Below are 72089 nucleotides of genomic sequence, written 5' to 3'. Positions count from 1 at the left end.
ACCGCCTATGGTTAGACTTAAGCGTAGCACACAAAATGATCTGCTACAATGTCCTACCAGTCAATGACTACTTCAGCTTCAACCACAACTATACAAGAGCACACAACAGATACAAACTCAATGTAAACTGCTTCAAACTTTATTGCAGAAACTATGACTTCAGCAACAGAGTGGTCAATACCTGGAATGCATACCTGATTCTGTTGTTACATCCTCTAATCCCCACTCCTTTAACCTCAAACTATCCACTACTGACCTCACTCCATTCCTAAGAGGGTGTGTGCATAAGTGCACCATCGTGTACACCATAAGTAAGGGGTGTGTATAAGTGCACCATCGTGCCTACGATTCCTGTCCTATAGTCCCCATTTATTCATGCCTATTTCCTGTATTCTTACTCATGTTCATACTTATACCTATTATCTTGTAAACAATTGACAAATCAAATAAATAAAAAATAAAAATAAAAAATCATGCCAAGCAATACTCATTTGAGATGTTAACAAATGAGTATTGCAATAGTGGCCAATATCTGTAGCTCAGGTGTAGGATGAGAGTGGAGGTTCATTCTCCGCGCTCGTGGGCTGGTTTCTGAACATTTTGTTACCAAGCTAGGTAACATCTTCAGAGGAATTTGGAGAATGTCAATGTTGGTGTTCTTATAAGAACTTTATGTGCCCTATACGAAGTCCTTATAAGCAGAAGAATACCAACACTGACGTTCTCTAAATTCCACTAAAGATGTTACCTAGCCTGATAATGGAATAATTGGAAACCAACCCACAAGCTCAGAGAATGAACCTCCACTCTCATCCTATACCTGAGCTACAGATATTGGCCACTATTGCAATACTCATTTGTTAACACCTGGTTTAGTGAAGCAACCATTTTGGAAACCATTTTTCAAAAGTGTCGACTTCAACTTCCCTAATTCCTTACTTTGTGGTTTATTAAATGTTAAAAAGGATAAACGGCAATATACCGTATATACTGAGTATAAGTCGACCGAATATAAGCCGAGGCACCTAATTTTACACAAAAAAACTGGGAAAACTTATTGACTCGAGTATAAGCCGAGGGTGGGAAATGCAGCAGCTACTGATAAATTTCAAAAATAAAAATAATTAATTTGGGAAACGATCTCACTATCATGAAAGGTTTAATTGATTCACTAACCCAAAAGAAGAAGATGATGATGACAGCGGAGGCAGGAGTCACTCTCTTCCCTCCCTCGGAGGCCCCCTGAGTCAGGAGTCACTACCGCCGGCGCGCCCCAGTCCCGCCGCCTCGGGAAGGAAAGGCAAAGCGCTTTTGCCTTTCCCTTCCCGGCTGGGGCTGTTGGGAGTCGCTGCCCCGGAGGCCGCGACTCCACACCATTTTTTTCAGAGGGAATCTGACTCAGTATAAGCCGAGGGGATTTTTCAGCACAAAAATGGGCTGAAAAACTAGGCTTATACTCAGTATATACAGTAACCATACAAGCCAATATAACCACAGAATGCTTATCCTGATAAGGACAAGTAAAAGATATGGTTATTTTCTCCTTGGAAAGATATGGCTCTTACTTAGAGTTATACATTAAGAATAATAGAATTTTTATTAATTTTAAAGATAAAAAATTAAAATATAAAATTACAAAAAGAAAAAAGAAAACGCAAGAAGGAGGTACAATGGGAAAAGTTCAAAAGCAGCACATAAAATGAACTAAAACAATATAAAGAAAACTTCTAACTTCTCTCTTCGATACAGATACAATATAATAAAATAATATCTTGTTCCAGTTTGACAATAAAAGCTAAAATATATGAGATATATATCAAATAACAACACCAATGTATAATAGTATCCTACTCTAATAAAACATACAGCCTAAAATGCATCATAAAAACAATCCAAAAAAGATGTGTATATTTTTTTAAAGATTAAGGTATAAAATAAATAGGCTAGTTGTTCAGTTTTGTTACTGAATTTTACCTCCATGCAGAGAAACAACATTCAACACTACATAAAATCCAGACTACAGTTTGGCATCAGCTATAAATTGCTTCAAAGTTAATATTTCAAAAAAAAAAAAAACATTTTTGTTTTAACGGTACCTTAAATCATAATCATACTTATTTAGAATTACATTTTTTAAAAAAATAAAAACTTACCAATAAGAGCAAAGACAACCTTGATTATGCCTTCAATAAATTCTAAGCGTTGAAATCCTGCCTTGGAACCAAGATAAATATTTTTCCTCTTTTGACAGAGGTACCTGAATGGGTATTTCACAGACCACCACAAGCCAAACAAAAGGAAAAAACTTCCAGGAAGAGCATGACCTTTAAAATTGGCCATCTTTTTCTACTGTGGAAAAAGCAGTTCAAAAAATAAAGTAAATTTCAGAAGAATCTCATATTCATAGACAAAATCTAAGATGTAGCTTATTATAGTTGTATCTAGTAGTAAATTATATTTTGTTGCAGGAATGAAACACAATTCCTAATATTCTGAACTGTATTTGACAGGAAAAGCATCTGTGCCAGATTTCAAAACCTGCTTGTATAAGAGATATTTATCAGAAATTTATTTTATTGTTTTTGTCATAGATATTTCCCAAGGTTTTGATCTTCCTCATTGCCTTCACATTTATTTTCATCACAATGCTCACTGCAGGTGTAGGGAACTGAGACAGCCATGAAGGAACCACTGAAGTTCTTTTATGCTGACATATCAAAGCCCTGTAATACAGGGCCTTGTATTCAGAAATGGGTAAGGATTTATAATTCTATTCGTATGACTGCATAGTTAGAATATGTACCATATATCCATCGCTCCTCTTAGTAGTCAGTTTGCTTTGTTTCCCCATAAGATTCCAATAATAGGCTCAATACTTAAAAAATATGCTACAATAAAATACTTGTGTGTTGTTTTCTGACCATCCCAGAAAGTCTGGATTATTGATAGAGCTACAGATTATATATTGTAAGTAAGGGACAGTGGAAAATTGTTCTGGGATGAGAAGTACAGAGAAAGATAAACATGGCAGTTGTTAAGTGGGTCATGCCCACGACCCTTATCTTTTTTTTGCCATGACTGTTAAGTGAAGCATTGCAGTTGTTCAGTGAATCATACGGTCATTAAGGAAATCCAGATTCCCTCACTGACTTCGTTTGTCAGGAGCCAGTGAGGACTCTGGAATGCTGCAGCTGACATGTAAAATACCTGTCAGTTGCCAAGCGCCCAAAGTTTGTTCATGTGACCATGGGGCTGCTGCAATAGTCGTAAGTATGAGGACTCGTTTTAAGTCACTTTTTTCAGTGGTATTGTAACTTTGAATAATCTCTAAATGAATGGGTTGTAAATTGAGGGCTACCTCTGTTTGTATGCATACTGTATAGATTAAGATTTATTTTTTAAAAGGACAAACTACCTAATGTGATGACTCCCCCAGATGCTTCCCCCCGATACCTCTCCAAATGTCAGATCAGAGGAGGAGGAATCAGTTCTGGGCACCTCTGGAGCCAGCTGAGGGATTTTACCTGAAGCACAGCTGCAGCAGGACAACACTGATGCTTCTAGTGGGGAAATCATGCAGCTGCAGCCAGTCAGCAATGAAAAAGAAGAATTGCCTTCTTGTGGATTAATTGGCCGTTGTTCTGTGTTCTAGCATTAGTCTGCTTTTGGCTGGACTTCATTGTGATAGTTCTGGGGTTTTGGTGGAATATTAATAAACCCATTAAACGGCTGTTGCATATGCGATGGCACATGTTCTTTGTTTTGGTTGTTTACTGTTAATGTATTTGAGTTGATAGTTCCTTGATTGGGGTATTGTTTGCTTCTTGATTGTTGGTCTAAGGTTAATCTTGATATTAATCTTGGTTTATTTGGATGTTGATTGCTCATGAGGTGATGTTTGGGTCTTTTTGTTTCCTTTTTGGCTTTTTTGATTGAAATTAAGCATAGAAGACACAGGGGTGGGATTCACATTTTTTAACAACCGGTTCTGTGGGTTAGGTGGTGGGCGTGGCTTGGTGGTCATGTGACTGGGTGGACATGGCTTGGTAGTCATGTTACTGGCTGGGAGTGGCCAACTCAACATCACTCACATCGAGGCATGCCTCTCCATGCCTGGCCTCTCGTGACTGTGGGGATGCTGCAAAAGTCATAAGTGTGAAAAATGGTCATAAGTCACTTTTTTCAGTGCCATTGTAACTTTGAATGGTCACTCCACACAAGCAAAGTTCCAGCAAAGGAGGGAAAAATAACTCCAGAGAAGTTCCTGAGACAGGAAGTCTAGTCCTGCCTAGAATGTAATAACGGTTAATGGAGAGGCAGTTTCTGTAAGCAACACCAGAATGTTTCCTTCCTGTCTTCCTTTCAGGATTAGGCCAGTAATTTCTTCTAACAAACAGTTCTCGGGACTGCTTAGAATGTTAACAACCGGTTCTAGCGAATAGGCGCAAACCTGTAGAATCCCACCCCTGAGAACACATGTAAACCACAAATGTACCTACAATGAAACCCAAAGACCAAAACTTAACTGACAGCCTGGACCCTGAACAACTGGCAATGTTACAGCCTTAACCACTTTTGGTAACAACCCAACCTTCCCCAACTTGGTGCCTTTTAGGACTACATTTTTATTGAGCATGATCTTTCTGAAAGTTGTTAGTGGGGATAGAGATTCCAGTACTCATCATTGTTATATTTCTGTTTAGCAAATTCCTGACAAAAAAATAGAAGGGCTTTTCCACTGTGGACTCAGCAATAGCTACAGCCCACTATTTCCTAATATGGGTTCTTCATCCATTACTTCTTCTTAATTTTGACACTGTGCCTTGACTTGGATTATGCCTTGTGAACTCTGGATTTTTATTGCCTGGTGAACCCCCTTGGATTTAATTTTGCCTGGTGGGTTTATCTTGTTTGGAAAACTTTCAAGTGCCTTGTGGAGTCATTGGCCATTGCCCTGTGGACTAGCATCAGTCTAGTTTTGGCTGGACTTACTCAGGACAGTTCTGGGCTTTTGGTGAAGGGAATTGCTGGAGCATATTAATAAATCCACTAAACTGCTGTTATATGTGTGAGTGAGCAGGACAACACACCTGATAGAAATTGAACAAGTTTGCTAATGTGTTGTTCATAATAGTTAAATTATTTTAACTATTAACAGCCTTGAGGAATATCCCTCTCTGTAATAAAGAAACAAGCAAACTACAGAACTGTTTTTAAGAACTTTCAATGCAGAGCAACTGGCATTGTTAGATATTTACCTACTGTTAATTACAGCTGACTTCTTCCATCTTCCTGCACTAAGTGCTTTCAGCTTTACTAACTGGCTGCCTCTATTATTACTGGGAAACCTATTTTTGTGTGTGAAATAAGACACTGGAAGTTCCATGTTTAGTTAACACCCTTTGTTATTAGCTTTATTTGTTTTTATTGACTGAGAATCTCTACAGACATTACTAGCATACCTGTGCTGTCCAGACAGTTTAGAGTTAATGGAATTTGGAATAATTAGTTAGGAATTGAGATCTGTCCCCTTAAGGAATGCATCCTTATGCATCATGAATGCATAAGGATGCCCGATGAACCAATAAAAAAGACTTTGTATGGTTGCTTTGTGGAGTTGCTGTCTGCTTTATACCCATCCAAAGAGTAATAAGCAGAACTGTACCACATTTCTGCAAAAAAAACTTATACTCATACCACTGCTAATACTAATGCTGAGTGTTTCATTAAAACAACACCACTCCCAATATTTATGGTATAAAATTTAAAATTGTCCAGTGGTGCTCACAATCTCATAGGTCACCATGTCTGTTACAAATTACTTTGAACTTGGGTATAATGCTGCCAAAAATTGTAAATGTTCTGAAAAGTTATTAGATCCACTATTCCATTAAAAAAAGAAATAGCTGCATGCAAAATAGAAATAAAACACACTACTTTTACAAGAATTGCTTTTTGTTTCTCTCTTCTAGCCCATATTTTTTTAAAAAAACCTCTCATACTAAAAAACAACAACCCCACAATAATATTACAAAGCAGAATCCTGTATTTCTAGTCTTGCATGGTCCTTCTTTTCATTGCTTCCCACTTTTTCCATTTCCCATTTATCAAGGGGCAGTTATTTCTGGATTACCACACAGCCTCCATTCCCCTCACATCTCTTCTTCTTCACTCTCTGTTGAAATAACAATAATTGCCCAAGGAGTCTGTAGTATTTTAATCGAACTGGTTCAAGAATAATTTCCTAACAAGGGAAGGTGAACGTTGCTCAAAAGGTTTAACTTCATGAGCCCAAGCTTAATACTATTGACAAAGTACCATTCTTAACGGATAAAATGAAGACCCAGATTGTTGGGGGCAACATGCTGTCTAAACAGCTTAGAGAGGGGCTGTAAAGAATTGTGAAGCATAAGTCTAAGTGCTTCGTTGCTATATTTCTCCGTTATGTTGTAATTAAGTAATTGATGTTAAGATTGTAATTATATTGGTATGTTCCACACACTCCGGGAAACTATCTAATCCGGGAATCAGAACTCCGCTTTGCAATTCCCCTTTCGTGCAGAAGCCAGTGAAAACGCAGAGAGGAACATTTCATTAAGGCTTACCGAACTTGCGCTGCTTCTTGGCAACTTAAAGCACCTCCAGTCTCTTTGGAATTTCACGTGGAATTCGAGGCGCGGGATCCTGCATCGTCCATAGTCAAATGTGCGGACGTGCCGGAGCGCACTTCTTTTCTCCGTGACGCGCGGAGAATTCGGCTGCTCCTCGCCAAGATGCTCCCGTTACAGTCCTGCCTTCTCCATCCCGCCTTCTTCGACAGCCATCCAGAGGCGCCCTGCTGGCTCCCCCGCCGGGGCACTCACGCCCTCCGCCCGTCCCGCTCTCATCTCTTCTCGCCCTCCGGTTGGACTTTGGCAGAAATCCCTCCTCTTGATGATGCCCCTCCCTGCCCCCCCCCTCCGGAACAGCTGCCCTCTGCCGGAGGCGAGAAACACTATCAATAGGGCTGTAGTGATGTGGCAAGTAACCGGGAGGCGGAGTGGTCGGATGTGGAAGATCCTCCAGGGACACAGCAGCGCCCACAGATCTGCTTGAAAGCCTCGGATTTCAGCTACCTCTCCCGTCGCAGATTCCGAAGCACAAACGAAGGATCCCAATGCTGCGAAACTCAGGGAACATCTGTGAGAGGTTACAACCAGTTGTTTCAGAGCTTACACACAGAGAGAGACACAAACCCTCCTGCTCCCCCCCCCCCATTTAGGACTGTTTTTAGCTCTTCCCTGAGAAACCACACATTCCTGTTTGCATTAATAGACACTTCAATACAATCACCATTGGGCAGAGAGCATTAGTCAAATTTAGTTTCATAGACAATTCTTCTACAGTGCTAAGTCACCAAAAGCCTTTAATTTGGGCAAGCTGGTTCCATAATGTCATAAAAGGGGTAGGGGGGAAGAAGCAGGCAGATATACAGAAGATGCTGCTAAAATTAGATGAAGTTAGTCAGCAAGGAGAAACAAATGACCCATTCTTATTTCTCAGATCAATAATCTGCAGGCACTTCATGGACATACCGTATATTTGCAATGACTCCCTGAAATTCCATTGCTGTAGACAGAACAATGTTCCTATTAGTAACTTGGAATAATTTTAAAATCATCCAATCACTATTGTGCTTTTTGTCACAGTAATGACAATTATCTTTATATCATCTCAAAGATGGCAGAGAGATGCCACGAAGACATTGTAAGCCACCATTGGGAAAATGGTACAAGAGTGTCCTATTCTTGATCAATTATTTTTGCAAATGTAATTCAATCCCTTATGTTTTATATGTAAATCTTTAAGAACACCGACAGAGAATCAATGCACAAAGCAACTTTCAGAAAATACTAAAAGTATTTGCAAATTTGCAGAGATGTCTTAGACAAAAGTCTCCACATCATAGTGCTTTTAAAAAACCTTTTTTCTCTTTTTGCCCGGAGTTAATTTAAAGGTTAATTTTCTTCTGGTTTTTGTATTTCATTAATAACATACAACATACAGAGTACTTTCAGATGAACTGTGTAATCCTCAATTATAAATTTTACAAGGAGTCCAAATATAATCATTTTCCAATTATAACCCTTTCTCGTGTTTTCTATTAAAAAAATCTTTTTCCTACCCAGTGAATCCCCCAAGGGGAAAAAAAGAGGTAAGAAACTACCAGGAAGCCTACCTAATGAGCATCAAAATCACTATTATATCTTTTGTAAAAAAAAAACATGTCAGTAGAAATAAGAAAAGGATGGGACTTGTGACAAAGTATTCTAGAATGAAATATTTCTGTTCAGGATTTGAGTGACTTAACTATTGCTTTCTTCTAAAATTTCGTTCAGTTTGTCTGGTTTCCTGTTTTTTTCAGAGCTGCAGTTACATGAGTGATGCCTGTTTGCTTGCATAAGCAATAACAATTATGCTTAATATGTGGAAATAAAAGAAACATAGTTACCCTTCAAAAATGTTGCAGTGTAAAATTGTTCTGTTAGGATTGCTGTATATTCTCAGTTTTTCCTTCCTTCTTTTTTTCTCCCTCCCTCCCTCCTTCCTTCCTCCTTCCCTCTCTCCCTCCCTCCCTCTCTCTGCAGCATTCAGTGCCCTAACATACTTTCCTCTCAAGGTCAGTTCTTTTGCTCTGTCTCTTCAACTATTTTTTCCACTATAGTTAAAGACAGGTACCAGTGTCCATGCATTATTTCCCTGGGTTAGCTTTCACTTTAATCTTATGATTCATTTAATGATTTGGTTTGTTTTCATTATGAACCAAAAATAACTTATCCAGATAATTAGAAGAGGTGTGGAAGCTACATTATGCAATGAATGGCTGAAGGAGCTAGGTATGTTTAGCCTAACAAAGAGAAAACTTGGGGAGGAGGGTGACATTCTACCAACAGTTAAAGGGGCTGTCACAGGGAAGAGGATCTCAATTTATTCTCCATAGCACTTGAGGACAGAACAAGAAGCAATGGGTGGAAGTTCATCAGGGGGAGACTCAAACTGGAAATAAGGAGGAATTTCCTGACAGAACAATTAAACAATGGAACAGCTTGGAGTTATAGGTGCTCTATCACTGGAGGTTTTCAAGAAAGATTGGGCAACCATTTGTCTGGGATAGTATAAGGACTGTTGCCTTCGGCAGGGGGTTGTACTAGAAAAGTTTCCCTTCCAGCCCTGTATGATTCTAAGGTTCACTCTTCCCTTTTAATATTTATATATTCCCCAATCATTTTTCAATCACTCCTTGCTCATTCTATTTTCATTTCTCATCCTATCCTAGTCCATACACACACACACCACACACAAAATCTCATTAGTTTCCAAGATTATTGATAATCGCTCAGTTGTGTAGAAAGTTAGCACCCAACCCTCTCCTAGAAGAAATAGGAAATATTTAAAAAGGCAGAATATTATATTTCACTGGACGAGAAAAGGAGAAACATGTTTTTAAAGACAAAGAGCAGCTCCCTGCCCCCTAGCAGATATTTGGTGCACTTTAAGACTGTGCCAGCCTATCTACAATACAAAAGGCTTCAGCTCCGGGATGATGGGATTATTCTTCAGAGCAAAGCTATTCAGCCACAATAGGAACTACATTACATCAGCCCAAGGTTCCACCAAACTTGATTCAGACAAACATGATTGAACATGGAAATCTTACTACAGCAACCAATAGAATACATGCTCTTGCCACAGGACAGGAAGCTCAAGGGCAAGGCCCAAGAGAAGGTATAAATAACCCTCACTCTCCATTCCATATGGTCAGCTACCCAAAATCACACATGCTTGGTGGGTTTGCTTCACCATTAAACCATATTTCCAATCAGCATCCATATTTCCAGTGTCTTTCCCCCACTTGGAACTGAACCCAGATGGACATTTCTTTGAACAGTTGGTTGTGTTATCTTTTTGAGTATATAAACATGAGTAATCAAATAGAATTATAGTGATAACAATAATATTTTTAACTCAGGATGCTTTCTTTTAAAACTATACAAGAACATTGTATGCACTGATCTATTTTTGCAGAATTAGAAAAAAGTAGTCCCATTTATTTAAAATTATTTGGGTAGGAAGAAAAATCAATGCCACTTTGCAGTAAAGTCATGTTCTGCTGCCTATTGTACCAATTGAAGAGAGTTATATTTGGCAGAGGAAAAAAATGCTTATCTAGGATTATGCAAAAATTGTCTCCAAAATGATACAAAGCCCTACAAATGCTTGTAAACCTTAGGAGCAATGGAATTGATGTGCAAATGAAAAGACACATTCTGGCAAAATTAATGTCTGGCATTAGCTAATATTTTTCAAACATCTACGTAAATAAATCCCATTTCACCATTTTACATGATTGTCCTAAAATATATGTTTATTGATCAAATTTCTATAGCTGTCCATCTTCATACAAGACACTGGGTGCTCATAAACAATTAAAAAGTAGTATAAAAACTGCAGATCAATATTAGTAAAAACATATAAAATCATAACATGAAATTAATAGTTGAGGTAACCATCTCCAAACATACTAGTCAATGTAGCCACTCCACTGGCTCTACCATATTCCTATTACCAAACTCATTGACAACACCATGTTTTAAGGCCTTGAGAAAAACCAGTAAGAATGGGGCCAATCTGATCCTCAGGGGAATATATTCCACAGGATGGTATCCATGAGAGAAAAAGCTCTCTTCCTGGGCTCCACAGGATGGTAACTCGAGCATGGCTGTACTTGTCAAACCTGATGGAACAGGTAAGTATGATTGGAGAGATGGCCCTTCAAATAATTTGATCCCATGCTGTAGAATTCACCATCTTGAATTGCATCCAGAATCATGGCAACCAATGCAACCAACGGAGCAGAGACATAGCATGCACCAATTGTGGGAGGTATATAACTGCCTGCACAGCTGCATTTTAAACCACTTGAAGTTTCAAATTCTCAAAAATAGCCCCCTGTGCAGCATATTGAAGTAATCCATAAGACAAGTAATAAAGGTGTGAATGACTGTGAGTAGAGCTCCCAGTTCAGGAATAGATGTAATTGATGTACAATACATATTGTAGTTGTGGAAATATCTTTCCAGTGGCTGCCATCTATTCCTCAAATAGGAGCCATTAAAAGGGCCCCCCAAATTGTGCACAGGTTGTGTTTGGGGCAGTACAATGTCATTCAAGAGATGGAAAATTGTTAGCACCAGAGCATCCAAAGCCATTAATTCTTGCTTGGGTTCAGATGAAAACCAGTTGTTTCCCACCCAAACCCCCAGAGCTGACAGATATAGAATCTTCACAGCATCACATACTGTAATTGGGAATGCGTAGAAATGTAAAAGTTGAGTATCATTAGCATACTGATACTTTACTCTGTACCATTAGATAACACCCAGTAGATTCATTTAGATGCTAAACAGGAGTGAAGAAACTACTAAACCCTGAGGCAAAGCAAGGTCTTGGGATAGGACCCTTTCCCCTATTCCAGTGTTGACTGAGACAAGCCCTGGAGAAAGGAAGAAAATCACCACAGCAAAAAAATTACCCACTCTCAGATCCTGAAGTCAAACTAGTATACTATGGTTGATGGTATTTGAAGTAAGCAAGAAATCAAGAAGAGCAAGGATGGTAATTACCTTCATCCTATTTCTGCCGGAAAAATCCAAAAGAATGACGAATGCTTTTTCAGTCCCATGCTGAGACCTGGATCCTGATAAATCCATAAGAAATTGTGTGAGTACCATCTCACTAACCTAAAAAGGGGAGGTTGGAGACTGGAGAGAATTATTGGGTCTAGTGAATTATTGGCTTTTTTTGGAGGTGAACTGCTGCCTCTAATTTTTTATCCAGCTTATTAAAAGACAGTATACAGTGCATTATGCAGTATATATCAGAACATGACTGATTCCAGTCTCGTCTTTCAGAAATAGATGAGCATATTTTGTTGCTAGAAAATCCTAGTATGATTTGTAAATTATTGTTGAGAGAAATATCCTTCTGGGTTCAGTTCCAAGTGAGGAAAAAGGCACTGGAAACATGGAGGCTGCTTGGAAGGTTTAATGGTGGACAGGACCACATGGCCTGGAGCTCCAGAGAAGGGTGATCACATGCTTCAAGGTGAGATCAAGAAAAAAGGGTGAGAAGAGAAGGTCTAGAAGGGCTGAGTTGCTGAGAGTGCTTGGGTTTTATAACCTTTGTTGGGCCCCACCTTAGTGTTTCCTGTTCCTGTGTAAGAAATGTATCCCATTGGTTGTCAGACTCCCAGGGGCAACTCTGTAGGCTGTCCTGAGTTCCAGGCTTGGTCTAGCCTTGCTGGATGATTTATGCCCTTAAAAGGGCTTTTGGCAATTGCTATAGCTTTACCTGGAGTTCCTTGTAATTGTAAAGTATTCTGGCCCAGGCCTTCATGGCCCACCCATTAACAAAGGTGGGGGTGGGCTTCTGCTTCTGAGGTGAGTTTCTGCTTCTTGAGTTTCTACTCTTTTTAGAGGGAATATTTTGCCTTTTTAATATTTCCTAGGCTATTTCAATTTTCTAGGAGAGGGGTGGGTGCTAACTTCCTACATTATATAGCAACAAATTAGATGATAAAGTATATTATTCTACTCTTAACTGACAGAAATGCTGTGTTGTTCTAAAACCAACTGGGATAAATATTAAAGATAACATATTTATTGGTGACTGCCAAACCTACAGCACTTCAGTAATGGCCATTGTTAATACTTTTTTCTAATACATCAGTTGATGCTAATAAATTGGAACTTCCATTTAAACAGTTTTTCAAAATACCACTCTGTTGGAGATATTCTGATTTTAAGATCTAACTTGCACTTCCAAATTGGTATAGTACTGGTGGGAACATAAATTCTGCCTGTTATGTCTAAATAAATCTACTAAAAGATTGGGGATAGCACTAATATAGAACAGTTCTACGAGAGAACCTTAGTGAAGCAAAGAAAAAAAATCATATCTGAAGCTGGCCATGTTTGTTATTTATGTTGTACAACTCTTTAGTTTGATCAGTCTATCTTGAACAGAATTAGTGGGGGGAGGGTTTTATATAAATTTTAAAAATAGACAATGATTTTTATTCTATGGAGAAGAATCAAAATAAAGGAATTAATCTTACTCAAAACTAAACAGTCTGAGCAACTATCTTGAGGACTTTCCAGCATCTAAGACTACGTTCAATGTTTTACTTGTTCCTTCCATACAAATCAGTAAATGGAATGCTTATAATTGAAATGAATCTGGATATATTCTCTGCTCTAAAATAAAATGGATATTATTGATCTATTGATCTGTTTTGATATTTTAATCAACCAAAATCAAATTAGAAAATACTGTAAAAACACAATAATAAAGAGAAACAGTGCTAACCAACAAAATGTTCTTATTAGATTTCTATGGCACCCATTTCACCAGGCAATTCTAGGAGGTTTATAGTCATACATAAGCCAATAACCATATAAAACATGAAAATAATAACTAAGAACCACACAGTTAAAAAATCAGATAAAATCTGTACTTAAACAAAACATTCATTTGCAGATGTATAAACATAACTTTTAAGTGGTTCTTGATTAACTGATAAATATTAGGTTTTTTCCTACAATATCAAGTATCAAATGTAGTATATGCTGGTTAATATCCTAAAGAGATTATATTGTCTTTTCTAAAAATATTTTTATCTCACCTTTTTCATATTCAATTCCAGGCAGCAAACATACCAATATTCCTGTTTTTCCCACAATCACCTGGTGAGGTGATTTGGGCTGAAAGTGACTGGCCCAAAGTCACCAGCCAGTTTTCAACACAATCTCCTGATTTTTAGGCTATTAATCACAATACTAAACTGCTTCTTAAAATATAGGATGTTCCTATCTTATTTAGTTTATTATATTTATATCCCAGCTTTCTTGTGAAGGTGGTATATACAGCATCACCACCTTCACTTTCATTTGGGGCAGGTTAGGTTGAGAAATAGTTCCCAAAGTTCACATAGTGAAGTTAGGGGCAACTGGAGATTTGAAACTGTGATTCCACAGTCCTGGTTTAGCAACTTTAATTAAAAGTACACATTGCCTGTTAAATATAAACATGGTTAATAGGCTTCCAAATATAAAGAAAGATGCATAGTTCATGATAATTAGCACCAGTATAGTTTTAATTCCAAAGCCACCTTTGTACTAGTCTATTGGCCAGTGACATCATTGCTGATTTAATAATTCTGTTGATGCTGGCCTTCTATGATCTTGATCATGTGAAACAATTACCTGAATATTTCAACAACTCTTAACAATGAAGTTGGCTTACAGGAAAGGAAACTTCAGACAAAAACAGCTTTAAGGGTAAGGATATATCTTTTGATAAAGAATAAACAGGTATTAATACAAGATATAACATTCTCATTTAAAACACAGAAACAAGTTTTAAAACTGTACCTCTAGAACATCCGGTCAATTACAATTATTAGCTTAAAAATTAAGTAAGGGGAAATAGCAGATTAAGAGATAGTGGGCTGTAGCTAGTGCTGAGTCCACAGCCACAGAAAAGCCCTTCTATTTTTTGTTAGGAATTGTCCTGACCATTGTCCTGTCCATCTCCTCAGATTCCATGGGCTCGAATTCTTCCCAGATCATCTTGCAAGATCTAGCTCCCACCATCTCCACAGACTCTGCTCTAAAGCTAGAATCCAATACAGTATAGAGTGAATGCAACCAATTGTATCTGCCAGATGCACAGCTTATTCTTCACAGCAAGACTTTATGTGGATTCGGTATTTGTCCTTCCAAGGAGGCACTGAGTCACTCAGAACCTCAGTAGGATCACTACTGGCAAAAACAATGGGGACAGAGATGTAACTACATTTCACCACCCTTATAGCCACAAGGTAGGCCTTAATAGTGGCTCTACTTCATGTTCAATCATCTTTGCTCCCTGTCCTTTGCCAGCAACACCTTGGTCGTTCCTTAGCCTGCTTAAGTTTCCTTAATTCCATCATTAAAACATCCAGAACAAAGCATAAGTGTTCCCACAAAGGCATGATATTTAATTGAAATGGATAAAATGTTTAAGATATAAATGATTGTTAATATTAATGATCAGAATATGGTATATTAGTGAAATTCTTTGTGAAATGAGATTTGAAGTAGAAGAAGGAGGAACATTTTAATGAAATATCGAGCTATAATATGTGATGTGGGGGGGAGGGAATAATTATGGAAAATAGGGCTCCCACAAAAGTATGTGATTTAATTGAAAAGCAATGAGTTAAATGTTTAAGATATGAATGAATATCAATATTAATGAATAGATTTGTATTACTTTTGATAATATAGTATAATTTTAGAATGTACCAGACAGAATCCCAATGTATGTCATGTGTTTTATATTAAGTGGGGAAAGAGATAAAGGCATCATACTCCATATAGTGTACAGGAGAAGTCTTTCTTCTTTCTTTAAAGAAGAAAAATAAATGGTTGGCTGGAATAGAACAGACAAAGAATAAATATTATGATATGAATTGAGAGGAGATAAATAAAATAAAATAAAATTGAGAAAATTTAAAGGAGAGGAGAAGTCATATAGAAAATTGAAAATGTTAATAAGATGAAATGGTATGTAAAATGAATATGAATTTGAATTTGTGTCTGTACCAAGAGTTTTAACCCGGGACTAAGCAACTTTCAGAAAAGAGATTTTTTATGTTATTATGTTTTTGTGTTTATGTGTATTTATGTATTGTTTGTCTTGAAAATAAAATTTGTTTAAAAAAAAAAACATCCAGAACATTTATTGATCTATTTTATTTACTTGTTTTGTTTTAGTATTATAGTGTGTGGAATCATTTTGAAATTAAACCCCTATATTTTAAGTCCAAAACAATCATTTTTTTCTTAATTTTTAAGAAGAAAAACATCATGTACAATGAAGACAGGCTGATGCTTCAATGAAGATTATGTGCAGCTGGTGATGGGTTAATATTTGAATTCTATTGAATACCCGCAAAACTCCAATGTGCTTCATATAAATAATGGAAAAGCCTACTAAGCAGCAGATATCCAGGCTACAGTCTCAGGTAAAAAAGAAAATAAATCCCTTTCTTTTAAAAAATTGCCAATGGATATAAAATACATATACAGTTTAGAAACAAATAAAATAAGCTTATTGGTAAGAAATAAACACAGAGACACACACATTTTTCTAGTTGCTCTAAAGATTTAGTGCCATTTTTCTTTGTGGCCATCTAGTTTGATAGAGATATGAGTTTGGGGAAAATATTTTTCAGTAACATAACCTAATTAGTTGGGAACAAACATGATACATTCAAATATATGCATGTTTATTCAGAATTTTGACACACTGAACCCATAATAAAGTTAAGAATTGATTACCAAGGTAAATATTTTTATAATTGTTAACCTAATTCTCCAATTACCTTTCTCAGACCTTTTCGTGCTGCTTTGAAAAACTTAGGTGGCCTTTTTCTCACTATTTAGTATTGGTTTTCATCTAAAACAAAATTAGCCCTCTGACACAATTTTACTAAAACGTTAGATTACAAAAGCCAATTTATAAAAGAAAAAGATCTGTTGGACATGCTAAGTTTTGTTGCACATTGCCACATTTTAATCTTATTTCGTTTCCTTTTCATGGACTGCCCTCCATTAATTAACATCTGCAATTTTAGAGAACAGAACAATATCCATTTATTTTTATTTTTGCATTTAGAAGTCAATCTATAATAATTTATACAGATATACTCCTCTACATACCCGCACTGCAAAGTATTAGCTACATTTCTATTTGGAAACTCCACAAATTCTTCTTGCTGTTTTGGTTCCTTCTTTTTCTGATTAGAACTGCTCTTCGTAATATGTAGGGTTTTTTCTTTCATTCTTTTGATTCCTTTGGGTACCTGAAAAAAAATCTTGAAAACTAAAATTAAATTATATTATTCATAATGGGATGGAATCTGTTGTGTCCAGCGCAGGAAGGAAGCTCGGAGTCAGTGACAAGTTCAGCTCTTTATTGTGCTCCAGTACATGCTTAGCTTTAAGGGAAAAACCTGCGCCTTTTTATTCTCAAGCCGCGGCGGCCGCGACCAATGACATCGTTTGAATCTCCCGCTCTTGGCTTGTCCAATCGCGGGAGATTCTTAACGGGCCAATCGGTGCGGCTCGCCGGCCAATCCGGTCGCCGCGCACTTTAGCCAATCACGCGCCGGGGTTTACAAGAATGCTAATTAACTATACAGAACACCCCTCCCTCTTGGTTTGTTCCTACGTAACGTAGTCCCGTAAGTAGGCGGGGCTCCGTACCTGTCTACTGGATTTGCGCAGGTCAGTTGTTCCTTGGTTTTCGACCTGCTCGGTCGGGGTTTTTGTTTCTCTTTGTCCATGGGATGGAATCGTCTGGAAGGTGTTGCCTGGCCTGTTGTTGCAGCTCCCTCCCGGTCTACCCGGGTTGGTCGAGCTGCGACTTTCGCCGCTCCCACCTGGTCTTTCCGGGCTGGTTGAGCTGGCCTGGCTGCTTCTCCCTGGTGAGGCTTGAGTTGGCTGTTATCTGGTGAGTATTGCTGGTTATATTCTATCCTTCCTTGGCCCCCTGTATCTTCCCTCCCCCTTGGTTTGTGTTAATGGGGTTGCCTGTGTTTGCTTGCGTGTCGGTTGTGTTTCTTGCCCTTGATCTTAATTGATCGATGTGGCGTTTCCACGCTTGTCCGTCCGTTGTCTGCAGTCTGTATGAGTGGGGGCCTGTTTGTTGGGTTATGGTTGCGGTACCCATAGTGGGCCTCCGGTAAGGTTTTTTGCATAGATTGCATCGTAAATGCCCGGTGTTTGCTCGATGAGTCTGGGGGTTTTTCCGGGTTGTATGTGGGGTGCAGTCTGTCAAGTGGGGACCTTAGTTTCCTCCCCATTAATAATTCTGCCGGGCTTTTGTTTGTTGTCGTATTTGGGGTTATATGTTGTATTAGGAGCATTTTATTTATTTTTTCTTGTATGTCCCGTGTTCGATTTTCTGGATGGTTTTTTGTAAATTGAACCATCCGTTCCGCCCACATTGGCCGCCGGATGAGCCGTCGCTGTCAGTGCGTGTCGAATGCCCGTTCGCTAGGAATTTTTAATTCAGCGAGGTGAATTGGGGCCCGTTGTCTGACACGATGACATCCGGGAGACCGTGGGTCGCGAACAGTTTGTTGAGTACCCTGGTGACAGCTTCAGTTGTGGTGGTTTTCATGTTGCTTACCTCCAGCCAATTGGAGTAAGCGTCCACCGTGACGAGGAATGTGTTTCCTCTTGTGGGACCGGCAAAGTCTATATGTATTCTAGACCAAGGTCCCCTGGGGTCTCCCATTCTAGTATTGGTGCGGCAGGGGGTTTGGTCTGGTCTCTTGGCAGCGTGAGCACCTGGCCACCCAACCCTCAATATCCTTATCTATGCCTGGCCACCAAGCGTAGCTTCTGGCCAAGGCTTTTGTTCGTATGCGATGCCGGGTGCCCTTCATGTAAAAGTTTTAATACTTTCCCTTGCAGCTTTTCTGGTACGACCACCCTGTCCCCCCATAACAAACAACCTTTCTGCAAAGACAGTTCTGTTTGCGGTTTCTGAATGTCCTGAATGATTCGTCGTTGTCTTTTTCCGGCCACCCTTTTTCTACCCAATGCAATACCCGCGCCAGACGCTTGTCTTTATTAGTTTCTCGGGCAATGTCTGACGCGGTTATGGGTAGATCGGTAACGCCTCTATGCTGAGGGTGGTTGTTGTGGGTGCTGGGTGTCCTCGAGGTCGGGTAATGGTGAGCGGCTCAGTGCGTCTGCATGGGTGATTGTCTTACCGGGCGGTGTGTTAGCCGGTGGTCGTAGGCGGCGAGGAATTGGACCACCTTGTCATCCTGGGGGATAGGATGTTCGGTGTAGCCTTATTTCCCGCCAGGATTCCTAGCAACGGCTTGTGGTCTGTGATAATTGTGAATCGGCGGCCATAAAGGTACTCGTGGAATTTCTTTACGGCCGCAACGATGGCAAGGGCTTCCTTGTCCAGTTGGCTGTAGTTCCTTTCTGGCTTGCTAAGTGTTCTTGAGAAAAAGGCAATGGGTGCTTCTCTCCCGTCCGTTAGGGCATGGCTGAGGACGGCACCTACGCCAAAAGGTGAGGCGTCGCATGTGATGGTGAGGGGTAGAGTCTCGTTGTACTGTATGAGGATGGCATCCGAGGTTAACAGGTCTTTTGTTTTCCTGAATGCGGTGTCCTCACGTGTCCCCCAGGTCCATTTTGCCGTTTTGTCGAGGAGCCTATGCAAAGGCTCCGCCACGGTCGCCTTTTGGGGTAAGAATACATTATAAAAATTGAGCAGTCCCAGAAATGCCTGTAACTCTGTTTTGTTTTTTGGATTCGGGGCTTCCTTGATGGCTTTTACTTTGTTTCCGGTCGGGTGGATGCCATGTCGGTCTAGGAGGTACCCCAGGAACTCGACTTGCTCTGTGTAAAGCTGGCATTTTTCCCTTTTCACTTTTAAACCGGCTCTCTTGAATTTCTCAAGTACCTCCCTTAGGCGACCCTCTAGTTCTTCCCGGTTGGCTGCTGATACTAGTACGTCATCGAAATAAGGGACCACCCCTTTTATTCCTTGTAGGAGTCTCTCCATGAGGCTTTGGAAAATCCCGGGGCCACGCTGACTCCAAACTGGAGTCGGTTACAACGAAATGCCCCCGGTGGTGACAATAGTCTGTGCCTCGGCGGTTTCTTCGTCGACCGGCAGTTGCTGATAGGCTTGTGCCAGGTCGAGCCGCGAAGACTTTGCCCCCCAGTGAGTGAAGTAGATGTTGCACGACTGGGACGGGTATGCGCTTTGTTGCAAGGCGCAATTGAGGGTGGCCTTATAGTCCCCACAGATCCTTACTGACCCGTCTGGCTTAACTGGGGTGACTATTGGGGTCTCCCACCGGGCGTGGTCAATGGGTTGCAGAACCCCCTGCTTGACGAGCTTGTCAAGCTGCTCGTCTATTTTCCCCCGTAGTGCGAAAGGCACCCGCCTCGGCTTTAGGCGTGGGGGCGATGTTTGGGTCTAGACTGAAGGAGATAGGGGCCCCTCGGTACTTGCCTAAAGTGCCGTCAAATATTTCTTGGAAGTCCTTAGCCAGCTGCTGCTCCCAGTCGGCTTCCTCAGCGTGGTTTATTCGGTGACCTCGATGCCCAGTGGTGCGAACCATTGGAGTCCTAGGAGGCTGGGTCGGTTCCGGTCCACGATTGTCAGGGGAAGTTTTGCGGTGCGGCCCTTGAAGGTCACCTCGAACTGTCCGGTCCCGATGACGGGATTCGGTTCCCTTGGTAGTCCTTGACTATCAATTTTTGGTTCTCCAGCCCTGCCTTGTGGATGTTAGGCACCAGCCGCTTGATTTCTTTCCAGGCGATCATGGAGAGGTAGGATCCGGAGTCCACCTCCATTCGGCAGGGCTCGCTCGATGCTCACTTCCACGTAGACCTTTCGGGTATCGTTGGTCTCGGCGTGTGTCGTGAATGTCTGGTGGGTTTCCTCCTCTGTCGGTCTTCCCGTTTGCCGGCCCGGCTCTCTCTGTTCCAGCGAGTGTCGGCTTGGCGCTCTCGGTGCCTGGGGGTGTGTTGTCTCGCCTCCGGTTGCTCGGTTCTCGGCGTCGGGGCTGTAAGTTTTCTAAGCCGGCAGACTCGGGCGATGTGGCCCTCTTATTGCAATGCCGGCATGTCGCGTCGAAAAACGGCAGTCTGCTCGGTAGTGGTTTCCCCACATCCTGCGCACTGAGTCCCCGACTTACGACTTCGTTGGTCTCGTCGGTCTCGACCTGCCTGGAGCCGATGAACGTCTTCTTCTTCTCCTTCGTCCGGGGTGTCCGAGGCGGAGTCCAGGTCGCCGTGGTGTGTGGTGGTTTCTCGGCGGCTTGCCTCGGGGTTGTCGGCGCGGTCCCTGTTCTCTGCCTTCCGCAGTCGGGCCGCTGATTTCTTGGTGGCCGGCTGCGGGCGCTTCTGCCAGGGCGACATCGAGACTGATGTCGCCCTTTGCCATTAGGCGGCTCTTCAATGCCTGGTCCCGGAGACCTAGGACCACACGGTCCCGGAGGATGTCGTCTAGTTCCTGGAACTCGCACATACCCCCAAGGTCCCTCAGAGCGGCTATGAAGTCGTTGACGCTCTCGTCCTGCCGCTGGTTCCGCCGGTAGAATTCGTCTACTGGGATGAGAATGGGTACGGTGGGAGCGTAGTGGTTTTGGAGTAATGGCGCAAGGTCGGCCCAGTCCATCGCCTTCACATCGGCGGGTTTGGCGAGGGCTTTCGCCATCTTGAACACTGCGGGCCCGCAGTGTGTCAGGAAAAACAGCCCTTTTCTTGTTCCCGTTTCGTCCTTCAAGTTGCTACTCTCGAGGAACATTTGGAAACGGTCTGCGTACGATTCCCAGTCCTCGGTAGCCGGGTTGAAAGGCGCGGGCGGAGTGAGGCCGGCCATCGTGTCGGTCTTTGTCTTCCTCCGGACACGTGTCTTGGTGGTTCTTACCTGGATCCCACCTTCGTCGCCAGTGTTGTGTCCGGTGCAGGAAGGAAGCTCGGAGTCAGTGACAAGTTCAGCTCTTTATTGTGCTCCAGTACATGCTTAGCTTTAAGGGAAAAACCTGCGGCTTTTTATTCTCAAGCCGCGGCGACGCGACCAATGACATCGTTTGAATCTCCCGCTCTTGGCTTGTCCAATCGCGGAGATTCTTAACGGGCCAATCGGTGCGGCTCGCTCGGCCAATCCGGTCGCCGCGCGCTTTAGCCAATCACGGCGCGGGGTTTACAAGAATGCTAATTAACTATACAGAACAGAATCCATTCAGCCTGATGAGACAAAGGAAACAAGCTCTGTGTTGATTGGCTGTCACTGCTCCCTTTATGCCCCAATCCCTGAAGCTACACATTCAAACCAGCCACCCCACAGCCAGGCTTTTTCTAACGTTCCTCATGGCAGAAAAGCAGTAACCTTTTACTCAGATGCTAGTAAAGCTGTTTTCCTTAGATCTCACATTCTTAAAGCTCCATCAACATCTGAGTAAAAGGCTACTGCATTTCTGCCTTGAAGCCAGTATTCCTGCAGGCCTCGTTTGGTCCAGGTGTGCGCAGTGCCTCCTTCTGGCTGTTGGGTGGCTGGTTGAATGAGCAGCTTCAGGGAGTAGGTCAGCCTGCTCTGAAGATCTGGAGATCTTCGAAAATCGAAAAGAATAACTAAGTGATCAGAAATGGGGTAGAAAGAAGCAAGTAGAATCCAGTATGGTAGCAAAGCAGTACCCAATGCCTGTGGAGACCCGGCGCAGGATTGTGTGGAGAAACAACTGTGGGGACCCCAAGGGAGCATGAGATAGTGGGTTGGGAGAGGCCTTGGGTAGTTGGAAGCAGGTGGCCTGTTCCAGCACTAGCATCCCCCTGCCCATGGTCTTCCCAACTTTGAAATACCTCATGTGCACTTAACAACCTGTGCATTCAATTAACAAATACATTGGGGAAAGCAGGATGGGATTAACATGATCTGATGGAATCAATCCTTGGGTTATGAATGTAATGGGCAGGCTCTATTACATTCCTAAATCGAGGATTACCGGCATTGCATAGGGTTCACCCTAATATGGCTGGAAAATTAGTAATAAAGAACTCCTGAAACCTAAAAGAAAGGGAAAAAATAGCTTGAGTTCTTTAAAGCAATAAGAGATTCAGGCAAATTGGCTTCTTGATGCTGTTTCCAGAAGAAAGCTCTAATTTGAATTCAATTAATTACAGAACAGCACTAAGAATTTACATTTATCTTTAATCTTTGTTAGTACACAATTGAAAATAATGCAAATTATTAATTACATTGTCTCCTTAAATATCACTATGAATATGCTTCTAGCTCTGCAACTTATGCTCCTTGAAAGAACACTCTATAGTTCAAAAACAACAGTATCTATCTTGCTTTTAATTTTAAAAAATGATTCTTTTTCTTTTCTCAGGAGAGTTTCACAGACGTTTATGCTATGGCAAAGTTTTCTCTTCCACCATTAAAACCATCAGGAAAGCTACCATCAGTGTTTAAAGTGCACCTACCACCAATGAAACTGTTAAGCAGGCAAATACCAGAATCTTCAACTATCACAGCTGCGCCCTTGTATCAAAATAGAGAATTAAACAAACATTTATCAGCTTGTATACCAGAAACAAACCCCATTTTTCTTCTCCCTCAAGTGAATATTTCAGGAAAGAAAATAGGAAGAAAATATAATGAACTCCCTCCATTGACCACTACAGTCAAACCGACAGAAGCAACTTGGGAAGCAATTTATCTGCAGGTAAGCAATATTCAGGCAGATTCATTTTAAAATATGTTGTTTGGCAGTAGGCTAGACAACATTTCATTAACTGTAAAATATACAATGCTGTTTTCAAGAGGGAAAAAAGAAAACAGAAAAAAGACAAAACCCATTTATTTCAAATTTAAACCAGAGGTGGTATTCAGCAGGTTCTGACTAGTTCTGGAGAACCGGCAGCGGAAATTTTGAGTAATTCTGAGAACTGGAAAATCCCACCTCTGACTGGTGATTTTACAGTATCCTTCCCCTGCCACGCCCACCAAGCCATGCCCACAGAACCGGTAGTAAAAAGAATTGAATCCCACCACTGATTTAAACATAAATTTATTCAAGCTATGGCAGTGAAAGAAAATTACAGTATAACATTTGATTGTACAAAGGGTTTGCTACATTCATACCCTGTTTCTCCAACAATACGGCCTCCCCCAATAGGAAGTCCCAGCATGTTTTATAGGCATGAAATAAAATTAACCCCCTCCCCCAAAATTAAGGCCTATATTAAAACATGCGAAATGGGGGAATGGTGGGGGCTTGCCGTTAGGAAGTACTTTTGTTGCACACCCGGATATGGTGCTGCCTGCGTTGACCCCGATACAAAGTGCCCCACCAATGCCGAGGTCAACATCCAAGCCGTCACCGCCCACCCGAAAATGCAGGGGGGGGAAATTAAGTCACCCCCGAAAAGACGGCCTAGCCATTTTTTCGGGGCTCAAAATAAAAATAAGACCCGGTCTTATTATATGAGAAACACGGTAGGTAGCTTCTGTTGGAAGAAATATCCTTCTGGGTCCAGTTCCAAGTGGGGAAAAAGACACTGGATTCATGGAAGTTGCTTGGAAATAAGGTTTAATGGTGGACAGGACCACATGCCTCAGAGCTCCTGGGTGTAAAGGGAAGTGATGCTGAGAATCCCTTGGTTTCATACCCTCTTCTGGGCCCCACCTTAGTGTTTCCTGTTCCTGTGTAAGAAATGTATCCATTGGCTGTCAGACTCCCAGGTGTGGGGGTTCTTAGCTAACTTTGTAGAATTTGTCTGGACCACATGGATTCACCCGAGTGCTGGCTAATGCAATCTTCCCAGGTGCCATGGGGTGAGATGGGTAATCCTATCATTTCCGGAGGGCCTTCTTAATCCTATCACCCTGGAGCTAAAGGGGGGGGGGCAGGGACTGCAGGAAGCTGCTTTGTCTTTAAAACATGTTTCTCCTTTTCTCATCCAGGGAAATATAATATTCTGCCTTTTTAATATTTATTAGAATATTTTATTCTTATAGGAGAGGGGTGGGTGCTAACTTTCTACACTTTGCTTTAGGAGGCTTCCTCCTGGAATGTCTGAACAAAATTCTCAAAATACCAAGTGTCAATGTTGTGGTCCATTAAGTGTTTGGGAATTCTGTACATTTAGAATACACCAAGTTTGGGAAGAATGGCACATCTCTTTAAAAAATAAGCATAAATTGGGTCAGAGGTTGTTACTGTAATCTATCTCCCTTCCACAATTGCCTATGAAGCTGAATAATTATTCTGTAATAAAATTACGTACTTATATTCCAATCATGCTATTCTGTTTTAGGGTGAACAATATTATAAACTATTTACCCCTCCCTTTTCTGAACATCTCATCAACTTTATAACCATGACTTTCTACATCTTTTCTTACCGCTTGACCCACTCTTCATATAATCCTTTTGAAATTTTGCTTTGGTCATTCTTTCCCCCATGACCAAACCTCAAATGTATTTATTTTGTATTGACTGCTCACTTGCACACACCTGTGAGTTCCACAGGTAAACTGCTTTGGTTCTGCTCAGCAGCACTTTATCTGAATTTGCATTCATTCAACACCCATTCTTCTTGTTTTACTACAACGCATCTTCTGGCTGCTTACACATTGGGCGTCTCCTGCTTTACCATATAACTTAGTAGCCAGAGGCACGCTCTTATCGAATTCTTTTCAAATCTGGCGAACCTTTGTATTTCATTTATTTATTTTTTTTTTTTTTAATTTCAAATTTTTAAAAAAAAAAAAAAAAAAAAAAAAAAAAATTAAAAAAAAAAAAAAAAGAAAAAAAAAAAAAAAAAAAAAAAAAAAAAAAAAAAAAAAAAAAAAAAAAGAAAAGAAAGGAGCCTAATAAACCCCCCCCCCCCAAAAAAAAAAATATTTCCTTGTTAAAATATTAAAATTTAAGTGACCTTTGCGTAACTCAACATACGAGTTCGCCGCCCTACCCAACCCACACCTGGCTTAACGAACAGGCTTTCCTTTCAATCCAATCCACGACCGCCCTGCTATTTTCCCGCCAGCAGGCGGCCCTGCAGTTTAAGGTTTGATGCGAGGTAAATAACTAGCAGGCCGAAGGCGGAAGCTTTTCCAGACCGCCTTTCCCGTTATGCCCCTGGTTTCCGTTGACTCTTCTTTCCTGGGCTGCTTCACCGCTGCCGCTGAAAGCGCGAGGCGAGCGGGAATCATGGCCGCCTCGAAGCCCGTGGAGGCCGCCACAGGTGGAAACGGGACGGGCTCGGGGATCCCGCGCTGGCAGCTGGCACTGGTCATCGGGGTGCCGCTGATTGGGGTCGGAGCAATTTACTTGTGGAACCGACGGAGGCGTGGGACGCGGGCCGGAGGCAAAGGAACTAGCGAGAGGAAGACCCCCGAGGGGAGAGCCAGCCCGGCCTTCACCGACCCTTCAGGGGGTAGTCATCTCGATGGCTCCGCCGGCGGCGACGAGATGGTGAGAGATGGGCAAAATAGGCCTTTCGTTGGAGGAAGAGCGGGAGGCCGCCTCAGCGAGCGTTCAGGCTGCGGCGGGCGAGCGAGCGAGCCACGTGCTTGGGGTGGGGGAGAACAGAGCCCGGCGCAAGTTCGCTCTTCCAAGTCCTTGAAGAGAGGGCGGGTCCGGTTCCAAACGTCCCTGTTCCAACGGTTCTTTTGGGGTGGGGGTGGGGCTGTCCTGCGAGGGGAAAAAAGGACTGGGCCACATGACTTCTTGACAGCAACCTGATTTTCAGCTGCCGTCAGCAAGAAGTGGGTGGGGGGCAGAGAAATTGGTTTTCTTTGCTGGGCCAGATTTGTCTCCGAGACAGTCGGCTGCTTTTTCGCCTTCCCCAAGGCTTCTTTTGCTATTTTGAATTTTATGAGAAGAGAAATACACAAATAGAAATGAATATCTTAAAATGCATTAGATTCACATTTTGAATGGCTTGTAGGTAGTATTGTGTGTGCTGGAAAAAAGCTTTTAAATTTGACATTTTTAAGTGCTGACAAATAATCTGTTTATGATATGTAAACTAACATAGTATTAGTTTATATATAAATTGTATGTAAACATATGCTAGTATATAGAATAGCCATTGTGGACAAGCTAATGTATTTAATTTGTGACACTACCTAATTTGTGGAACTGAGTTCTAAAATTATATGAGAACAAGTGGACTTTTCATTATCCACTTATTTATTTATTTATTTATTTATTTATTTGATTTGATTTGCCAATTGTTTACAAGATAAGTATAAATGTATACATAGTTGTGAATACATGAAATGGGTACATATAAGAAAAATAAAAGAATAAGAGAAACAATAGGACAGGGACGGTAGGCACGTTGGTGCGCTTATGCAAGCACTTCTTAGACATCATTTTTTTCATGTTTCTTTTTGGGGGAAAAAAAACACTCTACTGTAAGATTAAAGATCTGCTGGTGTAAGGAGTTTTACTTCAGGCTCTTAGTTCTCATTTTATATATCATTTCTTAAAATTATTGATTTGTAGTTAAAGCAGTATTTCATATTCCAGATATAGATACATCATACTCATGGATGAAAAGTTATGACACTGTATCTGCATATCAACCTTTGCCCTTGCTTTTTTTTTCCAATTGCACACTTTTTTCTTATATAGTTTCAATATATATGTTCAGAGAAATCTATCAAACATGCAGCTAAATTCACTTAAAATTATTTTTTTGGCACTCAAAGGCACTCTAAATTTTCATGTACTTAAGATTGAATGGTATTTATGTACATCTTCTAATTTGAAGACTCTTGACAGTATACATTATTTACAGGCAACATAACCATTTAAATAAATGTCATGGTAGGAATTAAATATTTCAACATGCTAAAACAAAACTATAATATCAAGAAAACAATCAAGCCAGATAATCTCACTGTAGGCCTTCCAGAATTCAGTTTTCAGAGGTTTTTGGAAGGTCATATAAATGGAGGGCTAACCTAATTTTTGTAAGAAGACTGTTACTTTAAATTGGTGTTATCATTGAGATGAGCCTCCATCATTACAAAAATGAGGAACCACAAAAGCTTCTTTCAGGATGCAGGTGTTGATCCTGCAAGTATCTCAATGCCAAGCTATGTAGAATTTTATAAGCAACAGTGCATATTTTGAATTACACCTATCAATTAATAGGAAGCTAGCAGAGAGCTTGGAGTTCCAGATGTAATATGCTTACAATGATCATTTCTAGCTATAGGTGGGCTGGTACACTCCATACTAATTGAAACTTGAGGCAGCCCCAAGTACAGCATAATGGAGTAATGCAAATGAATGCTAATGAGTTTTACCCCTGGCTGAATCTCTGTAACCTGAGTATCTTGGTTACACAGTCACAAGTCTAGTAGGCCACTACATCATGGACTGGTCTTGCAGGATCACAGCCATCTCTTCAAGATACAATACCAGAAGAGTCAGAGCAATTTGATCAACAGTCTGAAACTTTGTCTTGCTGCCATTCAATTTTAGTCCATTTCACAACATACAGATCCTGATATTCTAGACCAGGGGTATCAAACTCAATTTTATAGAGGGCTAGATCAGCATTGTGATTGTGGGGCTGGGGGACATGGCCATGGGAAGGGGCATGGCCAGAGTGGTCACGCCTGTGGGTGGTGCCTGTGGGTTTGGGTGGGATTGGAGAGGGAATCCAGGGGTCTCTGATGGGTGGGATGGTGGGTGGGAGGCTCGTCCCACAGAATGAGGTGAAGCACAGGGTGGGGCAGCTATACCCAAAAAACATTGCTTGCCGCCCTTTGTGTTTGTTTGTGTGGAGGAATGGTTTCCAACTGTAAACAGCTTGCAACCCCGTCAGCTGGTGTACCCTATTGCTCCAGAGCCCGTTGCCAGCTGGCCGTCCAAGCAGCAAGTGGAGGCCGTAGGAAGGAACATGATGTGGACTGCTGGATGTGCTTACTCTGTCCCATTGTTTTGGCTTGCGATTGGAGAGCAGATTGCCGCTGGTCATCTTCTCATCCCCCTCATGGGTCTTGTCCTTAACCTGTGCATGGAGCATGTTCCCCTCGTGCACTTGACTGCAGTGGCGGGTGAATGAAAGGAGTGCTGCACTAGCAGTCCCTGCAGGAAGCGGGGGAGGGCACGACATTTCTCCGTCTGCTAACAGACCTAACATCGGCTCCTGGCCAGGCTTCACCAAAGTGGGATGGGATAGGAAGTGGTGCCTGTCCAAAGGCTGGAGGAAGAGGGCCTTTGAGCCCCAGGCACCAGTTCAGGCAGCGCCCTGCTGACATGCCTGCTCTCACAGAAGGAAGCCCCACAATCCCCAAGCTGCAGCTTCCGGGAATGCTGGCCAAGCAGGGAATTTGCCTGCAATCCTCAGCTCAGAATGGAGATGTGACTGGAGGGGGAGGATGCAAGACAGAAGGCTGCCTTCAGTCCAGGGAAGGGACCACAGCCTTTGGGGCTCCATCTGAAGGAGCTGCGTTGGTTGGGCAGTGCCCCGAAAGCTCTCTAGAGCTGCTGCTCGGCTTTCCATTGCCGAGCAGCCCTGGTGAAGGAAGTGCATCACTGGGAGTCTCTATTCCTGGGAGCTCCTGGTTGGCAACTCCACCACCACTCAGCAGATTCACTCAGCCCAAAGGAGGCAAAGTGGCCAGCTAGAAACCGAGTAGAAGTGATAAAAGCACACCCAGTACCACTTTCTGAGCAGAAGTGGTAAAAGCACGCACATTCCCAGCAGGAAAAAGGCAAGCAGAGAAAGCTCAACCCGCCTCTGTTCTGTGGCTGCCCAAGCCCAGCAAGGATCACATGCCTACTTCTCCCCAGTCTCTGCTTGGCCTGGGTAACCAGGGCTCTGATGGGGATCTGGCTTTCCTCACTTACATTGGCTGTTTTTTAACCTGGGAATGGGTGTGCTTTTACCATTTCTACTCGGCCTTTCTAGCTGGTCGCATTGCCTCCTTAGGGCTGGGCGGACCTGGTGCTCTGGGCAGCAATGGCAGCAGCCTAATGGATCTGTACGACCTGCTGGTGGCCTCGGTGATGCCAAAGTGCATTGGATGTGCGAGGGGAACACGCTTCACCCACGGGCCAAGGGCAAGACCCATGAGGGGCCCAAGGAGATGATCAACGGCGACCTTTCCAACCACAAGCCCAAAGATATGGGACGGAGTAGGCAGCAGCCACCCCATACTCTCCTCACCTTCTCTTCGGCCACAGCGGCAGCAGTAGCCGAATGCAGAAGCACAGGAGAGGCACGTGCCCTGGCCTGCTAGTGCATCAGGCAGCCACCTGCACTGTCCCAGCCACATGGGATGGCGCAGGCACATCTGGTGGTCCGCATCATGTGCCTCCCCCTGCCTGCTGCCAGTGCTGCCATGCCTGTTTCTTGGAGGGCCAGCTGCCGAGTTCCTGCTGCTGGACACTCCCTCCCCCCGCACGTGCGCACACACATACCTGAAAGGCTGGTAAGGGCAGCTATCCTGGAAATGGTAAGGGGCTGGCCAGCGGTGCTTCAGTCCTGCACTCTCATCCTGGCGTGCACACATCTCACTTCGCCCGGTTCATGCCATCCCAGCAGGCATATGTGTGCATAGAATGTGAGCGCACGTGTGCACAGACCCGGCCCACCCCATCCCGGAAGGCGCGCATGTGGCCGCCTCCTATAATGTTGGGCCTATGCGCGTGTGTGCTTGCTTTCTACTGTGCACATGGCGTGCCTGCTGCGATGGCATGGCATGGGCCTGTGCATACGTGCACCCACTTCCTCCTGGGCACATGCGCACCTACTGGGATGGATGGGGCCAGGACAGGCTGAAGTGATGCAGGCTGGATCCTTACTGTTTTGAAGACAGCCGTGCAGGTGAGATCCGACCATGTCACAGGCTGGATCTGGCCCATGGGCCTTGAGTTTCACACCCTTGCTCTAGACACTAGAAGAAAACATTAATAACATCTCCTTTCTAACCTGAGGTGATGATAAATAGCTGAAGATCATCAGTAAATGCTCTTTCCCAGTAGTTTCATACATAATGTCCACCATAACAAATTTATTGCAAATTGCTTGAAGGTAAAGGCAAGGTCCAAGGATGTTTGGCAGTATATATTGGACAAGTCTCAAGATCACCTGGGACAAGCCCTTCTTCCCCAGTATATACCAGGTATATACCAGGTATACTTCTATAAGAAAATTAAGTTACACCTATATATTTTGTAAAGTAATAATGGCTTTATATGTGTAAAAGATATTACAAACTAATAGATTTCTATGCTGTCCAAACTAAATGAAGGTCATATAACTTTCATTCCCAACTTTTTGACATGTTAAAAGATGAGAAGATAAATGGTTAGACAGTAGTAGAACTGCTGTTGATTTAAAAATCTTTCTGCCAAAGGATTGCTAAGAGGGTAGAACCCAGAATTTTGTTTGATTTGCTGGAAATTTTAGAAAAGAAAAAAACAGTAAAAATAGAATATTTTTTTATTTGGAGGAAGAAAAAGCCATGTTTTTTTTTCTTTGCAACAGCTATTTTTCTCTATTTTTTAAATCAATCTTGCAACCACTAACAAGCAGAAAAAGCGGAATAAAATTACTTGTGCTTATTATCTAGCTAAGAGGTTGCTGACAATACTTTTCACAGAGGACAAGAGACACTTCTGGTAGACAGAAGAATGACATTTTTATTTTTAATAAAGTGTAGGTCACAAATTTATGTGTTGATGTTACAATGACCTTTGGAAAGTTCTATGGCTAATGTTTGTGTTAAAATCTGCTGGTATGCAAAGAAATGTATGTAGTAACTCTGCTGTTTAGATGCTGAACTTTACAAATGACTTGAAAGTTTATAAAGTCTTAATCAAAGTTGGCTTTTTTCTATTTTCGTTTGTAAGAATTCATACAAGTGATTTTTATTTTCAGAGTCCTCTAGATAAAGCACAGGCTGCAAAGAACAAAGGCAACAAATACTTTAAAGCTGGAAAATATGAGCAAGCTATTCAATGCTATACTGAAGCCATCAGTTTATGTCCTTCTGAAAAAAATAGCGACCTTTCTACATTTTATCAGAACCGAGCTGCGGCTTATGAACAACTGGTATGAAAATATTCAACCTATATTTAAGTTCATTTGCAATTTAAATATAGTTTCCACCTGTTTCTTATACAATCAGAAGGCACATTGGACACATTGCAAAAAATAAAAATAATGTGTCAAATTGCCTAGATGTTAAAAATGGAAGTTTTGGGTTTTGAAAATGTTTACATTTTTAAAAATGAAATTCTCTTGGTTTTAAAAATGATAACAGAACTTTGAGTGGTTGCAGACATAGCCATGTCTCAGCTCTCATTTCATATTTTCCTGCTGCTTAAATATTCTTATCTATATTTCTTCCCCAGTAGAAATATATATATATGTATCTGTAAAAATACAGATTTTTTTTAGTATTTTTTTTCAATTTAGCCCGTTTTTGGGGGGAATATTCAGTGCCAATAAAAGTTTTTAAAATATAGAATAAAAAAAATTAATTAAGAATTACTAGTCTGACAAAAGATTGAGGTTAAAAATCTTTATGGTAGTACACTCAACAGCTTGGAAGCAAGCAAAAATTGTGTGCTAGAAAGCATTTGAAGACCTGGATCAGGAAAATTGCTAATGCTTTTTTGAGAAAGGGTATAATCCCCTTATACTAGAGTAACATTTCTACTAAAACTGCTCTGGTTAATAGTATTTCCAATTAGTGGTGGTGACTTATAATGTTATATATCTTCAAGCACTACTTTGCCAAGGCTGAAACTGCCCATGCAGTGAAACGATCATGAGAAAGCCTGCTTAGAAAACCCTTGGTTTATATCATGTGAAATGGACGTGGACGAGATGGCAAGCCTTCTCTCTTATGGCCCTCCACTTTGGAATTTCTTGCTTGCAGAGATTTGAGCAGCCCCTTTCCTCCTGACTTTGTAAATCTTTTCAGCAACATTGTGACCACACTTTTAGCTAGAACTTAAAGTTTGCCATAGCCATCTAGAGAGGGTTTATTAACAACATGAAAGTATTCGCTGCCCAACACTGCTTTTTTTTTTTTGTAGTTTTAAGAAAGTAAAAATGTAAAAATAAAAGAAAAAAGAGAAATTGATTGCATGCCTAAAAAGTGACTCTTTTATTAGTGTGTGTCTAATCACTAGTCAGGGTTACAGTTAAAATTAATGAGTTAGTACTAGTGGTCATCAAGTTATAGTGAGGTTTGGGAATGGAATTTGTGTCGCTAATCAATGCGGTCATAAAGTGCAACATCACATGACTGCATCAATTAGTAACAATTCTGGCATTCCCCATTTACATCATTAACCAAATTCCATTGGTTGTTAGCCAAGGATCCATCGCAACCAAGCACAAACCATTCCAGACTTGGTTTCTCCTAGACTCGAGACTTGATTCTTTCAAGATAAGGGATTGCCTCCTGTCAACTCTCCCCGACTACCTATTCCTCCCAATCACTGCCTTTTTGACTGCCCTGTATTTGCCTTGCGGGGCAGGAGACAATTCCAAAAACCATGCTGCAGCTCAGAGGCTTTTTGGCATGCTGCACCTCTGAGGATGCTAGATGTCCCTGAATTGCAATGCAAAGTTGCAGCTACTCCTGGAAGTCTCAGCTGCTCAGCCCAGCCCAGCAATATGGCATGGTGTGAAGGTGTGAAGCCACAGACATCCTAGGAAGTCCCAGGCTGGCCCATCGGCCCGGGCAAAGTTGTAGCCCCCCCAGGAAACACAACTGCCCTAACCCAGTCCCACCTGCAGTCAGCCTCAACACCCTGAACTCCAAGGCCCCTGTGCTGTGCCACTCCACCTGTCCTCTGTCTTCTTGTTCCTGCTCCTAACCATGGCATGCCTGCCCTGACCCTTCATGAGGCGGCTGCTGGCCACTTGAGGAACAATCCTTCCTAGGTCTTGTGAGAAAACCACTATGTGTACTTTGGGAAGAAAGACTCATACAGTTAGCAGCTACCTTATGAAGAGCCAGGGTAGACATTTTTGATCAGCTGGGACCACAGAATGCAGGGATCCAAAATGGTAAATGGGGGAAGTTCGGCAGGAGTGGGTGGTTTGAAGCCACTTTGTAGTTATAAATGCAGGCTGGCTACCAAGCACCTAAATTTTAATCATGTGACCATAAGGGCACTACAGCCACTGTAATCTCAGGGACCACTCACAAATCGCTTTGTTCAGTGCCATTATCACTGAACCAAGGATCGCTAAGTGAGTATTACCTGTATAACATCCATGATTTTAATAACACTCATGGAATTCTCGTTGGAAGTTTATCTGATAACTTGTAACTTGCACGTATTTCAAAAGGTTTTGAGTGAGTCAAGCAGCTGTATCCTATAATTTATTTTTCATATTATTTAATATATATTTCCTTGACCCTCTAGCTCCTGGAGTTTAGTTTCATAGTGCAATTTTGAAATTGAAAATGTTCTTTGCTGCATTCCATAAAAAATCAGACCTTTCACTGATGTTTCAGTAATGAAACTTCATAGTAATTATGATTACAGTTGTAGAATACATTTACATTGGTTGCACTGAAAACTGGGATTTATTGAATATGCAGCAATTAGAAAAAAATAATTTCATATTGAAAGCTAAAATAAAACAGCATAATATTTATGTTACAAGTATTAGAAATCTATAGCAATATTATTATTTTTATTTGGACCAATAGGTTAATTAGTTATTTTTGTATCTACAGCAAAAATGGAAAGAAGTGGCTCAGGACTGCACAAAGGCAGTTGAACTTAATCCCAGATATGTGAAAGCACTTTTTAGGCGTGCAAAAGCACATGAGAAACTAGACAACAAAAAAGAATGTTTAGAAGGTGAGTATTCTGTACATTAAAATATATCATTATTAAACAGAAAGATTATTTAATTTAAGCATTAAATAAAATCTGTTCTTCAAGCACCCGGTGATATGAGAATTTGAAGAGGTTGATTTGGGAATAAAATTTGTATAGGTGTCAAGCTCAGGAAATCAGGAGCCCAGACAGTTCAAATGAATATATAGATTTATTGTATGCTAAAGCGCTCTACAAGAATCTGAACTACTAATGGCCAAAGCAGATTTTTGGTAGGTAAGAGTTAATGGAAATCAAGGTTGGCTGGGCTTAGATCTATTGTGGATGGGAAGGGACTCTGACTGATGACACCTTTGACCCTTCTCATGGGCTTAGCTGTTCATCTCCAACATCAGGCTTAATTGTTCTGTAGGATATAAATCTACTTGGTAGCATTTCAAGAACTAATGGATTAGAAATTTGTCTTTATGTTTCCAGATGTTACTGCAGTTTGCATTTTAGAGGGCTTTCAAAATCAGCAAAGTATGTTGCTAGCTGATAAAGTTCTTAAACTTCTTGGGAAAGAAAAAGCCAAAGAAAAATATAAGGTAAGATTTGTTCTCTATAATGGTAAAACTTTAGCTTTCTTAAATGGTTACATGAATATAGTTGTGCTGATAAAGTTGCAAGAATATTCAAAATACAATTCTTTTTAGTTATATTAACTTCAATGAAATGTCATAGAATTTATATGAACACATTTAAGTGTTATCATTAACTGACTTATAACAAGAACTGTGAGATATCTTGTTTTGATCATGTAATAGAAGTCACTAAAATGACACTTGGGTCTAGTTTGCAGCAATCAAATACTTAAATATGACCTTTTAACTATTGTTTGAAGGCAATTCGCTGCCATGGCACCAGGATGACTACAAGTTTACATAAATATGAGAAATATTGTGTATATAAGAAGCATTCAATATATAAATATGAGATACACATAGATACATGTGATACAGATATCACTTTAACAAGTATCTCATATTTAAAATCAATCAAATGTTTAGAGTTCAAGTAGGAAGGATTTTTGCTCCTGAACAAGGCCTCCTAGAGTCTCCCCACCTCTCACCCCTAAGGCATGCCATACTCCTTATCTCGGACTCTGTCCTCTTGACAACCCTTGAGATTGCTTAATGACAGGTAGGGTAGGCATTGCGGTGGTTGAGTTAAACAGTCACGTGACATCTCATTTAACGATCACTTTGTTCAGTGACCAAGATTCTGGTTTCAGTTATGGTTTTAAGTCAAAGACTACCTGTATGTAGCTTTGCAGGGGCGAAAAACACATCCAAAAACTAGCAGGGACAAATGGAAGAGAAATAGAAAAGGGCTACTTGAAAATAATGTTATTCTGTTTAAATAATCATTAATCATTAAGATAATTTTAGTAGGATCTAGGATATAAGTGAATAATGTCAAATGAAATATCTCTCAATGCATATTTTAAAAAGTTTATGAACATAGATAGAAATACCTGTTAATGAAATATTCAGTCAGTACACCAACATTGCAAAAAAGATTGTTTTAGCTGGGGTCTAAATAATGACAGAAACATCTCCATTGAATGAATATTCTTGAGAATGGGTCTCTTTAACACTTACAAAATGCAAAAAATGGAATCTTGGATTCTGAGAAAATCAAACAGGATGAAAAAGCTATAATTGGAAGAAAAGTTTAGTTGGATATATTTATAGCTAAATTCTGAACATAGTTTGATATTTTATTTTATTTCTTTAATAACATTGGCTGGTTTGCCTTATTCAAATTATTACTGTTTACCTTTTTATAGAACCGGGAACCCTTGATGCCTTCGCCACAGTTTATCAAATCTTACTTCAGCTCTTTCACGGATGACATTATATCTCAGCCTCTTCTAAGGGAAGAGAAATCAGATGAAGATAAAGATAAAGAAGGAGAGGTCTCCGTAATAAAAGAAAAGTAAGTGATTGAGCAGTTAAGCAACTAAATTTCCAATACAGATTATAGCATAGGATACACAAATATTGTATTTTTTGAAAGAGAAATGGGTTTATAGATACACAGTAAGAGATTTACTCACTGTGAGACGCAGCTTATTTTTAGTTATTGTGGTCACATTTAGTAATAGAATGTTGAAAAGTCATTCTGGGGAGGATGATTGATTTTCAGTGGAGTGGAGGAACATTTCAAATGCACAAGCAATTGAGCTTGCTTAGTTTTGCTTAAGGTAAGAATGTGGATCTGTATAATGACAGTCCTTTTAATTGGGAGCTGCCCAGAGTTGATTAGAAGATTGGTAGCTATCTAAATATTTTAAATAAATAAAAAACAATAGAAAAAATGTAGAAATTGACAGATGTGCACATATTTAGAATTGCTTGGTTCAACGTAGTCTTCTATGGATTGGGAATTATTAGAATCTTACTAGTCCAATATTATTACAAAATGATATTACAAAATTTTCTTTCATCTAGGTTTTTCAGAAATAGCTTGTAATGGTTTTGATTAGAACTATAGAAAAATTTCTCTTGCATATTAATAACTGCTTTTCACATTTCTTTCAGCTGTGGCTATTTAAAGGCGAAGAAATATATGGAGGAAGAAAACTATGACAAAATAATTAGTGAGTGTACTAAAGAAATTGAAACTAAAGGAAAATATATGGCAGAAGCGTTGCTATTAAGAGCTACATTCTATTTACTTATTGGTAATGCAAATGCTGCCAACCCTGATTTGAATCAGGTTATTGTTATGGAAGATGCAAATGTAAAGGTAAGTGTTTTGTAGATTTTAGAAAACATTTCTTAGTGGTGATAGTGACATTCAAGAAGAGAAGTGATTGTGTTCTCTTATTATCCCCAGCTCTATTTCATATGGTTTTCAGGGGAAATCAAAATTGTGTGATGTGAAATTTACAAAAATCCCTTCCCTTTCTAGAAGAAGTGTGATAAGGGAAACTGTCATAGTTCTAGGGAAGCAATTGAAGATATTTTATGGTGGGCTGAAAAATATTTTATGTTTTCTCTAGCTTCCATTTTGCCCCTAGAACTGCCTGTTTTCACATGACAGTATAACAGGATTAACTCTTTGCTACACATACTCTCTGCTCTAGACTTCATAATGTAATGTTTAATATTCAGTGTTTATTGTAGTAAATAGTTCCTTCAAGTATTCCACTTCTCAAATGTTGCTTTTGAGAAAACTCTTGCAGTCACTTTTTCCTGGCCTGGAAATAATACTGTTTGCTGTATCATCCCTTTTTACTGCCTCTTCATGGAGGTCCTGCAACTGTTATGACCTTTGGCTGTTGTAAAGTACACCAGTCTGAGTGCACTGTTAATATGCTTTCTGTAGTAACTTGTTTAGACTATATGTGATGTGTTTTAATTCTTATGAGTATATTAGTTTTCATTGGAAGGATACTAGCAATCAAGCGTTTAGAAGCTCTATGAATTAGGGATGGTATTATTTTGAGAAATAATGTACATAAGTGTCCAGCATTGTGTCCAAGCCATTTTGTGACAGGGACAAAAAAGTCCAAAAGAAGAGACTTAAAATTTTACCTAAGCTGCCAGTGCAGAGTTTTTAAATCTAAAATGAAACTGTTAAAAAGATACTTCTGTAATAAGACTGAAATATCTAGGAAGAGAAATGCATAACAGTTTTAATTCTTCTCAACAGCTTCGTGCTAATGCCCTCATTAAACGAGGAAGTATGTATATGCAGCAGCAACAGCCTGTGCTGTCTACTCAAGACTTTAATATGGCTGCTGATATTGATCCTCAGAATGCAGATGTTTATCATCATAGAGGACAGGTAAGGATTATTCTACCACCTTAATATTTTTCTCATTAGATGTTTCATTGTATGGATAACTCCAGGAGAAAAATCACAACAGACTGAAAAAAATCAGTGGTAACTACTGTAATTGTGTACTGAATATTCTACATTCATCAGTACCTTGGTAGAGGTACAAGTTTAATATTAATGACATGAGAAGAGGCTACATGACTTATAAACATTTGCTAGGGTTCTAAAGAATTCAACCATGTAATGCAGGTTAAGTTAGTATGTTTTTACTGGTAACAGTATTACAGTGGCAATTTTACTTTCATTTGATGAAATTATGCTGAAGGTTTTTGTCTTTTTCAGCTAAAAATTTTGCTTGACCGGGTAGAAGAAGCTGTAGAAGATTTTGATGAATGTATTCGTTTGCGCCCGGATTCTGCCTTGGCACAGGCACAGAAATGTTTTGCTTTGGTGAGTATTTGAAAGTTTGTTAGGCTTTATTGTAACATAATCTCACAAGCTGTTGGAAAAACAATATCATTTGTAGCAAGTTTAGAAGTTGCACTTAACAATTACCTGGGAGTGAGTATGTAGGCTTTATACTAAGGCTTTTTAAAAAACTCAATAATTTTTTTTCTTTGCAGTATCGTCAAGCTTATACTGGAAATAATACTTCACAAGTACAAGCAGCAATGAAAGGTTTTGAGGATGTTATTAAGAAATTTCCAAGGTGTGCTGAAGGTTATGCATTGTATGCTCAGGTACAAAATTTCTTTAGTCCCTTATTTAAAATAGCATGTGCTATCATGAACCAGCTCAGTATCACATATTCTTGTAAGAGATGCTACATGCAAAACACAGTAGGAGATCATGCAAATATATGAGTGCTAATGACTAAAAAATATATTTGGAGAACATAGCATGGCAGTTTCAGAGGGTCCTGGATGAAATGGATTATCTGGAACTCTTTCAGTTGGGCTTCATACCTGGTTATGCAACAGAAACGGCATTTATCGCATTTGTAGCTGAGAGCAGGATTTTGGCTCCTTTTACCAAGGCAGTCCCAATTGTAGGTCCAACCCACAGCTTCTCCTTTATGATGCACCACCAGGCTTAGTACTTAGTACTCTTGACCGTCTTTTTAATATCTTCATGAAGCCACTGGGTAAGATCATCTGACATCCCAGGATGAAGTATCACCTGAGTGTTGATGATGCGCAATAATATATCTCCGTCCCAGGTATCCCAAGTGTTATTGTCACTACCCTTTCGCGGTGCCTGGAGGCTGAGTGGATCTGGATGGTGGAAAACAGACTTCAGCTGGACTCTGCCAACACCGAGTGGCTATGGTTGTAACCTAGGGATCTGGAAGTTTAGCAACTTCAGTTCTGGATGGGGTTGCACTGCCCCAGACAGATGGATGCACAACACAGATTCTTATAGGTTCACAACTCCTGCCCAAGAGTAGGTGGCAGTTGTGGTAGGAGAGTCTTTGCTGCACCCTTTCCTGAAAAATGGGGCCTGTGCTCACTCATACCAAGATCATCTTTTGTTTAGAATACTGCAGTGCATTGTACATGGGGCTACTTTTGAATAGTATTTGGAAGCTACAACTTGGTACAGAACACGTGTGATGACCCGGGATAAGGCATGAAGGCCACACAGCCAGTTGAGAGTTCAAACTCCCTTCTAATATAATGCTCCAACTTTTCCCCCAAATGCTCCCACATTATGCAAGTCCCGGAGCAAAGCACTCTCACAGCAGCCCCTGGCTGTGAGTAATCCAGCAAAACACTGTTATCACAATGGCTTCAAAGCAAGAAGTCGAGTGAGGCAAAGGAACAAGGAAATGAATCCACGAAGTAAGGAATAAGCAAGAAATCCCCAAAGGAAGGAAGAAGCAATGAATCCTTGAAGCAAGGAAGAAGCAATGAGTTCACGAAGCAAGGAAGAAGCAGTGAGTCCTGCAAAAGCTAGACGTTGGCAACGGCACACAGAACTCCACAAATTCAGTGATTGTTCCCAACAAATGCCCCTCCCCACAGCGTCCTTAAGTCTCAGTCCCCAGATGTGCCTTGTGAAGAGGGGCTGGGCACTCTCCTAAGTTGGTGGGCTGGCCTGCGCTGTTCCCGCCTCCTCTCCACTCAGGGATCAGGAGGGGGCGGTCCTTGCTCATAGCCTGAGCTCTGGCGCCCCTAATTTCACTGCATTTCCTCTCTCAGTTGTCCTGCCCCCATTCCTCCCTGCTGGCAAGCTGTCCCAAGCCAGAGGGACCTGGGGCTGCCTCATTTTGTTCCTCCCAGCATTCCTCCGAAGCCTCCCCCTTGACCTGCATTGGCCCCAGCTCCTGCTTGTGCTCCGCGGATTCAGGCTGCAACAGAGGCATCTATGCGGACAGTTCCAGAGGGCCCTACAAATATAACGCTGCTGTTAAGCGAGCCACACTGGCTCCAGTTTGCTTCTGGGTCCAATTCATGGTGTTGGACCTTTAAAGCCCTTCATGGCATGGTTCTAGGTTACCCGAGGAACTGTCAATAGGGTTGTCCTGCCCCACTCATTCTGGCAGAAGGGGCCTTCTACTGATTTTGTCAGTCAATGAATTTCAGCTCACAGGATCTTGGAAAAGAGCTTTTACTATGGTACTCCCCAGCTTTTAGGACATCTTGCTGCTAGAAGTGAGATCCGCCCCCAGCCTCCTGGCCTTCCAGAAGGGCCTCAAAATCTAGTTCTGCTGATTAGCCTGGCACCCCTATGGGGTTATTTTATGCTCGAGGTGACTGGTGGAATAAGTTCCTACCTCTGTACTTCTTGGGTACTTAATTTGTAGTTTTGTCTAATTAATGTTAATGTTTCAAATGTTTGTATATTTGTGTCTTTATTGTAAGATAGCCAGAGATGCTTTAGACAGTGAGATTTTAATAATAAATTTAATAATTTAATAATAAAATATTTCATTACTAGGCCTCTTGTAAAACATTCACTCATGGATGAAATATGTTATTGTGTCTCCATGCAGGCATTAACAGACCAACAGCAGTTTGGCAAAGCTGATGATATGTATGATAAATGTATAGATCTTGAGCCAGATAATGCTACTACCTACGTTCATAAGGGGTAAATATTTGTTTTAATATTAAATTCACATACGATTATATTTTTAATTATGCAGTAGCAATTCTTATACAGTTAATACAATAATTATAGTACAGAATAATACTTCGTTCAGTGTATCATAAAAATAGCTGGATTTTAGCCCTAAGTTCTATTACTGTGGATTATAGTCTGAAATTGTTGATTTAAGCATCAAATGTGAAAGTTGAAACATTTACATTGTTTCTGTTTGTCAGTTGCTTAACTACTAAATGGGTTAATGAGATGCCAAACATTCATATTACTTTTTTTCTCTCTCAAATATGACACCATGAATTTAGAATGCCAGTTTGGTAGATCTGTGTGCAGTGACAGAAAGGATCCAGTACTCAAAAGATCTTTTTTTTAGAAAATGATTACAAGTAGTTCCTGACTTATGACCATTCCTTTAGCAACCGTTCAGTTATGATGGAACTGAAAAAAGGGACTTACAACCAGTTCCGGAACTTATACCCATTGCAACATTCCCATGGTCACATGATCACAGTTTGGGCACTTAGGATTTACAATGGTTGCAGCATCCTGGGGTCACATGATAGCCATTTGCAACCTTCCCTGCCAGTTTGCAATAAAGTCAATGGGGAAGTCATTGTATATGACAAAAATACTATAAAATCAATTGTAACTCACTTACTGCCCACATTACTTAGTGACAAGTTCCAGTCCCAGTTGGGGTCATACATCAAGGACTGCCTGTGGAACCAAAGTGTTTTAGCCAAAAAAAGAAGATGAAGGAGATGTGTAAAATGATGTTTGGTATGGACAAAAGTGAATTGAGAGAAGCTTTTTTCTCTCATTTTCAAAACATTACAACTGGGCTCATCCAGTGAAGCTGTACAGAAAGAGATTTAGATCAGGCAGAAAGTTCATCACTGCAAGAGTTTCATAATGACCAGTAATTGAGTAGTAATCTATCAAGGGTAATTTTGATTTGTTGGTTATTTTGTATAATTATTCTTTTGAATACCTGTGATTGTAAATTATAGCAAAAATAGGGACATGATTAGCTTTCTGCTTCATCTAAAAGGTATCCGATTGGCTATTGTGCAAATGAATCCCAGACTAATTCAGCAGGACTGTGTTCTTATGTTTGTCTTTCATGCACATGAGTTGTAGACAAACATTCACCATTGATCTGTAATGATTTTTTTCCAGTTTACTTCAGCTTCAATGGAAGCAAGATTTAGATAAAGGTTTGGAACTTATAAGCAAAGCTATTGAAATTGATAACAAATGTGATTTTGCATATGAAACTATGGGAACAATTGAAGTGCAAAGGTAAATATTTTTTCCAAGTTTGGTATCTAAAATTCTGAATTATTGTTGGAAACAACAGACAATGAATTTTTCTTAATAGCTGTAGAATTTCTGCATTAGATTAACATGTTTAGTACAGGCAGAGTTGAATGTTAAGAAAGAACTTTTTGTGGTTATATTGTATAATCATCAAATGTCCCGTTATAAATTTAATTTAATGATAAAATGTTTTCATAGTCTTTCCTTAGATCAGATGTGCCTAATCTTTGAGCTTTTTTGGAGGTGGACCTGCAACTGTTTCCAAAATTTTATAATTTATATTTTTTAATGTTCAATTAAACCTCATATCAGTTGTAGAACTATTTGTGTGTAATTGATTTCTACTTATTGCTGTATAAATCTTTGCTTCTTTCTTTATATTTTTCACTATTGCAGGGGCAATCTGGATAAAGCCATTGAAATGTTCAACAAAGCTATTAATCTAGCCAAATCAGAAATGGAAATGGCTCACCTCTATTCACTCTGTGATGCTGCTTATGCCCAAACAGAAGTTGCTAAAAAATATGGATTGAAGCCACCAACACTGTAAAAGAAAAAAGAATAGGAGGGGAATGATCTTTTAAAAAGTAAAGCTGTCCACTTCAACCTAGTCCTAAAGACACTATTGCAGTGTGTTGAATGGTGGAAGTTACTTTTTTTCTTCTGTTTGTGCTGTTGTAATTCTGTTAAATGTTTAGGTGTTGTGGGAATGGCTATTCAAGAAAGAAAGCAATTCCCCCCTCCCTTGCCCTCCCCCATCAAATAATTGTTAGAGGAAACTTAAAAACAAAAATGCAAGGGGATCAAATATTATTTTAGCCATGCAAATAAAAATCTTTCAGACTCATTTTTTTAGGGTTGTGAATGACTGGTTCTAACCAAAAGAGAGTTATGGAACATGCTGTTCTGTTGATTTTAACAATAGTGCTGTGTATTTTATATATATAAGAATCCTTTTTCATTATTTTAGGTTTGGGGAAACAACAAAAATTGTGAATTGTTTGATGGGAAAGATTTTTGGGCAATAGGTACTAAAACTTTCTTTTCCCAAAAGATCTCATGCAAACATTTCCTTACTTCCCTTTGATTTCTGTTTCATGTGAAACAGTGGATAAACTGGTTTTCAGGATACTTCTCTCAAATACTTTATAAAAATTGTACAAAGACTTCAGAGCTCATTTGCTGTCATATGGGGATGTCCTGTGTTCCAAAAGCAAATTATTTTGATTTGAGCATTCTTAGAATTTTATTATTAAACTGTTTTTCAAAACAACAATAGTAAAATTGCATAGTCACTACCTAAGAAATCCTGGAATTGTTCAAAACAATATGCTACAATTGCTATGTCATACAAGTAAGAGCTTAGAGCCCTGGAATGAAGCTTAATTCTGACTGATTTGGAAACTATAGCTAATTATTCTTTCATGAAATATTTCTTGTATTGATACTATAGTACACAAAATTTAGTTGTGTTTAAACAGTCTTACTCTGAATTAGATTACTTAGAAAATTAAATATTGTGTTATCAGTTGCTCCACTGTTGTTTGGAAATTCAATCCATAATTCTTGTAGTGCTGTTTCAATTTATCTGAAATGCATTGTATGGCACATTTGAGTATTCCTTCATCGGAATATCTTTTTGCTACCAATGCCAAAGAAATAAAATCGTACTTACAATGTTTTCCCTCAAAGATAGTTGTCTTTTTCACTTATTAAAAGATGGTGGCTGGCCTGGAATGATTGAGTAGTCAAATAATATTGCTCAATGTTCAAGTTAGAATTTCAATGCTTTAAAAAAAAGCGGTGCAATGAAACTTTATTTCCTATATCTACATCTCCATTTCCCTGCATCATATTTTCAAAGGGGTTTTTATTTGCATGGCTATACAGGCACTTCTCTCTTGAAAGTAATGAAGAATTAAGCATGCGCGATCTAATACTAGAATTCCAAATTATCAGAATTTTGCCTGTTGTTCAGATATTTGAAGTTGCACTGATACAATGCATATGATTCTTTTTGTAAATGACTTATACATGTAAAGTCACCAAATAAATATTATGTTCAGATTTCTTTATACATCTGTGGTCTAGGGTGTTGGTTGGAAATTGTAATTGGGTAAAGAAAATATACTAGAAGCTGAAATTAATGAAACTTCTAAAATTCTTTTTATTTTCTTTGCTGAAATTTGGGGAGAAAACCCATTCCATATTAGGGATAAGTTTCAGCCTTGAAATACCTCAATTGTGAAGATAGACTGTAATTTTCTTCAAAATGTGAAGAACGTATGAAATTTGATATTTCAAAAGACATAATTTTCAGTATTCTGGCTGTTCACTAAGCTGTTTATGACTTATGAGCTATATTTTTCAGAATTTTTACAGCTTAGCACGTGCAATAGCAAGGATCAATTATGTTCCTACAGCTCTTGATGTAGACTGAATAGGGGAATATGGGAATGAGGTGTATAGAGGAAAGAAACAAGTATATGCTGGACAGAAGAATATTAATAGCCACACAATCATCTCATCTGATAAGTTGCTATTTTTTAAAAGTTATAAAAAAACTAAAGTTCAAATGGGCAAATAGATGGATTCTATTCATGTTTTATTTTGTTGTCAGATAGCGCAGAAGCTGTGGGTATGTTTCTGTGTAGGTCTGTATACACACCACATTGATAATACTGCTATATAAGTTATATAACGACTACAACATATGGGGTTGATTTATTGTACATTAATATTATTCATGCAATTAAGAAGTATTATAAGCCATTTTTTGACCAGAAGTGATTCTTATCAGCAAGCATAAATTTTATTTTAAAGATTTATATGGCCACCAAACTTAAGTAACTCTGGATGACTTAAAACAATAAAACCAATAAATATTTTTCAAAAAACACCTCTGCACCCTAATTGTCCCATGGAGATTCCCCATAGCAGGCTCATTTACTCTTTCCATGCTTCCCATCCATATAATTTCAGCACCTTAGTTAAAAAACAATAAATTTTAATGACTTTCTAAAAGACTAGAAGGGTGGGGACCTGTCAAATTGCCAGCAGGAAGATGTTTCATAAGGTAAGAAAATATTTGCAGACAAGCAAAAATAAAAAAACCAAAAAGTACATTGGCCAAAGATATTTTTTTTAAGTGTAAGAAAGCCTGAAGAGAATTTTTAATTATGGAACATTAAAGAAATTAGTTGTCCTATCTGGCTTATAATTGGTGATTAAGGGACCAAGACAGTTTATTTAAAACACTAAATATGTGCAGTCTAGGCAGCTGGAATCAGTTCATGGTTTCCAAATCATAAACCATTCCCAGTTCTGAATATAATTTAATGGGTGGAAGAGATCCAGAACACCCTTGGAATGATAGCTTTATTAACTGGACTATAATCAAAGGTGGTATTCAGCAGGTTCTGATCAGTTCTGGAGAATGATAGCGGAAATTTTGAGTTGTTCAAAGAACCGGCAAATACCACCTCTTGACTGGTGATTTTACAGTGTCCTTCCCCTGCCACGCCCACAGAACCGGTAGTAACAAGCTTTGAATCCCACCACTGACTATAATGTCCAAATTTTGAAATGCTGCTCAAGATAGAAGTAGCTATAGATCTAAATTATTGATGAAAACTGAATTGTAGCTTAACTTCATTCCTTGGCTATCAACCTCCAGATGTGGAATCATCCCAGATGGATAAAACTATCCTTGCATGAGGTTTAGTTTGATGGGAAGTAACCAGGGAGAATTTATGGATAGCTGCAGCAGCTCAAAAATAAAAGCTCTTCAGGTCAGTTGGAGTGCTACAGGATAATTTCTTCATATACATCTTGAGAAGTAATGAGAAGGTACAGAACCAATCTTCAGACCTTTTGATGTTTGGGACTTCTAAGAGACAGAATGCCAAAACTGCTTCTTTAGATAAATAAAATCATTTTGATGAATGTATTTTTGATGAATGTGTCCATAAAAAAGCCTATTTAAAGTCACATCCAATAATCAGTACTGGCGCAGAGATCTAAATGGCACTTGCCATTAATTCATGTAAGGTGTCTGCAAAATTAAAGGATTTAATGTGTTTTGGAATCTGTTCAGAACTTATACACTGACTAAGTGTATCTGATTTGCAAGCAGCTGGCTAAATCTTAATGCAGAGAATGTATACACAAAAGCTTCACATTAGAACTGGATGAACTTTGGTCAGACTTGCATGATGTTTCAAAAGTGTCTTCAAAATGGGGGAGTTTAGCTAATTTAATCTCATTTAATTATTTTTCATAAAATCAAATAAACACCATACTTTAAAAGAAGCATGCATTTGCTAATGAATTTTCAGAAGTAACCAATTTAGGTCAACTAACAAAAATGGAAATTTTCTGTTTTTACTTAATGTATTATTTTGGTAAAAATATATTGTCCAAAATGGAGCATTTGTTGATGTGACTGATTATTCCATTTTCATAAAAATATTTTTATATGTATATAAAAGTTCTGTATATATGTCAGAAAAGTTTCTAATGCAATACAAAATGTCCAAAATCTGCAGACTAAAAAAATTTTAAGCTCACTTTCACTATTATATGGAGATTATTTGAATTATCAATAAACTTGATTTACTAGTTTATTACACTGAATTAGCTAATAATAGCTATAAGAAAAAAATGTGTCAGTCCTAATTGGAATCATACAATTTTTGCTTCAACAGTGTAAAGATCAGATCGTTTCTGGGAAAAAATGGGGATTTGTTCACGGATTTCTTCAGCCTTCTTTAAGTCTGTATAAAAAGATAAAGTCATATTATTCCCAATTCTGTTTCTTTCCCATAACAATATGATTAAGCAGCATATAGCCTGAACATATTTCCTATCAACCACTAATTAAAGCATCTGCATCTTTCCTGAGTTGTGTGGTCAAAATAAAAACTATCCCCTACAAGCTGTATGATCCTAGAAAATTGTGCATGCTTTAATGAATTGCAAAAAAGCATTTGTGTTCCAGCAACTTCTGATGTTTGTATTCTCAACAAAATCTGAAGCAATGCAGACTTGTTATCTAATACTGAATATTTACATCTTCATAAGGCAAATCTTATATCAACAGATTGAACTATTTGAGGCACTTGTTATAGATGAAAAGTTCTTAAATGAATTCACTCTTACAACCTTTTGAACATAATCAATATTCCAACTAATAGGCAAAAACAAAGCTAATTTACAAGAGCCTTTATAAGATTTAAATTAATGCTATCAACTCACCTATTTCTGCATAGACAATTGTTTCTTCAGTGCCAGCTTTGGCTATAACCTCACCCCTAGATAGGAAAACAAAAGTTTAACAAATGATGTATTGCCATAGTGTGACCTTACTGATTTCTTATTCCCCTATTGGTCTTCAAAGGAGTACCTCCTTGAACTGTTCTAGAAATTTACTTTTTCGGAACTTTTATGTTCTGTTGAATGGAAATTGAAAAAAAAATTATCCTTTGATGAGGTTATCTTGAATTCAGACAAAATGGAAGAAGGGTATCTTTAGTGACCAGGACAAAGATACAATTTTTTTCTGCTAAGGAGCCATGGAGATAATGTTTGAACATTCTTTCGGCCAGGTTTAGTTACATGTGAAGGTAATTGCTACTTTAAAAAAAAGTTACTATACATTTTAATTTGGCAATTTTGACTTGTTGGTTGTGACATATCAGTAGAAGTAGTTTCTTACTTACCATGGATTTACTACCGTACTATGTCCCCAAGCCACATAAGATCCTGTCTCATCCCTAGCAGGAGATGCCGTTGCTACATAGACCTGGTTATCCACAGCTCTGCCAAAAAGGGAAAGAAAGAGTATCAGCCTATCAATCCTTTCAAGATGGAGTTAAAAATGTGGCACTTGATTTCTTAAATATGGAAAACTGGTTTTTTTTAATTCATTCATTAGCAAGCACTATATATTAGATCACAGGTATCTGAAACATCAGCAAATGAGATAATATAGTTTGAATTTAAATTTTAAAAAAGTTAAATACAATAACCAACAGTTATAGTACAGAGTGTCACTTCAATGTAACAAATATAGAAATGAGTGTAGGCACAAATAAATTGATTCTTACCTGCCTCTTTGCAGCAGTTCCCAGTGGGCTGGCCCAGTTGTCAAATTAAAAGCCCCTGGATATACTAGGAATTTGCAACCTTAGTTCAAAAGGAAGATAGGATGACAATATTTTATTTTATTTATTTGATTTGTCAACCACTTAGATAATAGAGATGAGAATAAATGAAAGTATAAATACAGGAAATAGGTACGAATAATTGGAGACAATAGGACAGGGACAGTAGGCATGATTGTGCACTTATGCACATATGACCAGAAAGATACAGTGTGAGCAAAAGAAAGTTATTATTGTTAATTTGATACACTTTAGTCAACCCTTTCTATTTGTTTTCATTGGTTAATCTGTGAAGTATATTTGAAAGTATAATTTTAAGAAGCCAATTTGCACTAAAACCTGCCGGATTAGAATTCCAAACTGATATTTGAAATTACTGCTAACTGAAAACAATGGCTTGCTTCCAAGCCCATGATTGATGTTTATTTGTTTAAAGCTTATGTTTTTTGTTGATTTTGTTGTTTATTGGATCATTTCAGTCTGAATTGTCTGATTTTATTTTTAGGATTTTTTTTCTAGTTTTGTACACTATCCAGTATCCATTGGAGATGTTCAGCTAATAAATTTAAATCCTCCTCCTCCACCACCATCATAAGAATAACCACATGCCAATGCTACTTGACTTCTAGAAAAGACCCCTTGGAGATGACACTTTGATTTGCCAGTGGAATGGTTGCCATTTTGAAGCAGAAAACCTGTTAAACTAGTTCTAATTCTATCCAGTTGCAGTACAATTGGAATGGCCTCAACACTATAGGTCTTCGGGAAAATGAGGAAGACCTACCTTTTCCCCAAGCACTGGGCCAGGATGAATAAGATATATTTTTACTGGATGCTCAATTTTGTCTCCTTTAAGTTTATTTGATTTGATAATTGTGTAGTGTTTTTATCCTTATTTGCTGCCCAGGGTTTCTCTAGTAGATGGATAGCCATGTACATTTAATTTAATTAATAAATAAAGAGGTTTTCTTAATTTTTACCTTTCTGGGTGTAGATTTGAGCTAGCTCAGGAAATCGGATGTCATAACAAATGCCAATTCCTATTTTACAGTATGCTGCATCAAAACAAGACATGCAAGACATTTCTTATTACTACAGATCAACACTGATGTCTATAGAAATGGTTTTTTTGTGTGTATAAAGTATCTACTATGTCAGAGGAAAATAATCCTTGTTTTTAATATCGATATAACAAGCTTGCTCTAAATCACAAGTTTCATTTCAGGAATTAAATAGTTTTCATCAATTCATATCTTTCTACTAAAAATAGGGTTAAGAACTCTACAAATAAGTAGTTACATGCAGAGAAATCCATAGAATATATTTTCCAGCACCATGAGGTACGTTAAATTTTTATAATGGTACATTTGATCATAATTTATAATCAAATATGAAGGAACTGAATGTACATTAAGATGTTAATCGTGAATAAAATCCTAGCTTTAGAAAAAAAATACATTAAAAAAATCTGAAAGTGAATTGGTTTTCACTGTCAAAAACAAAGCTTCTTTACTTACGTGTATCAAACACAGAAAACCTGTCACCTGGACTCAGAGTTTCTGATTCCTGAAATCGGATTTTTCCAGGCACATTAATGTCAAACAAATGAATCTGTTTTAAAATTGAAAACAATTCTTGTTTAAAGATTCTTTTTGTATATACTCTGTACAAATTCACAGAATGGTACATTGAATTCAATGGTACATTGAACCTTCCAACTACTGCTATGCCAGACCATCAACTTACAATTAAACACAGATAAAAGTTTTGTCCAGGAATAAATGATCAATCACTAAACTGAAAGATGACACTAATACATTGAGAGTCAACCATTTTGGTCCTAGCTTCTTGTGAGTAGTAAAAAACATCAAAACATTTCTGTTACATCTGAGCTAAGTAGTAGTTTCAAATAAGTTTTAAGCCACTGGTCTGGAAAAAAAGAGATGTTTTCTAATTGCAAGATATTGACTTTTGACAGGTATTTATGGGAAACAAACTAGTTCCCAGAAAGTGCAAGAAATTCATGCACTCCTCAACTGAAGTACACTTTGTCTTAATGCAGCTATATGTACAAACCAATATAGCATGTTAAATAATACTGTGTGCACGAGCAACACATACTTCATTTAGATCACTTGAAAAGATTTAACTTTCAGAAAGCACCACAGAAGTTTTGTTTAATGGGTATGACTACTGGCTAAATTACAATGTCATTCCACCAGCTCTTCCTAGAAATAATTAAACCACGATTATTGCAACAGTAAATAATCTACTGGTTAATATAGTTAACGAGGAATGGATGATTGTGACAGAGGTAGAGCACTGAAATACCCTTGTTCTTCTGTGTTACTTCTTTGACACATATGCACATTAACTTCCGTTACCTACTATCAGTTAATTATTACTGTTGGAAGTAATCTCATACATTGGAAGAAGTCAGAGAGAATTAATATCCATTCTTGGTTTTGTTAATATTTCCAGCAGTAAATACAAAAATGTTTCCACAAGGTAAATTTTCAGTGTATAGCTTAAATCTCTTTACTATTATCACTGTCATACAAGTCATAAAAGAAATAAAATTGTGTGATATTGACAGTATAAGGAAAGGAACAAAGGCTCCTAGATTCAGATGCAATCAATTTAAATCCAGATATGAAAATGGAAATGAGAGGCCCTGAGCTCTTCTATAAAAATTAGAACCTGTGCTAAGTTGAAGATTCTCAAGAAAAAAAATCTCCAGTATTTTTAAAAGTTGTTTTTAAATAAAATCTATTTCTAAACTGTAGGAGGGAAAATGTAACAAGAGATAATTCTAAAATTCTACTAAGTTATCTAAATGAGAACTCCACGCTTCTCTCAATAAAGAATTGTATTAATTCTTTTAAATGAATCGGATACAGTCGTTGACTTACAACAGTTCATTTAGTGACCCTTTAAGGTTACAATGGCACTGCAAGAAATGACTTATGACCATTTTTCACACTTACATCATTTGTAGCATCTCCAGGATCATATGACCAACATTCAGATACATGGCAACTGGTTCATACATATGACTGTTGCAGTTTTCCCAAGGCCATGTGATCACCTTTTGCAACATTTTGACAAGCAATATCAATTGGAAAGCCGGTTTCACTTAACAGCCATTTTACCAACTTATCAACTGCAGTGATTCACTTAACAACTGTGGCAAGAACATTCGTAAAATGGGGCAAAATTCACTTAAATGTCTCAGTTAACAACAGAAATTTTGGATTCAGTTGTGGTTGTAAGTCAAGGACTACCTGTAATGTTATCAAAGAAAGAAAAAGGGACAAACAAGAATATTTTTTGTACCTTTCTGTATTTAGCTAACATAGTGCCATCAGGACCAAAAACCGTACACGTATTATACAATTTTCCTGCATCGTCCTCTGGAATAGAACCTGTTAAAAACAAAGACAATTATTTAGTCAAATAAATAGGCTGCATTTATATACAAAAGTAAAATTTAAAACTAACAATTTACCTCCAATGAGATATATACCACATTCCTTTGCAATATCTGAGAGCTTCTGTGTGCAGTCTCCAGGAATTTTCTCTGCATATTCTGGGAAATATTTTGTGCCATAGGGACAATTGAAACATTCCTATAATGAGACCCCAAAAAAGTCAAACACCCATGTAAGCATATTTAAGGAATATATCTTTTTAAAAAACGTAACATAAAAATATAAAATGCAAAAATGACTGGCCATAAGGGGAAAAAAAACAGTCATGACAGTAGATTTGTTGGAGCAGTCTTAACGCCATATCTTTTTTTTCAACCGGAGGAATAGACTCTGATAAAATGGCTGAAGTGATACTGGAATTATACAAACCTGGTTCACATAACATGTAAAGTCATAAATACACTATAAATCATGAGAGACAACCAGTTTGGTGTAGTGATTAAGTTGCTTACCTAGAAACCAGGGGATTGGGAATTCTTGGCCTCTCTCAGGCATAAAAGCTGTGTAACTTTGAGCCAGTAATTCTTTATCAACCCAATCCATCTCACAAGATTGTTGTTGTGAGGCACATAGGAGGCAGGAATATCAGGTATGTTTACCATCTTGAGTTTATGTATGTGTTTGTGTGTGTATGTATAAATCAAGGCAGAATAAAAATATAATACACTTCACCATAGTACAGGTAATCTTTGATTTATAACAGGTTGCTTAGTGATAGTTCAAAGTTACAATTGACCCCCAAAAATGGACTAACAACCCAATTTTGAAGTTGCAATGTTTGCCCCCCCCCCCCAGTCACACGACCCACTTTTACAGCTATTTGCAGCACCCTGCATTCATGTGACCATGATTTATGTTTTTGCCAGAAACCGGCATTTACTTTTAGTTTCCAGCAAAAACTTCCCTATAGCAAACAGTGGGTTCGCTTAATGACCACCACATTCGCCTAATGACTGCTGCAAAAAAATATTGTAAAATTAGTCTCGATTTTCTATTGTGATCAGTAGGCTCCATTATGGTCATAAGTCAAGGACTACCTGAATGAATAAGCTTTTACGGGTTTCAACATACTAAGCCATAATGTGATGTCTTTGGCTTAATAGCTAAGGAAACCTCTGCCCCTCAAAACCTACATTATTGCTTAGCCTGATCTATAAACTTAGGTTTCAAAATATCATAAGCAAATAAACCCTTTGCTTTTTTCAAGAAGTTCTGCTCAGACCTTGTTGCTTAATTGAGATCATTATTTGGATAGACATGGGGTTATTTGGGGTGTAGTCAGCAAGTATCTGGCTGGTTGGTCTCTTTCAGGCATAAAAACTGCTGCATGGCTTTGGGCCACTAATATACAAGGCCTTGGATTTTGGCTACATCTGATACAAGTTCTTTCAACTTCATTTCAGCAGAATCAGAGATAAGCACTTTCAAATGGGAAAACTTATCTGGGCTACAGTTATTACTCAATTCTCTCCCCCCCACATTAATATCCCTGTTTGCCTTCTATCACTGCAAATGAAGCCCTAATATTCACTTGAAATCAGAATGAAAACCATTTTTAAATCAAAATAAACTGACCACATTTCCCAAAATATTTGTCATGTGGCCAAGATAAATATCACACAAACACCAAATTTGCACAAAACATCCGGAAAGAGTCCAGTGCTCTGCAGAAAAGCAACAAAATATCATCTTTAAAATATGTGAAAAATACAATATTCTAAAACAAGAAATAAACAATGCTTTAAAAACATACAATGCTGCAATGGCTAAAGTTTTGCAAATCCAACTGGGATGAAAAACATTGAAATTTCAATTACATAGGAGTAATGGGCCCTGGCTATATTATTTAAATTAGTGGATTTGAGGTACCTTGATTAAAAATTATTATGCTGTGATATACCCTTTGAGTACTTGAAAGTTATAAATCAACAGGCAGGAGAGTTTAAGTAGCATATAGATGCAGGGATAGCTGAAGCACTTAGTATTTGTCTGAAGCCCAATTTTAATATTCATTCTGATCTTGGAAAGAAATCCCTAACTATGCCAGGGAGAAAAAAAATAAGCATCAAATGTAGAGCTCAGGAATAGTAAAAAAAATAAATCTGAATTTGGAGAATAATATTTGAAAAATGTTATACGCACTGGCAGAATTACAATTTTTGCTCCTTGTCCTGCTGCAGTTCTTACAAGTCTACAGGCTCTGTTCAAGTTGTCTGTTTTGACAGCAGACACATGGAGCTGGATGAGTGCTAAACGAAAATCTAAATGTTAAAAAAAAGGTAAATGATTAGCTATGAAGAAAAACAAACAAAAAATCTTACCATCAATTTTCAATTAGAAAGACACACCTTCCTCCCATACCATTGTTAAGCAACCAAAAAACTTAAAGAATTAAGCAACTTAAAAGAATTGGGGGTACCAAAGACCATGTTGAATAGGGACTGGAATTTCAATGTAACTAGGTAGTTAGATGGCACCAAGAGGAAGAAACTGATGTAAAGAAAAAAGAGAGGTTACGCAGCACTCTTGATTAAAATAATAATTCTGCATCAACTTACTCCCAACAATTAAAGCTTTCCTTTCTCTTCCTTATATAAATTGTGTTAAAGTTGAATACAAGTTGAACATTAGCAAACTCTATAATGCCGCTGTTAAAAACATATTAGTGAAAATGCACTTGTGTAGAGGTGAATTGGGCCTTTAAAAATAACAATTACTATTTTAGGGCTTATAATATAGGTAACCATGTCAAATTATTCTCCAAAGCACCAGGGAGCAGGACAAGAAATACTAGTTGGAATCTGATCAAAGAGAGAAGCAATCTGGAATTAAGGAGAAACTTCCCTAACAGTAAGGACAATTAACAAGTGGAACAGCTTGCCTTCAGAAATCGTGGGTGCCCCATCACTGGAGGCTTTTAAAAAGAGACTGGACAGGCACTTGCCTGAGATGATATAGGTTCTCCTGCTTGGTAGGGGGCTGGACTAGAAGACCTCAAAGATCTCTTCCAGCTTTATTCCATTCTATTCTAAAAAGATTACCTATCCTCAATTTATCTGATCACATAAGTTGAAGTAGCCAGAAAGAATGAAACATCCTGGTATCATTCCATGAGACCCCGTGATCATAAAATGTTATTTCTTGAGTGCACAGTGCTATAAAATTATTGTAGTTATAAGTTTTCCCAAAATTTCAGATATTAAAAAAAGTTTCAAAACATCTTTATGAATATATTGGAGCATAATTTACAAAACTGGCTGAACAGCAGAACTGCCTATCACCAACGTTTTCCTGCACCTCAACCCTCTGGTACAAATACTGTTGTGTACTTACTTCTTGGTACTTTAGTACTTGGGAGTCCAAATGAGCAAACTGAGTACCACATTTAACATGATAACTCATTGCACAGTAACCGAGAGACATGCCAAATCTCAAATTGATCCAGTTAGAGGATAAGTTCATTTTTAGTATTAAATATTAATATTTAATAGAGATAAGTTCATGTATTACTGTAAATGACAGCCAGTTTATTGTAGTGATTGAGACATCAGGATAGACACCAGAAGACCACCTTAGCCATGAAGTCAACTGAGTTATCTTGGGCAGTCACTTTCTCTCAGTCCTAAGACAACAAACCACTTCTGGAAAAAAAATCCTTGCCAAGAAAACTCTAGCAACTTGTCCAGGCAGACCCTGAGAATCAGATCCGATTGAATGGAATTTACTAACATAGTTATATAGCTGGGAATTACACATACGAACCACATATATACACAAACAGTACACGAATAAATTCCCTTAGGATTTTATTCCATGCAATTTTAAAGTGTAGACTGATTCATGAACGTTATTGTGATAACAAATTGATTTCAGTATTTGCTAAGGGTTCTTTTCTTTATACTAGATGCAAAAAACTAACACGAGTATCCATTGAAGTTATCCAAAATTATGGAAAAAAATAAGAGCACTTAAGGTTAAGTAGAAAATATTTTCTTAAACAGAAGCAGTCCCCCCCCCTTTTTTTAAAAAAAAAAAATTGCTCCCCTCCACAGACCAAGCTACGGCACAACTACAGCTCGACGCCAAGCTACATAAAATTGTACTGGAAGGTCTCTAGTTAAGTTTGTTTAAAAATTAGACACGAAGGAACCCAGCACCTCTGCCAGTCATCTCCCCTTAGAAGACGGCAAGCCTCAGGCCAGAGACAAAGTTTCTCTTCTCTTATTAAGCGTTCAGTAGAAACTGAACTACTTGAGCACACAATTTCCCCTTGTAGGAAAAATTACTCACTGGCCATGACTCCTTTCACCAGCTGCATAACATTGATTCGCTAAGGTTTGCCGCTGTCCAGAAAGAGTCTTAGAGAACACAGCGCATGCTCAAAAGGAACAAGGGCTTCTAGGAAATGTAGTTCTTTAGGATCATTTATTTCCCGGTTTTTAGCTACGGTATCTTATATCTCCACATCTCCCACAAGCCCTTGGTCTTACTAGACTAGAGTCTTTGAGAATGATGGGAATGATGGGAGTTGAAGTCCAGATCATTGAGCGGATTCCAGATTCTCTATCCTTGAAAAAGGATAAAAGGGGTTTATTATTTCCTCCTTTCTTCCGCTGTCAGGGCTTTTGTAGTATGTGAAAATATGTGAAGCACATAGCCCAATATTTCGTAATGGAAAACTGCGAAGAGGAATGATAAGCTTGCTGAATTTGTAATCAATAGTCCTGCAGAGAGAGAGCTGTCATGAACACCGCTATACTTCACTTAATCAGACAAGCATATTTGAGCTACAAAGATAGAGATGGCTGGTAGAATAGAAACCTATTTGCTGCCATCTAGCAGCCATTTGGGATTTTGCAGGTCTTCTTTTATATACTGAATACCACCTAAAGTAAAAGACCCCAAGAATGACAAAATGGCAAATGTAATTCAGTGCCAAGAGCTGCATGTCTTGCTGTCTATAAAGACCAAATTTCATATATATTAATGGAACTTCAGAACAACTTATCTGGAAACAGCTATTTGGATCATGGTGGGTAGCTCAATGAAAATATAAACAGAATGTGACTATTAAGAAAACATATTAAAAATGAAATGTTAAATAAAACTTCAAATATAATGATGCCCTTGTGTAAGGATCAATTGGAGTGCTGTACGCTTCTGAAGATTGCATCTCAAATACCGTATTGTTTTGCACCTTTACCAAAGTGGGGGGGGGGAGTAATCAAAGTCAGAGAAAGAATTCAAGAACTTGAAATGTTCTAGTTTACAGTCAAAAATGGGCAAAGAGAGGGACGTTATAGAGGTACAGAATAGATAAAATAGAATTCTTTATTGGCCAAGTGTGATTAGACACACAAGGAATTTGTCTTGGTGCAAATGCTCTCAGTATACATAAAAGAAAAGATGCATTCATCAAGTCAAGAATCATAAGGTACAACACTTAATGATCGTCATAGGGTACAATAAGCAATCAAATCATACTAGGAAACAGTCAGTATAAATCATAAGGATAAAAGCTACAAAGTTACAGTCATACCGTCACAAGTGGGAGGGGATGGGTGATAAGGAGTGATAAGAAGATTCATAGTAATAGTAGTGCAGACTTTGTAAATAGTTGAACAGTGTTGAGGGAATTATTTGTTTAGCAGAGTGATGGCTTTTGGAAAAAACTGTTCTTCTGTCTAGTTGTTCTGGTGTGCAGTGCTCTAAAGCGTTGTTTTGAGGGAAGGAGTTGACAGTTCAGGATGTGAGGGATCTGTAAATATTTTCAGAGTCCTCTTTTTGACTTGTGCAGTATACAGGTCCTTGATTGAAGGCAGGTTGGTAGTAATTGTTTTTTCTGCAGTCCTAATTATCCTCTGAAGTCTGTGTCTGTCCTGTTGGGTTGCAGAACCAAACCAGACAGTTATAGAGGTGCAGATGATAGACTCAGTAATTCCTCTGTAGAACTGTATCAGCAGTACATAAACTGTGCATAATGTCAACAAGTATACAAAGTGTGTGTGGGGGGGTTGCTTTATTTTTAGTCTTCCTCACAGTCTAAGAAAGATTCTGAGTTGTGTTGAGCAAGATAGATGACAAATAAAACAAAACAATTAAAATACTTCTTTAGAGTGCACTGTTCTTATTAAAGAATTTGATGCTACCAACGTGACCATCAAAGGGAGCCTCAACAAATTTGTAGAAAATATATGAATGGTTGTGGGGAGCCAGAGATATTCTTTTTATGTTAATATTGTTGTAAAAATTAACATATAAAACAATTTAATTAATAATTTGTGTTGAATTTCAATTTAAAGTTATAATGCTGTAGGATTTTAACCTACTTTTTATAATGGGTGCTGGCATGTGTATTTCTGGCTGATCTGGAACCTTCCAAAGTGTTGGATGAGAAATGACAATGTTGTCTAAGTGGTAATGGGCTGAGAATGGCCAAGATAAGGAATTAGACCTACAAAAATGGGTTGTCTAATTATTTTCTTTCTATTCAGTTGGCAATTCTACTTCATGATGCCTTAGGCATATTCTCTGTACCAATAATATTTCTCAGTCCCTGAGTTACAAGAGTTCATTTCAACTTACAAATGGCACTTAAAAAAGTGACTTATAACCATTTTTCACACTCACAACCATTGCATCATCCTCATGGTCACATGATCCAAATTTGGGTGCTTGGAAACTGGTTCAAATTTATGGTAAAATTGCAATGTCCAGGATCAGGTTATCTTCTGCAACCTTCTGATAAGCAGTCAGTTGGGAAGCCAGATTCACTTAACGATCATGTTACTAACGTAACTACAGTGATTCATTTAACAACTGTGGCAAGAAAGGTCATAAAATGGGGCACAACTCACTTAGCAAATGTTTTGCTTAACAACATAAATTTTGGGCTCAATTATGGTCGTAAGTTGAGGACAACCTGTATTTCCTCCTCAGTAACTATCAGTGTAGTCCCCATTGTATTAAAAGGCCTCTAAAATATCCCTCAAAATCATGTCCCATAGATCTGACATGATGAAAAGTGAAATGTTTTGAAAGAAAAAAAACAAGAAAGTCCAGTTGACTTTTTGAAAAGCACCTTTGCAACAAGCCATGAAACATTGCAAGTGGAGAGAGCTGATAAGGTGTTGCAAGGAGCACTGATTGACTATAAGTTAGATGTAACATACATTCATGCTGATCTTTTCTACTTAAAAAGTGCAGCACAGCCATGATGGTGCAGTAGTTAGAATGTAGTATTGCAGGCTAACTGCCAACTGCCAGCAGTTTGATTCTGACCAGCTCCAGGTTGATTCAGTCTTCCATCCTTCTGCAGTTGTAAAATAAGAACCCAGATTGTTGGAGACAATATGCTGATTCTGTAAACTACTTAGAGAGGACTGTAAAGCACCATGAAACAATATACGTCTAAGTGCTGTTACTATTTCAAGACAATTTTGAGTAATAAAATATGGATTTCAGCAATCAAAAATAACTGTTGTGAGTCCAATGTGATCACTAATTACTGCAATGTTCTAAATACTGCAGACTGAAATACTGTACCTTAAAAGCACACTTGCTTTAGATCAATTGATTAATTAATGAGATTTACTTTCAAATTGTTTGCAATCTTACACCATGGCTATATGACAATGTAATTTTAAGCACATTTTAACAATGATCAAATTAGAAATTCATAGGTTTATGGCCTAAGGGGAAGGAAAACATTGCTTTTCTTTAAATATTTATGTCTTACTTTAGCAGTGAAATCAGGAGCATAAAATTATACCAGGACCAAAAATATCACCCACAAATTAATACTATATCACTTATTTTATGTCTCATATATGGCATTAGCATTCCCATGAACTCATACAGTAGGCAGTTGTTAAAGATCAGACTTTTTAAGTAGTAGCTCTCCTATTCCAAGGTTTTATTTTGGGCTTAGGCAAAGATATATAGACAGGCCTTTTAGCTTGTTAAATTTCTATCATTCTGTATTAAGTGGCTGTAGAATTTGTTCTTCTGTCTGTTATGTTAGACTTTCTTCCACACACAGAATTTACAGTATTTATTCCTTTCATTGTTGCATAGAATAGTTTGTTTTGCTTTGCTTTTCCTAAATACCATCTTCTATTGAACAATAAACCCTTATAATAAAGTATATAACAACAGTGTTCCAATGCTCATGGCTGCTCTAATAGTAAAGTAGGTGCAGTAAAAGTAAAGACAATAAGCTTGGCTGAAAGAGGAAAGTGGGGCAGTGCAGAGATTAGGATTCAAAGACAAAATATAACTTGAACTTCCCATGGAGAGTCAATGCATTCAATACCCAGTGCCTGGTCAGAACACTTTAGAGCAAATGCTTTTTTGAGGATTCTTTTCAGCTGTAGAGGCAGCCACATACGTACATGAAAAGACATGACTGCTTTTGGGTGTTTGTAACAAGTGTTCCACACATTCCAAATCCCACATTTTCTTTTAAATCCAAATCTTACTTAGACCAAAATATGGTTACTAAGCAGAGTTCCAATATGTTGTATTAACTTCCTATACTCCTTAGATAATGCGTCAAGGAACTGATACTTAAATGTGAGTGTAATTAAGCAATTGCACTCTTTGCAACAGTGCTAAGCAGAAGTAATACTACACAGGCTAACTGTGTAGCGGAGAATTCAAAAAGAAGTTTCATCACTATCACTGGATGGAATTCATTGAAACTTCCAGTGTACACCTGTTGCTTTGCAAGCACTCAAATTCACAGAATATTCCTCACCCTCCAGAATAGACTGAGGAATGAAAAATTAAAGGAAATAGTTAGAATTGCATTAATCCGATCTAAGATGTGAAGTGTAGATTTTTGCTATTATTGTTATTCCTTGGAAATGACGGTTGGATCAGGCATCCTTTATCCAAATGACTTGGACAAATAATTGGCTTTTAAGTAGTAATGATTTATTTACAATAGCACTTTTATAAACAATTGCACAAACATCTTTACATTAATATTAGGAAAAAATGTCATTGCTAAATTAGGCAGGAAAACCTCTAGGAGATTTTAATTTGCTTTTTAAAAGGAGTGTGAAGAAAGGAAAAAAATAATGCAACAGTTCTGGGATGGAATTATAAATGCAGGACTTTGGAAAAAGTGCAGTACATGCAATTCGTATTTATATACTTGTTTAGGTATTTAAAAAAAATGAGTGTTGGTTTCAAGATTAAAGTGCCTACATGATTCTTGTTAAGAGATCAAAAGAGTTGGTTATGAAGATCAGTTGATTTTAGTTTCCATTGGCAGGCTGACTGCATCTGCAGATATTCTATTATTATTTTTTGTCCCATCCTACTAAAATCCTATGAATTGTTACTCTCAGGTTTTGCAGCATTTACAGGATTTTCTTGAGACACCTAAGTGCATTCAAATACCTCTCACAACCATTTTGGTTATTCTTCGAAAACTATGGATTTTTGCATCAGATTTTATTTTTTTTAATCTCAAGCACTGAAAACATTATTAGTAGGGTTCAGCTGATACATTTCAAAGAAAAACTAAAAGACATTACACATAAAGTTTCCACACTTTGCTTCACTCTTGCGCATTGCAATTTTAGTAAACGCTGGACAGATTTTGAACAGGTTTCTGAAAGATTATGTTTGCATATCCATTAGTGTAGCCAATTCTTATATTCTCTTATGAAAAATGAATTATGATTTCATTTCCCAATCTAATGTTGACTTTGGAAAACCTTAGTTTTCATTATAAAGCATAAAGCTATTAACATTCAATTGGTGTACGCTACTTAGTATTTCAAGCTTCAGGAAATTTAGCTATTCTTTTAAACCTCATAGAAGACTTTAAAAATTACATACACATCGTATGTCCCTATAAACCTTTCCCAAGTTGGATAGCATGTAATATTGTTTTAAAGAAGTTACAGATTCTTGCCTCAAGTACTGTTCAAACCAAATATTCAAGGCTTGTAAAAATATGTCTTGTTTTTCAATTGTGAATTATGTAGTTCAAATATTTTCCAATATTGGAAAGTATTGCCTGGTTACAGTATATCTTTTCAAACAGATCTATGTATTGAGTTCTCTTCTTACGAATAAGTCAGCTTCTCCACAGTTACTTTAAAAATAACTCAAGTTTATAACAAACAATATTTCCAAATGTGCTAAAGAAAATACTTTAAAAAAATCTCTTCAAAAGTATAGTTTACTTCTACCATAAAGTAGTTATCTAGGCACTCCCATCAATAAACTGAAATGTCCTCTTAGGTTAGTATTCAGCTGTAACAAGTCGTTTTAGGCCACATAAAATATTTTGGCCACCACTTTCTTCTGAAGACACAGTGAAAACATCTGTTCTTATTAGCTTTCCAGGGCATCCAATACTTTCATAATCTGTAGTTTTATAGCTTTAGTGGCATCACCTGCATTTGGAATCAAGTACCTTAAAATGGAAATGATAATATCATTTGTTAATATACCAAATCACTTTCACAATATAAAGTAATACTATTAAAATATTATGACGTGACCCATAGGATCCTTATACAGTATATGATGTGCATGCTTATGTGCGCGTGCGCGCACACACACTCAGGCATACATACACACATATATAATGACGCTTATTTACAAAGAAATTGAAATGAGATAAAGAATCAGTGTGTTATTTCTCTTCCACCCTGCCTTCAGGCTCTGCCTCATCATCACCTATAGTTAGCTGCATAATGTTTTGGAAGTCTTTTAAGATATGGCTATGTCCTTAGGCTCAGGATCCCAGGAGACATTCTATTAAGACTCCGTTGATATAGTATTTATTATCTCTTTTTTATTTTTAATAATGACTGCTTTGTATTTTTAATAATGATTGCTTTTATATAGTTTTGTTTTACTTTATTGTTGTCTATAACCCAGAGTAACTTTTTGTAAAACGGAGGCTACATAAATTTGATAAACACATAAATATAATAGTTGCCTAGCAACTAATTTCCAATTTATTTTTATAATTGGGAAAAATTTAAATTATTTGGAGTACTGATTAATATGTTGCTATTAAGAGAATCTCAAAATTCCAGGATGTATGTAGATGATTCACTCATGATCTAACATAGTGATTAAACTGTATCTTAATTAAATTTCAAGGAGTAATAATTTCTAGACTATTGTTTAGCCAATAAAGAATAGTATAAAGAATGTATAAAAAGTTCTGTAGAACTTGAAGAAGGCTCAGCCTTCTTTAAGGTAATACTACCACTTGATAATACTTGATAATACTAAGCACTTTACATTAAACATGATTCACTGTTTATACAAGGACTTTATAATTCCCCATATAATAAAGCTGTGCTCAACAATATTAGAAATTTCTGTCAATTGATTATTTCATCTTGACACATAAATGAATCCTCAAAATATATGGATGATTCATATGTAGTTGTATCTAATCATAGTAAAATCTTACCTCTCAATTGCCAAAATCTCTATGCCTGAAGCAGTACTATTTCCATATTTAAAGGTTATTAATTCCGGATGCTTTTTCTTGGAAGTAATTTTGACCACAGCATTTAGTGCCTGACGAGACTGTATGTAAGCCAATCCCTTCCGAGAGACAATCTCTCGCAAACAGTACATGTGTGTTGTAGTTACCAAAAGATGACTAGTAAAAAAAACAAAACAGAAAATAAGGTGCATTATATCAGGAAACAGACATTTCCCCATCCTCAGCATTATTATCCTGAGGCAAATGCATTTTGAAAATAATAATATTCTGTGACTACACAGCTATTTGGCAAGCTTACAATTAACTTTTCATCAAGTTGTGGACATGGCTTATATTATGGTAAAAGTGCAAATATATAATAGTATGCTATGAGCAAAACAAAATATCTGCTATGAAATTATTATCTGCAGTGAATTTGTTCACTGCTGTTTGTGACCATTAATCCATACACTTAATTAGTCACCCTACATTTTTAATTTTTTTTCCCATTAAGTAGGGTTAAAGGTAAATTTAAAAAATAATTACAGAAACCTACATATCTGGCATTTAAAACATAGCAATTGTCTATACTAAAGTCTGTATGTGTGTGCATTCCTGTATAGTTTGGTATACACACCTACATATATACACACACATACAGGGAGGGAGGGAGGGAGGGAGAGAGAGAGAGAGAGAGAGAGAGAAAGACAGAGAGACAGAGGGAGCCACTTTTTATCATTAGAAATATTATTAAGTGTATAAAGCCAATGCAACAATACCTAGGAAACATGTGTCCACTTTCTTTAACTTCACTACAAGGGAAATGGTGTTTTATATCTGGCTTATTTATCCAAGTCTGAATATTGACGACTTCTTTTCTATCATCATCAGACATTGAAGAGCTATCAATTTCATCTGTTTCAAAAAGAAAAAAAAATGCTGTCATGGACAAAATCTTTTTAATTGGTATCACACATTTTGAAAAACGTTTTTCATTCTAATCTGAAATTTATGAAATGAAGGCTGTTGCTCATCATCACCAAGTTTAGAAATCCCATCACACATTATTCCATGCATATATTTGACAGTCATTTACAAGTCACAATTTATGATTAAAACTACAGTGTTAAAGCCAAGACATTCATTCTTAAGTTGCTGATTCCATGCAAAAGTCACAGTATATTTCAAATATTGTATATATGTATGAAATATGTATTACAATATAGTTTGATAAAGTAAGGATTTTCATACTATATTCCATATAATTTTGGATTTCCTGAATGCTGATGAAGATTCCAAACAGGTTCATTTGATAATAACAGGTTTCTCTGATAACTATTGAGTATCTCTGAATTAGAGAAGGATGCCTTGACTTGAATTTATCAGTAATAAAGTCCAGCAGAGTTCATTAGTGCACTCAGTTAAATAAACGTACCAGGGACTTCTAGTTTGAACTTCTTCAGTGACAGACCGAAACCTCGTCTCTCGGAGGCTTCGATCCGTGCTCGCTGCTGGAGCACCCCGAGCCGGCTGGTTTCGGGGCTAAGCCACCCCGTAGAGGTGGTGAAGAGGGGGGGAGACTGCCTGCAGGGTTGAGGAGAGCCGCATCTCTCCTCCCCAGCTGGCCATTACTCCCTTTCCCGAAGGCGGTTGTAGCGGTGGTCAGATATGGCCACCACAAAGAAGAACTCAACCGGAAAAGAATGTGCAGGAGGAAGATAAGAAGAGAAAGTTTTGGTTGACCGGGTCAAACAGCAAAAACAACAAATAAGGTACCCTGGAATTTAAACTTAACAACATTGTTCCCAAAGATTTTGAAGCTGTGAAGGAGAGAGAGAGGGAAAGGATTAGGATTTTTTTCTTCCCTTCCTTATACTGACAGCTAAGAGACTTAAGCAAGAAACTGAAAAAAAATCCACTTTGACATTAATAGGCATCTAAGCTGAAAATAAAAGTCAAGGGGATAATAAAGATTTCTGGACATTTAAAAGTTTTTAAAAGCTGGAAAGGAGAAAAAAAAAAGAATAGAAGGGCAGGATCTGGAAAAATGGAGGAGACTGCATGGAATTAAGGAATGGAACTGTAATTAAAAGGAACTTACAGTGAAATTTTAACAAGATTCCTCAAAGATACATTTTAATTGAAACTTGGTAACAAAATAATAGAACCCCAGGAAGAGAAAGTGGAAAAAAGAAGCAAGTAGAAACAGCCTTGGATTATTTGGATTACTTGGTGATTTTTGGTTTTTGTATCTAGATGACTAAAATTAACTGGGTGGTTGTTTAAAAGTTTTTAAAATGGTATCACTCTTAGAAGAACTGAAAACGGAACTTAAAAAATGGAAAGAAGACGCACAAGAAGGGAGAAGTTATTTTGGCTTCGTGTTTCAATTCTTAGAAATGGAGATCTGGAACAATGAGAAGCAACAAGAAACACTTGCAGAACAAGAAGATCGGGACAAAGAAGAAGCCATCTTTAATGATCAAATAATTTTAAGTGGGGGAAAAAAAGAAAAGGGGGGAAAGAGAGTGAAAGGTTTAAGACTAGAAAAAACAATCAAAAAGAAGAACAATTTGAAAGATAAGTATAATATTAGAAAGCAACAGAAGAGGGGGATTACAGATGAGAGAGTTAGAAGTAGAGGGACGAGGGGGTAAAAAGGGGAGGGAGAAGAAGAGGGGGAAGAAGGCAAGGAAAAGAAGTTGTAAAAGACAGAAACAAGAAATGGAGAAACAGGGAAAAGATATAAGGATTGTAACCATAAGTTTGTTTAGAGATAATGGGTGAAAATTTAATTGTAAAAGGGATTCTGCAAAGGTACATAAGATAGCTTTGTTATATTACAAATAGAAATAACTTTAGAAAATATGATGATGGATAAAATATTTATTGTAATGCAGTGGGATGTTTGTTAATAAATAAATGAATTAAAATGATTGAGAGAATTAAAAGGGAACATTTTTAATTATTAGTAATGATTTATAAAAAATATAAGTGAGAAATATGGAAAAAAAAGAATTAACTATGGAAAGTTTATAAGTGTTCCCAAGGAAGTATGATATTTAATTGAAAATTAATGTTAAAGATTTTAAGATTTTAATGCATATTAATGATAGAATTGAATTGGAATGGAATGTGTTTTATTTACATATATATATAATTTTTTCTTTTTAAGAATATAGTGTCTATTTTAAGAATGTACCAAGCAGAATTCGATTGGAAGTTATGTATTACATTGAATGCTATAATCTTAAAGCTATACACTGAAGCTTAAATAAGAGCTTGAATGGATAAAATTAAAGGATATAAAGGTGTCATACTCTAATTGGTAACTACAGGGAAAAATTTGCTTAATAAGAAAAGATAATGTGAAATTGTAACAGAACAGACAAAAGTATAAATATAATGATTTCAATTGAGATAATTAAAACAAAGTTGGGAAAATTAAAAGAGGGGAAAAACTATGCAGAAAATATAAAATGGTAATAAGATATGGAATAGAATATAAAAATGAGCATGAAATTGAGTTTTGTGTCTGTATGAAGAAGTGATAACCTGGGACCATGCTATTTTCAAAAAAGATGTTTTATTTGTATTTTGTTTTTGTGAAAAACCAAATAAAAATTTCAAAAAAAAAAAAAAGTTAAATAAACGTACCTGTATATTCTAGATGAGTATGTTGCCCAGATCATATCCCTGATTTTTTTTTTGGCAAAAAGTAAATGTTTCTCAGAAAACCTGTCTATGTGTATACAGGAAGTATCTTTTTAATAACAGAATTCAGGACTTAGCTAGAAAATGCAATATATACTTTTATAAAAACTGCTATACCAGTATCATACTCTTCTTCATCTCCAATACTGAATACTGGCTTCACACCACGATAAGGTTTTCCTACTCGATCACTGCTGCTGACATGCCTGTTGGCAGGGAAAGAGCATAAGAAAGGAAAAATGATCTTCATTTTAAAATATATCTTATCAAAGCATTTTTCCCATTAACAGCATGCAATGTGATCCAGGTGTGAATGTGTGTGTGTATAGTCAAAGATTTTGATAAAGGTAGCTGGCTATGCAAAAGCAATGAACCATACTGAATTAGTGAAAAGCAGGCAAAAGAGCACTGAACTGCCTGAATTACGTACAAGAAGTTTGGTTTGAAAAGTTCAGCAAACATAGTTAGAAAACACAGATCACTTCAGTGGGTTGTATGTGGCTTTCCAGATATTATTAAATTACAGTTCCAAGCTCCTCTTCTCAGTGGTCTTTATAATTCAGCAACATCTGGAGAGAGAGACACTGTACACCTATGTTTTTAACAAAGGTTTCCTTAAAGTGATAATATATCAAGGCGTGTTTGGGGACAAACTACTATTGGTTTCCAATATTCCAAAGTATGCAGTACTGACAGAAAAAAAACCTGAGAATATGAGTTAATTTCATCTAACAAATATATCTGGAGGAATCATAATATCAGATAATAGAACAGACTTGAGAAGTGCAGAATGTGAATTATAGCATTTCTTCTTTTCAGATTTTTCACTTGGATCTTGTTTCTTGTTCATTCATCTTTCATCGATTACTGAAAGTGCACTTTATTGCAGAAACCGAATACTATGTTACATAGTTTCATACTTCACAGCAAGTAGCTCATTCCAACGTGTTGTTATCCATACATTCTAAAAATTATAATGCTGATTGGGTATAAGTAAATCTCTGTCCAATTCACTTTTGAAAAAGATTCAAATTTCACTTATTAGTGTAGAAATGATTGTTAGAGGAGACATATAGGTAACATAAGGAAGAAGAATGGGAAAACTGATGGGAAAACTCACATTTATCTCTATTTCCTATTCATTTTCTAGGAGTTGGCAGTTTAAAGTAATAGGCAACTGAACTGTGTAAAGAAACAACAAATGTGCCATCCAAAGAAAGCCAGATGAGTGGTGCTTGTTAGTAATTTATAAAGATAAGCATCTGTAACACTGACATTGTTCAATAAAATACCTGGTGTATGAGATAAATATATTCTACTGGATACTTTATTTACTATCTATTTATTACAGAATGCCCACTATTTTTAAAAAATAGCCTTGCAACAATTTATACTTTCTTGCAACTGTTTCAAAATTTGCAGGGCCTCTTTATATGCTTTTGAGGCCTGTACAACAATTCTCTATTCTTTCAGATTTCACTACAAGCTCAACATACAATAGTTGCCAACTAGGCAAAATTAATGCTAACTGTGATTTGTTGTTTTAAGATTGCTATGATCTGTCTGTCTGTTTATTTGTGTGCTACCCATCGCACCTAGGTACAAGATACCTTAGTTTGATGAGCTTAAGTGCACTGTCAGAAGGTATAAAGAATGCATGCCAGTATGGAAATCATTATTTGCGTGCTTAATAAGAACAACCATGATATTTAGCCACAATCTACTGGTTTTAATATAAGCATGGTTAATGCAAACCATGGTTTGCAAACCAACTTACACATACCCAGTCATTTAGTTTAGGAGGGTAGTTATTATCAGACTTCATGTAAATAAATAAATACCTTTAAGGTAATTTGCTGTTGTGCATAGATATTCAGATGATATTAAATACAACCACAATTTAGAAACAATATTCTCATAGTCCAGAGGTGTCAAACTGGCGGCTCATGGCCCAGATACGTTACACCTATCTCCATGAAGGCAAAAAACATCGCAACACATCACGTGACATTAATGTGACGCAGTGAGTTTGACACATGTGCCATAATCAATTGCTACATTTACATAGCATAGCAATTCTGGCTACTTTAACTTATCCATCCTCCAAGTGATTTCTTCTTGCATTGTGCCTGTGAAATCCATTTGGTTCTTATTATTTCAAAATTCTTATCTGTGTTACTTAGTCAGAGAATCACTGGCAATGAAATGGGCCATAAGAATATTCTTAAGTTATGCCATAAGGGTATGCTTTTTAAGATGTTATTGAAATGTAATTTAATAATGAAACCTCTCTTCCCTATAGATTTTTCAACTCTGATCCAAAATCTAATTAACCACAGAATCCCATTTTGTTGAGTAGAATTATCAAAAATGTAGCTGCATTTTAATGTTCAGACAAAACAGTGAATTGTGGCTAACATTTTTAACTGCATCATGCTGCAAGGGAGGTAACATTTATTACATATGCATGGTAAAGGTAAAAGTTCCCCTTGCACATACGTGCTAGTCGTTTCCTGCTCTGGGGGCGGTGCTCATCTCCGTTACAAAGCCGGAGAGCCAGTGTTGTCTGAAAACATCTCCATGGTCATGTGGCCGGCATGACTAGCATGGAATGCTGTTAACTTCCCACCAAAGTAGTCCCTATTTTTCTAATTGCATTTTTACATGTTTTTGAATTGCTAGGTTGGCAGAAGCTGGGACAAGTAACGGGGGCTCACTCAGTTATGCGGTTCTAGGGATTTGAACCGCCGAACTGTCGATCTTTCTGATTGACAAGCTCAGCGTCTTAGCCGCTGAGCTACTGAGTCCCTTTTATGCATGTGTCATCTATAAATGAATGTGAACATCTGTGACTATAGTATTTTAAATATTTGAGCTTGATGTAAAGCATTCCTAATTTTAAAAAAATCTGAGAACTATTGACAGTATAACTGATGCTTACAAATAGTATGAAGTCATGCTAAAAAAGAACAAAGGCAGTTTTACTCGGGTGGGTCTGTATGTGGCTTACCGCAGCATACTTGGTCTGTCAGGCCAGGGAAGATTGAAAGAAATTCTATAGCAAATTGGGCAGAGGACAGAATAAATAATTACAATATATTAAGAAAATCTGATTTATGTCTTCCCATTTGGAATTATTCATTATCTATCTATTATCTATCTATCTATCTATCTATCTATCTATCTATCTATCTATCATCTATCTATCTATCTATCTATCTATCTATCTATCTATCTATCTATCTATCTATCTATCTATCTATCTATCTATCTATCTATCTTAAAGCTTTCCAGTGTAAGATACTTTTTATGTTTTTAAAATGAAGTATTATTATTCTGTTCTGATACTGTCTGAATTAATCCACTCCAAGAGAAATGGGGTAATCTAGCATATTTGTCCAGTACCGGTTAAGGTATTTTTTGACTGGCCCAAAGTCAACCTCTTGGCTTCTATACCTAAGGGAAAATTAGAACCTTAGTCTCCTGACTCCTAATCCAGCACTTTTACCACAATACCCCATTGACTTTCATGACTGTGTGTGTGTGTGTGTATATGTGTGTGTGTATGTGTATATGTACCCACCCCACACATGGATGCATACATATATACACATAAAGCACACACATATAGATTCATTCATATCCACACACAGATCTCCTACAAAACTTAATACTTTTCAAAGTTCAAGAGTTTAAGAAGGAGCTGTGAAAAAAATATGTGGAACGAGAAATGAGAAATAACAAACTTCCAATCTAAAAATTGTTGTTGTAAGTATGTTTGTTAACATATAGGAAAATTCTAAGGTCAAGCCATTAAATTTCTTCACAGTAGCATAAAACTATCAGGGATGGAGGAATAAAATGTGTGATTTAACATGCAAGAAGATTGGTCAGATTGGAAATAATTTATATGCAAAATGATCTGAAAACTATGTTCCTGGAAAATTTCCTTTTTCCTGAAATCTACCAATTCAGACTTGGATTATCATTTATCTATGCTATTGATAAAGAAATAATTTAGTATTTTAGATGTAATCACTGCTTTCTGGGAAAAAGTGAAACATTCCAGAGAACTCACCTTCCTGATCCACAATGCCCATAATAAATACACCAACATAACTCACCTCTCTACAGGAGTTGAAGTATTTTCAATAAAACTAATAACTTTTTCTTTCACATTTACAGATTTCGTCTTTAAAGCTTCAGTCATCTTGTTTACCAGAGACTTGACACCCTTTCCATCATTTGATCCATTTGGAGAATCGCCCTAAAAAGACAGAATGTTTCTGAATAAAATTCATTTATATTCCATAATCACCAAAATGTGAACTTGATACATGCACTATTTGTAAAGAACAAAAGATGTGCAATCTAAGCCCCCAAGGGTACACGTGCACCCCCGCGAAGTGCTTCTGAAATTTACTTTTATAGTTTCTGTTGATCTTCTACCAACCTCTAAGTATGGCCATAGTATATGAACTATTTGGGCTGTAACATATAGCAATAGCAATACTACTT

At 37.9% G+C, this 72089-nt stretch overlaps 4 protein-coding genes across 6 annotated transcripts in view; 1 reads left to right on the top strand and 3 right to left on the bottom strand.

The window, feature by feature from the left end:
- The window catches only part of TMEM45A (transmembrane protein 45A), a 15373-nt gene extending 8483 nt beyond the window's left edge, over window positions 1-6890 (bottom strand). Inside the window, exons 1-2 of one of the 2 annotated variants that reach the window (XM_026681784.2) lie at window positions 6606-6890; window positions 2154-2349 (exon numbers count right to left, since the gene is read on the bottom strand). In XM_026681784.2, the coding sequence (XP_026537569.1) occupies window positions 2154-2340 (187 nt within the window). In that variant the 5' untranslated portion in view covers window positions 2341-2349; window positions 6606-6890. The remainder of the gene's footprint in view (window positions 1-2153; window positions 2350-6605) is intronic. The other variant, XM_087966473.1, reaches the window with a different exon arrangement.
- Window positions 6891-25789: 18899 nt separating this feature from the next.
- TOMM70 (translocase of outer mitochondrial membrane 70) lies at window positions 25790-44884 on the top strand. Its single transcript, XM_026681802.2, has 12 exons — window positions 25790-26109; window positions 31544-31717; window positions 34371-34497; window positions 34954-35063; window positions 36308-36456; window positions 37062-37269; window positions 38179-38313; window positions 38650-38757; window positions 38931-39047; window positions 41303-41400; window positions 42592-42714; window positions 43129-44884. Exons 1-12 carry the CDS (start codon window positions 25846-25848, stop codon window positions 43280-43282), a joined length of 1767 nt encoding a protein of 588 aa, XP_026537587.1. The 5' UTR covers window positions 25790-25845; the 3' UTR covers window positions 43283-44884.
- A 436-nt stretch (window positions 44885-45320) lies between these two features.
- NIT2 (nitrilase family member 2) lies at window positions 45321-57157 on the bottom strand. The gene is made up of 10 exons (XM_026681804.2): window positions 56678-57157; window positions 54530-54648; window positions 52405-52525; window positions 52233-52321; window positions 50414-50507; window positions 49877-49951; window positions 48840-48918; window positions 48453-48551; window positions 47989-48044; window positions 45321-47507 (listed from the first exon to the last, which is right to left on the bottom strand). The coding sequence occupies exons 1-10, from the start codon at window positions 56703-56705 to the stop codon at window positions 47416-47418; spliced, it is 852 nt and encodes a 283-aa protein (XP_026537589.1). The 5' UTR covers window positions 56706-57157; the 3' UTR covers window positions 45321-47415.
- A 4145-nt stretch (window positions 57158-61302) lies between these two features.
- TBC1D23 (TBC1 domain family member 23) overlaps window positions 61303-72089 on the bottom strand; it is a 27201-nt gene continuing 16414 nt past the window's right edge. Inside the window, exons 14-19 of one of the 2 annotated variants that reach the window (XM_026681729.2) lie at window positions 71696-71838; window positions 70582-70626; window positions 67689-67777; window positions 64637-64772; window positions 63840-64034; window positions 61303-62822 (exon numbers count right to left, since the gene is read on the bottom strand). In XM_026681729.2, coding sequence (XP_026537514.1) covers window positions 62741-62822; window positions 63840-64034; window positions 64637-64772; window positions 67689-67777; window positions 70582-70626; window positions 71696-71838 — 690 coding nt within the window. In that variant the 3' untranslated portion in view covers window positions 61303-62740. The remainder of the gene's footprint in view (window positions 62823-63839; window positions 64035-64636; window positions 64773-67688; window positions 67778-70581; window positions 70627-71695; window positions 71839-72089) is intronic. The other variant, XM_026681731.2, reaches the window with a different exon arrangement.

Source organism: Notechis scutatus, chromosome 5 (genome assembly GCF_049901735.1).
Source record: "Notechis scutatus isolate UNSWTSFEM ecotype Mainland chromosome 5, rNotScu1.2, whole genome shotgun sequence".
Taxonomy (NCBI): domain Eukaryota; kingdom Metazoa; phylum Chordata; class Lepidosauria; order Squamata; family Elapidae; genus Notechis; species Notechis scutatus.
Note: the sequence above shows the minus strand (reverse complement) of the source record. Positions and strands in the feature narration are given on the sequence as shown.

Bases quoted from the DNA above. Each gene is read 5' to 3' on its own strand.
- NIT2 (XM_026681804.2), bottom strand. From the start codon at position 56,705: ATGCAGCTGGTGAAAGGAGTCATGGCCA. The intron at 54,649-56,677 runs GTGAGTAATTTT...TTTAACATTTAG, and splicing joins GGTGAAAGGAGTCATGGCCA to ATTTTCGTTTAGCACTCATC. The intron at 47,508-47,988 runs GTGAGTTGATAG...CTTTTTATACAG, and splicing joins AATTGTCTATGCAGAAATAG to ACTTAAAGAAGGCTGAAGAA.
- TOMM70 (XM_026681802.2), top strand. From the start codon at position 25,846: ATGGCCGCCTCGAAGCCCGTGGAGGCCGCCACAGGTGGAAACGGGACG. The intron at 35,064-36,307 runs GTAAGATTTGTT...ACCTTTTTATAG, and splicing joins AAGCCAAAGAAAAATATAAG to AACCGGGAACCCTTGATGCC. The intron at 37,270-38,178 runs GTAAGTGTTTTG...TCTTCTCAACAG, and splicing joins TGGAAGATGCAAATGTAAAG to CTTCGTGCTAATGCCCTCAT.